This window comes from Thalia democratica, chromosome 1, assembly GCF_965202585.1.
Source record: "Thalia democratica chromosome 1, ktThaDemo2.hap1.1, whole genome shotgun sequence".
In the NCBI taxonomy this organism is placed as follows: Eukaryota; Metazoa; Chordata; class Thaliacea; order Salpida; family Salpidae; genus Thalia; species Thalia democratica.
In genome coordinates this window covers 72,496,626-72,568,714 of record NC_139165.1, presented here as the reverse complement: position 1 = coordinate 72,568,714, position 72,089 = coordinate 72,496,626, and the positions used below count along the sequence as shown (strand labels likewise).

General features: G+C 26.1%; 2 protein-coding genes across 2 annotated transcripts; both read left to right on the top strand.

Moving 5' to 3' along the window:
- The first annotated feature begins 18,945 nt into the window (after positions 1 to 18,945).
- LOC145847560 (putative glutathione S-transferase 9) lies at positions 18,946 to 22,073 on the top strand. Its single transcript, XM_082953636.1, has 4 exons — positions 18,946 to 19,104; positions 19,742 to 19,953; positions 21,319 to 21,420; positions 21,857 to 22,073. Exons 1-4 carry the CDS (start codon positions 18,957 to 18,959, stop codon positions 22,022 to 22,024), a joined length of 630 nt encoding a protein of 209 aa, XP_082809762.1. The 5' UTR covers positions 18,946 to 18,956; the 3' UTR covers positions 22,025 to 22,073.
- Positions 22,074 to 40,797: 18,724 nt separating this feature from the next.
- Positions 40,798 to 66,425, top strand: LOC145849212 (DNA-directed RNA polymerase I subunit RPA1-like). The gene is made up of 37 exons (XM_082954337.1): positions 40,798 to 40,918; positions 42,204 to 42,408; positions 42,897 to 43,046; positions 43,254 to 43,359; positions 43,580 to 43,691; positions 49,230 to 49,303; positions 50,240 to 50,422; positions 50,697 to 50,796; positions 51,036 to 51,102; positions 51,831 to 51,941; positions 52,198 to 52,378; positions 52,691 to 52,881; positions 53,087 to 53,239; positions 53,473 to 53,614; positions 53,855 to 54,020; positions 54,299 to 54,419; positions 54,703 to 54,846; positions 55,123 to 55,306; positions 55,462 to 55,599; positions 55,867 to 56,061; positions 56,559 to 56,721; positions 56,864 to 56,971; positions 57,153 to 57,336; positions 57,649 to 57,856; positions 58,111 to 58,315; positions 58,481 to 58,648; positions 59,664 to 59,859; positions 60,566 to 60,702; positions 60,910 to 61,054; positions 61,405 to 61,477; positions 62,418 to 62,495; positions 63,613 to 63,743; positions 64,062 to 64,194; positions 64,756 to 64,859; positions 65,079 to 65,199; positions 65,502 to 65,669; positions 66,132 to 66,425. The coding sequence occupies exons 1-37, from the start codon at positions 40,809 to 40,811 to the stop codon at positions 66,227 to 66,229; spliced, it is 5,253 nt and encodes a 1,750-aa protein (XP_082810463.1). The 5' UTR covers positions 40,798 to 40,808; the 3' UTR covers positions 66,230 to 66,425.
- Positions 66,426 to 72,089: the final 5,664 nt, after the last annotated feature.

Sequence of the window (72,089 nt, the reverse complement as noted above, 5' to 3'; positions counted from 1 at the left end):
CTTTTAATTTCTATTCTGAAAGTTTTTATTTTCTTCTCATATTCTAGTTTTTAGCTTTTGCTAAACTTTTAGTATAGTCAAATAAATATATGCTCATATAAATTGAAATGTAGTTTATAATTGATTAATTTATCAACTTTGTCATAAGTTTGAGTATACATAAATTAGTTGCTTTTATTATTTGTTTTTGTCTAATCTTACCTTTTGTAACTACTTATAGCTTTTTCTTACTTTTTTTAGGTCTTAATTTAGGGATTTACTATCTTTTTAGGGCGTTACTTTAACACAATAATAACTAAAATTTTTATTTACTTCCGAGTTTTTTCGTCATAGTTTTACCAGTTTTACTAAATACTTTGTTAATTTAGAAACTTATTATAAACTTAATATTATTTAAGCGTATTTAAAAAAAATGTTTAGTTTATAGGTTACTAAGACTGCAGATGAAATTTTATCTATAATAATATAAAAGTTACATGAAAATTTGTTTTTCATGAAATGTATGTGTTTAGTTGAAAATTATATTCCCGCTATTAGCCGAAATCGGATATGCCACTGTGCTCCAAAAATTAACTATGTACAGTAGGGTTCCTCTATTGCAACTGTTTCATTTATATTTTATCTAGTATACAAAGATTATCAGTTGATAATAATGTTTAATAGTGAAGATTTTGAAGAAACAAGCTCATTGGAATATGCCATAAAACTTTTTAAAATAAAAAAGTTATTCAAAAAATATAACAACACACATTTCATTATTATTTGTTCAAGTATTTTCGACCAAGACTTGTCAAAACTTTCTTACTAAATTAAAATAGAATTTATATGTAGTGAAAAGGTTTATAAAATATAAAATGACTCAATAAAATAAAATGTAAAAGCTAAAAAACTATACTGTTTACAATCAAAAATAACTATATTCTAAATCCTATACTAAACAGAATCAGCGATGAAACTTACAATAGAAAAATAAATTTTCCCTAAACCTTTACGAAAACAACTACTATGATAAAAACAAAGATTTTGAAAGTAAAGTCTGATAAACGAACTTTTTCTGTTTACATAAACTGAGCTTTTATGATTGAATACTTAATGCTTCAATAAAATGTAGGGGAAAAGGGCTCTTATCTGATTACTAACTGTGATGTATGCTAATTTTTTGATTGAAATATCCGTACTTAACTGACAGTGCGAGTTCAAGAAATGCAAACTTAAAGAAATAAAGAATTGTACTTAGATAACAAAGACAACTCATACGGATACAAATGAAGTTAAAAGAAATAAATGATAAAATGAATTAATAAAACAAATAAAATGAGAAGATATCTCTAAATATTTGTTTGCTTTTTTTTTTGAAAGTTTATACCTGGGTTTCCTAAAATCGGTATACTCACAATTCCCACGCTAAATTTAATTTTTACTTTTTTGTTTTCTTTTTAGATTAGTTTTTTTCAATATAACTTTTACCCCTTAGTCGGTAAGCGGTTCTCTGATTTGATCGAGTAAAAATTGTGCTTCGAACTGAGTGTGTCCCCTAAAACTTGTTTTCATAACCGCCAATTCGGCAGAATTTATATAAGCAATTACCCCCTAATAAGGTATCGCCCCTTGACTAGTTAATTAGCTTTTCTACCCACTACTAGCTACTAACCCCAGGGGTGACATCATCACCCACTTTCGGAAAAACTGGTTTAAATTCAAAACATCAACTTAATAGCGAGTAAACTTTAAAGCTTTTTTAGACAGATTAGACATAAAAAACTTACTATCGAACGCCAAACTTTTTTTCTTTCATAAAATAAAACGAACAGCTTTGCTGGTTAAAGGTGAACAAAGTGGATTATTAATAGTAAAAACTTTAATATGACATCAAGTTAAGTTTATATGGCACAAAAAGACTAGAAATTTTAAATAATAGTTACATAAAATTTTATCTAACTTAAACAGAACCTATGTTTCTGATAATAAAAGTACTCTGTAAATATAGCTAACAAACAAAATATAACACTTTAAATTCAGTTCGTTACTTAAAAAGTAGCACTTATTTGTTTGCCTAACTCAGGGTTTCCCAAACTCATTTACTAAATCGCCCCCTTTTCATAAATTTGAAAAATAATCGCCCCCCACGATTTTAAAAAGTAGTTTTTCTCTTGAGTACAAACTTTTGAGCCAAAAAAATTGTGTTTGAAATGTAGTTTAGTCTGGTATTTTTTTATACACGCACCTTTTGGGCTGTGTTCAAAGTAGTTTACAGGGCTTGAGAAAATAAGGTACTGTTGCTATCTTATAAGCCCAGTAAAGTGTATTAAAATACTTAGATATTAAAAAGCCTTGTGTAATCAGTAATCAATTCTGTTTAAATATGAATTGTTTTGCAACTAATGAAACTTTTAGGGTAGTGGTGGACAACTTTTGTATTCAGCAATTCATATTTACTAAAAAAAAATTTCTTGTTTCAACTCGTTAAAAAAATGTAATTGCGGGCTGCATAATTTAAAAAAATAACATATAGAAAACTAAAAAACTCGAGCATAATTGTCATAAAATGATTTACTCGTGATCTAGGAAATACTAAAGTAACTGAAAACCAAATTGAAAGTGTATTTCAAAATCATATGCATAAAAAAACTAAATTTTGTTTATTTTGCACAAGTAGTTTCAAGTTACTTGGCGGGTTGAAATTTGATTGGATATGGACCGTAAGTTACCCATCTGAAATCTTAACTGAAACCTGACATTATAACTATCTCTCATTTAACGATTTTCGGACATTTAGAGTGAATACTAAGTAACTTATTTAAGCCGCACAAAATACTTAAATTATTTTATAAAAAGGTATATTCTAATATTAAATACCAGAGATTAAAAAACTATAAAAGAATGAAAATATTTTTTAAACATAATGAAATAGATATTAAAACATTATTGCTGATCCAGTTTTAGAAAGTTTGACCAACTGGTTGATTATCTCACATGAAAAGTGGGTTTATCAATAGCTTCTGTTAATGCAGTATTATTAATTTTAATGCTGAGATATATTATAAGCAAGTTAGTTGTAAAATTAAAAATTTAATTCTAAATTTTTTAAACTATATGTTTTGTAGTAGAATATCATTATTTATTATTTGACTTAAAATAACCTTTAGGAAAATAAACCTTAATTTTAACTTTTTTTTTCTTCATTTAAATTCAAAAAAAATCAAATGTTTTACAGTTAATTCTGTGAACAGAAAGTAACCAATTAAAAAATTCTTTTAATTGTGTTAAAACTTTCTTTTGTCACTGTAGCAGTCTTTTTGATTGCTTATTTAACACTGTTTAATTTTATTTTTCTCTAGTCATTAGCCTATAATAATTTACTAGAAGAAAATAGTGAAAAACTAAAAGCTAGTGTTGAACTATTAAAATAAACAACATATTTTAATTGCTAATATATTAAAAAATAAGATAAAGCATAAATCAGTTGTATTAATAGTTTAAAATTATTTAATATAAAGATCAGTAATAAATCAGGTTAGAAAATAAATTTGAGTTTAATAATCTTTTAAATGAAAAGTTTGAAGTCATTTCAAATAGAGACATCAAATCTATACTCTTTTAAAACCAAAAAAAAAAATTGAAATAAAAACTTTAATGGTTATCAAGGTTTTTTTATTTATACAGATTAAACAAGTAATAACAAAAATATGTCAAATAAATTTCTTTCAAACAAATACTTAAACCACTATGCTATAAAAACTTTTAGTGTAATGTAAATCGACAAATATAAACTACAAAATTAACCAGGTCAAAACAAAGCTATTAACATATTTAAAACATAAAACATTTTATAAATACAGTAGAATTCCTCTTCAATTCGCACTTTGAACAAAATAAAAAAGTTTTAACTCAAAAACTATTACCATTTTTTTTACAAAATGATAAACTTAAATATGTTATATGCAATAACATTATGAATAAACATGAAATCAACTAAAACATAAAACAAACATTCATAAAAAAAAGATCTATATAAGCTATTAAATATTGTGTATTTTTTGTTTTATTAATACTTAGTAATAGACTTTATTTAAGTTAAATTTAAGAAAGTATAAGTTTGCACTTTTTTTGGGTAAAAAGTGCGAACTCAAGAGGAAGTCTACCGTAATTAATATTTGTTAGGCATTATGCAAACCTGTTATAGAAAAAATAACTTAAAAGAATTTTTAATATAAAAAGACTACTTAAATACAATACAAACCAGGTTAAACAAGAAGTATTTTAAAAGATCAAATAAATAAAATAAACTTTCATAAAATTATGTCTGCTACTGAATTTTAATATAATGCGAAGGATGAGGTTCATGAATGCTTGCAAGTTTTTCTAATCTGATTCTAAATCAGTCAAATAAAGCCTCAAGTCACCTGCTTTACAAATATCTAGATTAGATATTTTGCTCAAGATGTTGATAACTAAACTGAAAGCTTTCTCAACAACATAGCTAGAAGGAAAAACTATACACAACAATCTAAATTCCTCTCAAATGATTGGATACTTTTGCCTTAGTTTTTGTTGAGTCCAAAAGCTTTCATTTCGTTCTTTGGAAAAAATTACTTTAAGTTCTAGGTCAGTTTGTAAGTCGGAGAAGGTTTCCTGTGAGTCGTTTACTTCAAAAAGATCTGCCACGAAGGGATCCATATTTTTTATCTATATGATAGCTTTTTTGTGTCAAATCGAAATTTTACTACTTAAAATGTTGAAATTTAAAAAAAAATTTTTACCTAAATTGTCAAATTCCAGGTTTTTCTAGGTAAAATGGCAACCCTGTATAGTTTTATTTCTTAGTCTAACTTAATAACTTTTCAAAAAACAATTGGAAATATCATGAGGTGATAGTTAATATAGAAAACATAGATTTTTACAAACCATTTATGATCCTAAGTAACATATATGTAAGGTTAAAAAATAGTGAAAAGAATTCCGATCGTCTATGATCTATGTAGGTGTTAATTAAGAAAATATATAATTGAAAATATGTAATTAACTTGAATGTAGGAGTCATAAGTACTTGATTTTTTCTCTATATTTTACATAAACACAATAAACTTTTTTGTTTAAGTTTTACCACAGAGTCAAATATTTAATAGCAAGTTAAAATTAGTAAAATAGCAAGCCAAAAAGTAAAAATTTTATGATAACCCAAAATTTTAAAATCGCCCCCTTTTCGCCCCCTTACTAGTTATTGCCCACCCTTTCGCCCCCTTACTAATTATCGCCCCCCGAAATACTAAAATCGCCCACTTTGGGAAACCCTGGCCTAACTGCTTGAATTTTTTCAATAAAATATTAAGTTACTATAAGCGTTTTTATTTTTCTCTTAGCTTTTACTTTTGTATTCATAACTTAGGTATATAATTTAACAGTCATATTGATCCATTTTACTTTTTATTGCATTACAATATTTAAACATCACATTATTTATTTCAACTTATTATATTTGTAGATGATGTACTTCTGGCTCGGTTCATTTTTGATTTCCCTTTTTCCACGTGAAAACTTTATCCGAACAAGTATTCTTTCCATAAGTGGATCCAATTACTTACACTGTTGTTTCTATTTTCTGTTTGTTTAAACTATTTTTTAAATGTTTTCTTAATGAGATATAGTTTATTTAAATAGTTTAGTCGCAAATGCGTATGTTCAATTAAACTTTCTAGTTTAATCAAAAAATAATATGCATATGAAATTCACAACATACTTTCTGAATTTTTTGCTTTTCTTTTTGAGCTCCTGAAAATATTATAAACTTAACAATGTTTTTATTATTTAATTAGATAGATATAATTTAAACTAAAACTTTGAAAAATACAACAATAAAACAAAAAAAAATTAATGTGTCAAAGGTATTTATAGCTAACAATCTATATAAAAAACATAAATATTTTATTTTATATTTTAAGTCAAACCTTTTCTTTTTAGTGAGTTTAATCGTTTTGTTTTGCTGAACACCGCAACTTGCTTCAGCAACTTTTTCAAGTTTTCTGCATATTATTATTTTAGTAAGTAAATAGCTACTTTTAGCATACTTATAAAACTACTTATTGTTAGAATTATTAGTTTTTAATCAAAGTAGCTATAATTTTTTTTAATATTAGTTATAACATTTTATGTAGTAAAATATTTGAGTATACAATATGTATTTTGAAGAAAAAATTATCTGACCTTTTTCTTAATGGCTTCACCATGTCAGCTTGGCACAAGTTGCTATCACTAAAAATATTTTGTAAAGTAATTAAATTTCGACCAACAAATGAAGTTTACAAGCTCATTGGTTGTACAGTTAATACTATAATAATAAAAATCTATTGCCTATAAAAAGACATTCTGAATATCAAAAACAGGTTTTTTTAGGTTCTTATATGCTAGTAGTTTTTATTTATACTGTATCTAAAAATGAACTATTTTAAGGTAATAAACTTTTTTGTTTCGAATTAATAAAACACACAAAATAAAACCTTTCTTCACTTAAAGTGTCCCAACTCTCGGATTCTTCAACTTTGTCGGAGCTGACAACTTCTTTCTTCTTGCACTTTTTAGCAGCAGGTTCATCTTCTGGAACGACCAGGTATATTGTGTTGCTGGTCGAAGCTCTTTCCTTCTTGCCTCGCACCACCAGAACCCTGTCTTCTGCTCTTATCAGCTCTCGGTTGAACCTCCTTTTCAGCGCTCTTTGCTCCGGATCTTCAGCTTCTGTTGCTTTTGGAGATTGCCTTTCAATTAAGTTTTCTTCAGAAGAGCTAACATCGTTAATAAAAGGATTCGGCTGGAGTTTAGTTTTTTTGGGAGATTGGGTCTGTATAACTGGTAACTTCCTTTTGAGCTGGACTTTCCGAAGTTGGCCTTTTTTGCCAAGCACTCCCGATGATGGAAACAAGCAGTCAATTTTTTTGTGGTAGAAGGCAGCCTCTTCTAACGTGAAAAATGGGGAGACGGGTTGGAGTAGCTCACCCATTATTTCCAAAAAAATTGACTGCTGTTCGGCAGTGCTTGACAGCTGGAGCTGTTGGCCAACTTGGACCAATCTCCCAAGAATGCTATCTGAGCTTACATTAATCATTTTTTGGATTATACTAGATATACAGGTATCTTCGGTATAGTTTTTTTTGTTAAAATACGCAATATACTAAATCTTTAAAAATATGCAAATTATGTCATAAAACAAACACTAGTTATTTTTTTTTAATGACTTTAAAATGTGTTAATTTATGATTCTTTGTCATTTTTTATAAATTATATAGAATACCACTTACTACTTTTGGTCAACAAAAAAAAACATATACGTATTCAGAATAAAGGTTCTAAATTAAATTGTTGTCCTGGACATAACATTAAACTGTATCCTGGTGTATGACTCGATAACCGAAAGGTTTTTTCGTACACCAGGTCTTTGGACCAAATATTAGAGTGTTTTTTTTCCTTCAATAAAAATATTTTATTTAAGTCTTTTATTTCGAAAATAATGCGTATCTGTCATTAAAAATTTACAACAGCCGTTTAGCTAAATGTTTATTGAACGATAAAAAAAACGCTCAAAAAGTTTGGTGAAAGGACCTGGTGTACAAAGGAACCTTTCGGTTATCGAGTTGTACATCACATACTTAGAAGGTTTCTTACGAGCTGTCACACATACCTTTTCCAACATTTGAATAATTAAATCTTTAATAATAAATCAATAAATTAAACGAAATGAAAGAAAAGAAAACTATAACTGAAAACGAAAATTAACTGAATTTTGTGATAATAAATGTATTTGAAAACTTCTTTAGTAACATAAGAACTAAAGAAGTATATATAACTGTAAATTAACTTATAAATGGAGATAAACAATACTAATATCAAACATGTGAATACTTGAATGATAGGTTACACCTTCTTTAAAGAAGGTAAAAAATGTAGTACGCCGAAATATTTTTACGCTAAATTTTATCAGTATTTTGTGCTAAAAGTGTAACTAATTTATTTATCTAATAGTTTCACTTAAACTGTAAAAACAATTTCACATTTCTATAGATAAATAAACTATTGTATAATCTTTTAATAATTTTAAAAAAGTGAATCTACCATAAATTAACTTAATTTTTATGAATGGAAATATAAAGATAAGTACTATAAAATTTGAGCTTTTAATAATAAAAATATAAAAACATCAATACTATTAACTACAACAGATTTCCTTCAACTTAAAAATTTTTTTTTTTTTTTTTTGAATGCATGTCCAAGTCTAAAATTGTAATAATAGAAAGCAAAAAATATTTGCAAAAATAAAAACGGAGAATTTTTTTTTTAACTTCCTCAGAAAAATAGATTTTTTAATATAAGTTTGCTTTCTATTAAAGTATTAGTTATCTCAGCTTGCTATTTAAATACTAAACGTTCTGTAAAGTATATACATCTACAACAAATTTTTCTTACATTGGCATGCTAAACAAAAAAAGAAGTTTGTAAGTATTGTGAACTTAATTTAAAAAAGTAATCTTAAAAAAAACAAAAGAATAACCAAATAGAAAATGCTGTAATCTAAACTAAACCACTGTTATTGTAACCAAACAAATCAACTTTTGAACAAAAAATAATAATTAAGAATAAATAAAAAATGTTGGGTTTTAAATGAAAAATACTATTAACTCCTTAAACAAAACTAATAGACAAGTAGCAATGACCTTGATAATCACTATTTTATAGATAACTTTTAGTTCATCCTGAAACTTTGCAAAATGGCTTGTGTTTATTTTTTAAATAATGGTAGCTTAATCTATAACTAACTTTTTAGCAGCTACATTTATTTGATTTTAAACATTAGGTTACTTTTCTATGCAACACTTACATTATTTATTTAACATCTTTACAAACTTTAAATGATTAAAATAACAACTTTCAATGAGAAAATATTCAAATTTATTTTCAATTGTATGATCGTATTTGCATAAAAGTGAAAACTTTATTAGACAGGCACCACAATCCATGTAATTTACTTTCATTGATATTGTTTTACGTTTTGTTGGAAGCTTGTATACACTACTAAAAATATTAGTAATTTTTGTTATTAAAAGTAATGGATACATGCAATTTTACGTTATGTACAGTTACATGTGTTTTGTAGATTTCTGTTATATTAGTTTTTAAGAGAGACGTGACTCGTGTTTACCAAAAATAATATCTTAATTCTTTTGCCATTACTCTATTTCTGCTGAAAAGTATACATTTTAAAGTATTGACTTGTATAAATTGCAAAATAAACATATTATTTTACTTAAGATAATTGAAAGCTTATTTAAATCTTATGAGGTAAAAAGGAAAACGATAAAATAAACAAGCTAGTTTATAAACTTTTCAGTATGCCCGTTTAATAGATTATCTACCAGTCTGTAAATAAAAGAATCACAAACGTCAACAAACCCTGATAACTTTTTGTTTTAGCTCGTTTGATAAAGAAACAGGTTTTGAAAATAATTTTTAAAACAAGATTAAATGCTGAGATAGCTTACATTAAAAAGAAAACCAGAAAACTTGTTTTAAGTTGCACAATCTCTCAAGGGACTTGCAATAATTAACCAAAACTTTATTTTTTTTAAATTATCCATACTATTCTTTATTTATGAACCTTGTCAAAACATCATCATTACACTTCAAATTGTTAACACTAAGGCCCGGTACCTGCTTGAAATACTTATTTTTGATTAAAAAATTATACACTGTCTTGGCAAGAAATGCTTTAATTTCATTTATTAACTAATTTGAAACTTATCTTTTTAAGCATGGAAGAGTTGGCTCTCAACAAAACCAGAAAAGTATTATAGAACAACAGTCAAATTTTTTTGGAAACAATCCAGTTCCTATATTTTTAACTTTAGATAAAGCTGCGTATTAACACTTTTCTTCTAAAAAATAATTTACCAAATTAATGTACCAAAAATATCAAAACTTACAGATTTAACATTTTTTAATCTTGTTTTCCTAAGGCTGAAACGAAAGTTACACAGCTATTAATTTAGCACAATTATTTTGATTTATCGCTTAGTTTGGTAAGGAACTATTAGAACACTTACGCCAGGTAAGGTCCTAATTACTGATATCTTTGATATTATCGTGATTTTAACGAAATTTATCGAAGTTAATTTAGATATGTCAAATTTTGTTAGATTTTACTGGATAAATTACATATTTCTTTTACTTACTACTCAGTATATTAAAATTGATTCAATTTATTAAAAAAAAATAATGGACCATGACTAAAATTTTCATTTAAAGTAAAAATAAGATTTCATCAACGTCCAATTAATAACTTCGCATTATTTTTTTTTTGCCTTCTAGTTACGATCAAATACTATTAAGCTAACTAAAATTTGTAAAATAGCTAGCTAAAACAAAAAAATTCTTTAACTGCGAAAAATTTCAAATTTTCCTCCAGCTTTTTGCTCCCTTACTAGTAATTTCCCGACTTGCCGAAATCGCCCAAAAGAGCAATATCGACTTTTTTTAGGGAACCCTTCTTTAAAAGATACAATATTTGATTAAGACTGATTCTAAAACAAATACATATAACAAAAATGCATTTACAACTAAACACTTCACGTTTATGTAAGAGACTTCTAAACCTACCACATAATAATACACAATATTCTTAATAAAGGTGCATAAATCACTTAATAGGTTTCTGTATCATTTAATATTACTTTTTCGTTTTTTTTTGCAAAACTTTGGTTGTGGTTGAATCCATTTATTAACAAACTAATCAAAATCAATTTAGTTTCAATGATGTTCGAAGTTATCAGATACCTCTTTATTTTATGGTAACAATAACAGCCTTGTTAAATAATTCAAAAAATAGTTTTTACTTTTAAAAATATTAATGTTTCATTTATTCCTGATTTTTTGAGTCTATTCTAGTATACATAATAGGTTGTTGAAGTAACTTTCTGGTATTTTATCTCAACTATTTGCTTTTTGTAAGCTTCAATATTAAATTTTCAAAATAGATTATTTAGCTGTAATTTTTTTTTATATAGTTATGTGCTGCTTTTTTTAAACAAAAGCTCCAACTTAACATATAACCGTAGTTTTTTATAAGTTATAATCTTTGACAATGTAGATATTAATAGTTACTAATTTGTATAAACTTTTCATAATAAAAGGTCCTAACCTAACGAAACAAGTTTGTTAAACATAAATACAACAGTTTACAAAGTAGTCAATTAGATAAAAACTAACAGTATTTCTTTATGTTAAACAAAAAATGTTTCTATTACAGTATTTCTACAGAAAGTTTTATAAAGTAAATGGCAGTACTATAGACGAATTCTGTAATTAATGAAAAGTATAAATGAACTTGAATAGTAAGTTAAAAGAGAAAAAACCTGATTTCTAAGACTAGACCTTGTTTAAATTATCATAACTTAACATTAAATACTTTAAAAAATAATAATTAACGTATTAGCCGATAAAGACTAAAGGAAAGTTTGTAAATTATCTTTAGTTAAATAAGTTAAGTTTTATCATACACTACTACAGTCTAAATTTCTGCAAAATTTTCAGTTCAAGTATTCATGAATAGCTACTTTTCTTAGCCTGATTTAATACTATTTTGTTGAATCTATTTCGTATAACATTACATTTACTAAGATAATAGTTTTTAAGACTAAAAAATTTTATGTGCGATTATTAAAAATCTTATAATTCTCTAACTGTACTTGTTTAAAAATTATATTAATATCTGGTTTAGTGTGAAGCTAAAGTTGCATATACTTTATAAATTAGGTTATATAATATCAAAAATATTTCATTTATCTCCAGTCTTTTAAACCTATATTTTAGTGATTGAAGAAAATATACATTTTCGTAGTAATACAACTTTATGTCAACGATTTTATAAGAAATAATCTTTGTTTAAAGACTTTAACACGATGTTAGAAATATATGTTGATAAATAAGATCTTTCTCCCGTTAATGAAACTTTTAAATAAAAGTATCTGGTTATTTGTACTTGATATTTTAATTAACATACTATTGTTTTAACTTAATCGTTACTACATTTCGAATATTGAGTTGTACTTTTAGCGAAAAAAAAATTAAAATGTTACGTCATAATAACTTGCTGACACCAAAACTTGTAGTTTTAAACTACTTTTCAACAACTTCTTTAATGCTTGAATTCAGTTTTGCTCTTTTAACTTTTTTTAATACAAATACTTTATTTAGTTTTGTATTTCTTTTACGCTTGCTAAAGGCGTTGTATCTATATTTTATTTATTTTATCTACGTTAATGCTATAGTATGCCAAAGAAGTAACAATTTAGTTTTAATTTTTTTACTTTTTCTTGATAAGTTAATTCATTTACATACTAACTATTTGATGTGAGAATGAGTTATTTTACAATGATCTATCTTTGTAAATCAAATTTAAAAATAGATTCAATTTGAAGTTTATTTATTGGAATTAGAATAACTAATTTAAAATAATGACAAAACTTCAGTCTTTCTAATTTAAAGATTAAGAAATTACAAACTTTACATAAGGGCGTGTGTTTCTTGTTTCTTTACCAGTACAATTTAATGTATAACAATAACAGTTTTACCAAAAACTGTTGAAGTCTCTCTATTTGCACCTACTAAACTTTTGTAGTCAATTTTTACCTCTGTTTTGGAAGAAATTTTTTGTGTAAAAAATATCTTGTTAGTATGCAATTAATTAGTATGCAAAGTCAAAATATAGCTTCTTGATAGGGATGAAAAAACTATTCCTTAACAATGCAAAAGATCTTAAATTTTCTTTAAAACATTCAAAGTATAGAATGTTTCCAAAGAATAGGAAACAGTTTCGTTATAACTATAAAATAAGTACTTTTATAAACTTAAATTGTCAAATAACTTAGTCTTTCCATGTGAGGTTCTACAGCCTTTTAAGTTGAAGGTACTAGAGCAATCCTAAATAAAAATGATATACTTTTGAATTAATAATTATACTAAACGAAAACTTTTCACTGTGCTAATATAATAACACAGTTCTACGGAGTTAATACTAATATATTAACCGATAAATATTATGTTTCAAGTATTTTTTTTTATTTTTTTTATCAAAATACCTTTTTGGATCATAAGAATCAAATTGGAAAGAAGAGTTCCATGTTTCACTTCTTGCTTGCTTTTTTGTTTAGGATTTAGTATGTGAAGTATCTGCTTTTCTCGTGAACTTCACTTTCCCAATTAGTCTTTTTTAAATCTCCTGAGGTAAAAATAAAACTTTCTTCGGAGGAGCTAGTATCTCTTATTAATGGGTTTGTCTCAAGCTTGTTTTTTTTTTGGAGATTGGGTTTTTTGAGCTGTTACCTTCCTTTTAAGCTGGACTTTCCGAAGTTGGTCTTTTTTGCCAAGCACTCCCGATTAAGGAAACAAGCAGTAAACTTTTTTGTGGTAGAAGGCAGCCTCTTCTACCGTGAAAAATGGGGAGACGGGATGGAGTAGCTCACTCATTATTTCCAAAAAAATGACTGCTGTTCGGTAGTGCTTGACAGCTGGAGCTGTTGGCCAGCTCAAACCAATCTCATTAATCAAAATAAAAATAATTTTTCAAATTTTATAAGATATTTCAGTATAATCTAATCTTACAAGGATACTATCCGAGATAACACTCATTTTAAATTTATCAAATATATTTTCCTTCTAAGTTTTCACTAATACTGAACAGATAAATGCTTTTATAAAACTATTTTTTGTTTCTAAACTAGCTTTAACCAATTTGCAAATAGTATTTAAACAGATAACTACTTGTAAAATTTTTTACTCTTTCCCAGCAGAAGTTGATTATTTTTTTTTTTTTACAGGTGCTTTCACCTTTGAAAAGCAATTCTTGTTATTATATTTTTAAATACTTTTTGTTTTGCAAGTTATCAATCGCTTGTCAGGAATATAGCAAAACATTCGTCTTCGAAGATTTTTGTCGTTTTCATTTTACCTGTACTTTAAAATGCATTTGAGACTTGCAATTTACATCTAAACAGATAGCTGCTTGTATAAAGTTAACATTTCTTTTTACGTTTGTTTCTACTTTTTTAGTCTAAGTAACGACTATAAACATCTAACCAAGAATACTTTTGGAGCAAAGGTTCTTTTCCATTATTATCTTTTTTTATTGTTTAAAGCTGAATAATATTATTATAACAGTTTCAATAAAACCTAAAGATACTTTTAAACTACCATATTTGCTAGACGATTTCGTATTTTAAAAGGTCATGTCAACTATTTTTATCTGATGTGTGATTATAAACAGTTGAAAATTGTAACGTTTCTTTATCTTGATCAAAATAAAAAAAATTAATGATTACTAGATTACAAGTTAATTTAAAATTATCTCAAATCTTTCCTTCGAGCACAGTATTTTTTTTTGTATTGGATTTCTTTTTCTTAATCGTAATTAATTATTTGGGAAGTTATACATCTAAAATTATAAAAGAAATCTGCAATGCTTTTTCTTAAAAATCTATAACTAGTTTCGATAAGTCATTATCAAGTAGATATTATAAAAAAAAAGATTACTAAAAAGGAAATTAAAGGCTAGCTAAAACTTTATAAACAGCATCACTTTTAAAATAAGTTACTTGTTTTTCATTCATATATATGAGTATATTGGAAAAAACAATTTTAATATACAATTTTTTTCACATTATTAATTAAAAATGTTTTATACTATTTTGGACATCAACGTCTTACTAACTTTCTTTAAGAGTTAATAACATTGGTTTTTCAAGTTATAAATTGAACATTTAATATGAAATAGTTTTAAAGTAAACAACATTTTCAATTTAGCTACGTAGTTTCAAAGTATTAGTCAAGCAGGTGAAAATACAACTAATTCCTTTTACTTGTATCTACACCAAAAACAATCCGTTGAACTATTTTATTAGTTAATCTGAGAGAAGCAACGTGACTCAGTTTTCAATAAATTGAGAACCTTGCAAAATATTATCAATCTGTTACTAACATTAATAAGCTGAAAAGTTATTAAGTATGATTTAAGTTTACGTAAATACCTTAAATACAAGAATTAAAAAAAAAAATCATACTAATAAGTGGTTTCTCAGCTTTTAAAAGGAGCTATTTTTTAAGTGATGTGACTTCTAAAAAAATATTTACAACGTTAAAATTATTACTGTTTTGTTTTGGTCAACTAAGCGGAACAAATTAGATCTAAATTAAACAATATTGAGACTTTAAACGTAGTAAATTTTAAAAAAAATCTGTAATCAAAATGTGCTAAGTCAGCAAAAGTTATGCTTTCTACCTATTTTGTAACACGTAAACAAGGTCGTTAAAAACCTTTTTTGATGTAAATATAATTTCAGCCTAACATTTGTATTAAAGCCAAACATTGTACAGAATACACAACACTGAAGGCTAACACAACAATCCAACAAATTGATAAAATAAAACTCGTTTTTGTAACTCTATCTGATTCGGTTCTTGAAGTGTTTCTTCTCTCTCTAAGTATTTATATATAGAAGATGGTCACACTTTATGGTCATTATCAAGCCACTCATCAGTGCTGATATTCAAACTCTTTAGGTCGCGCTTGCAGACGTCCTGAAAACGTAGTGTTTGTCTAGCTACCAACTCGCAATATAACATAGACTTTTGGATTTGCTCGTTTTCCATCCTTAGAATACACCAAGCCTACGCTGGCTTCACACTTCTTCATTGGTGATCTTTTGTTACCATCCAATTATAAGGATAATTAGTTTTTTAATGCCGAAATCCGAGCAGGCTGACGGAAGTAGTTTCTAAAGATCTCGTACTCTAAAGTTTTTCACTTTTCTCTCAGATGTGCAAAGTTAAAAAAGCAACCTCCAGCTCTTGTATGAAGCTTAACTCCTATAGTTTACAATCCAAAAGCATTCTAAAAAACCCTAAAAGATTTTGAGCAATTACGCAGCCTTGCTTTATCACAGTTTTTTTCAAATGAAGCTAAATATTAGATGTTTGTGTCAAAAGATTTCAAACAGTTGTAGAGACTAAGAGGAAATACAATCTTCTACAATATCGCAAAAAGACCTTCTCAATTTACTAAAGCAACAGCTTTCGTAGACCAATGAAACGACGTACAAAGGCATGTTTTGTTCATTGAATTTCTCTGCAGCTGCCTTTTAGAGAAGTTCTAATTAATAATAAAACGTTTAGACATAAATCCACATTGCAATTCCGGGTATACTCTTTCGGACACCTTTTGGCAGTCGAGAAAGAACTAAACATTCAAAAGCATAAACGTGCGAAAACTTTAGCATCAATTCAAAGAAAGTAAATTTCCCTGTTTTTGGAATCCCACCTAAAACCCTTGGTTTGAAAATTTGATTATGATCTTAGCATTAGGCATGTCTTGTGACACCATAACTTATCAACAATTGACTAAAATATTATGTAATAAGCAGGATTTGCAAGTCGGCTGGTACGCCGTCACTGTCTGGTGCTTCCAAAGAATCCATCTCGTTACCAGCCTTTCTAACTTCCTTAACAGATAATTCACTACCCAGATCATCAATTAATTGCAGACAACCGATGGGGTTAGGTGCATCGTCCGTAACAATACTCTGTGTAGAATAAACATAAGACAATGTACGAAACTTTTAATTCCTATTTTGAAAGTTATTTATATTGCAAAGGAATTGGGTCCAACTGCTTTTCTAAATCCTTTATAAACTGATTTAGTGTCGCCTCTGTCAGCAGCAGCTTAAATGCTAGCGCTAACTTTTAACCAAAACTCGTTAGAAATCTCCTTCAGAAAGTCTTTCTAGCTTCACCTATACCTATCAGACTCGTGCTACTTAAGAAATATTGGTCATCAACTGAGCCTGTCGCTTAATATTGTTAAGGGAAGCAGTACTTGTTTTTTTTTCTAACCAGTCCTTGTCAGTTTTTTTTAGTTCCAAGGCATACTAGTATGTAGTTTTTCGACTTGTTCCTAGACTTAAAAGCAAATAATGAAGAGACAGATTGCGTCAGAGTTTAGAACTTCATAATACTATCACGCATTGCAACGATACCTAATATAACTTTTCGAGCCAAATGTTTTGATTTTAGCATGAACTTTTTTGAAGTGTGCTTTTTACCGCAAATCAAAAACGATGTAACAACTTACGCTGTGATAAGACATGCTTAATAAAACTGTTTTCTAATGATGAGACCTTACTAGAAAAACGTCTAGCTGATGCCAGTTTTTATAACTGGGATGTCTTTATGCTGCGGATTTATTAAAAAAATCAGTTAATAACTCAAATTTTTCTATTTTGGTTTATATTTTTATCTGTTACAATTTTAAATAAAAGTTTCTTTTGATAGCTCATATAAACTTTGTATTAACAGTTTAGTAAAAATAACTTTTGATTTAATTACCTTCAGTATCTACTATCATATGATATAGCTTGAAATATTCTTATACAAAGCTTGATTTTTTTATTTCAAAATAGCACGAATTTATTTTTCTACTTTGCACCAAATTAATTAGTTTAAAAGCATATTTACACTCATTATAAATTTTCTATTTGTATATTAAATACGAAAAAGGTATACGTAAATAAATATTGATTATCTTTATTCGTACTTTGACTACACATTTTAAAATACTATTATGAATTTTAGATATTTATATTAAAAATAGGTAGCATTAATTAGATTTTTCAATACATTTCAAAAAAATTGCTTTTAAAAAATTACAAACTTTTCAATTATAATAAGAGCTTTTTTAGTTAATTGCTTCATTAGTTTAAATAAAAAACGAATTAAAACGCAATGTCTTTTTATTGACTATATATTTTAATAGTAAACAGTAATGCTGAACCAGTATGAGTTTCTGCAATTTTTTATAAAGTCAAAGCTTTGTTCTGAAGTTCTCATTAAAAGAAAAATTAGCATAGATAGCTGAAACGTTTGAGTAAGAAACAAGTAATTACTGTAAGATAGGTATAGTGTTAAACTTATCGCCATTGATCTTTGAATTTAATACTCTTTAAATTTAACTATTTAATTTTACTAGCTTAATTGATTAAAATATGTTTCTTAGATATTTTATTCAAAAGTAAAGTTAATCTTTTTAATTAAACTATATTTTTACTCAAGCAATAAGAAAATAAGAGTAACAATTCATTTAATTTTTTTTTTTAATTTCTCAAATAACTTTTTTTTGATAATTATAACTTAAGTAATGCAAAAATATTGTAATTTGTTCTATGTAGCTAAGTTTTTTCATTAATGTATTGTTAATCTATTAAGTTTTAGGACCTAACTTTAAGTAACTTAAAGTTTAAGATAAACTAGAACCGGTTTTTTAAGATGTTTCTTTAAAAACATAGTCTCAATAAAAGAAAAATATAAGTGTTTCATTTTTAACAAAAAACGGTATAAGAACAGATTATTTTTTATTAGTTCGTAATAAACAAAGTTGATTGATTTTTTACCTAAAAATTATAAATAAATATTTGGTTTAGCAGATTTTTTTCTTGAATAAAAAAGGTAAACTTAATGTTTTTACTATGTAAGCTTAGTTTAGAGCTAAAATCATCAAAACAAAAATTGTAAAAAAAAAACATAATTTAAAGTAACAGGCTATAAAGGAAGTATGAGAATGACGTGAGTAACAACACAAGCTTTATAACACATCAAGTAACGCTTTTTAATTATTGCCAGGCTCAAAACTTTTTATTATTTTAAAAATAGATACATAGACTTTGTTCAAAGTTCGGTTGTATTAGTTTATTTTATTTAAAGTAATTCTGCTTGAATATGTTTCAAAACAACAAAAGGATAAGATTTAGCATAATTATCTAATATTGACTTATTAAGATTTTGTTATATTTAACTGTTAAAACATTTTATTTAAATATTAAATGAACTATAGTAAATATCTAATAAAAAACATGCAAGTAAGTCAAACTCGTATGGGAGATGAAACGAGTTACAAGCTGTTATATTTTGACGCTTATGGTCGCGGTGAAGTGATAAGAATGATTTTCGCACTTGCTGATGTTGAGTATATTGACGAAAGAGTAAATTCCAAACAGTGGTATGAAATGGGTGTAAAGTACAGTTAGTTTAAAATAGCAAGTTTTTACTCTATATTGTTTTTAATTTTACAAATACAGTAATAGTATATTTTTTTAGCTGATTGGAAAAATATAAGACTAGATTTAATTTATGGTTCTAAAATATTCAAAAAGTAAAAAAAAAGTTTCATTCTTATTGCTTCGGTTTTGATAATCTAACTTTATTTTTTTTATTAGTAGACAATATAAAGTTGCGATTTAAAATATGGTATACTTACAATTCCCACCCACGCTCAACTCCCACCAATTTTTTTCTTTATTTACTTTTTATTTTTTAATCATTTTTTTTTCTATTATCACTGTTACTCCTACCATAACCCATGGTCGGTAAGCGGTTCTCGGATTTGATCGGGTAGGATGCCCGGATGTAGAAATGATCGTGGGTTGAAACTGGGCGGTTCCCTAAAAAAATATATATACAAGTGGTTAAAGTTATTGTATAGTTTTTATTAAAACTACTTATTATGAGCACAGTTTAGTTTTTATCGTTTACGTGAGACAAAACAATTAAACTTATGCTAAAAGTTGGTTATACTATATACGAGAATATAGAAAATACATTTATAACAAATATAATGTACACTCATATAAAAACGTCGAGCATAGTTTAATATAAACAGCGACACCTTTCGATCACTGCCCAGTTCTCCACATTGACGGTTTTCAGTTGGCCGACAGCGGAGCGATTATTCGGTATTTGTCCAACAAGTTCGATCATGTTTGTTTGAATGGGAGTGACCACTTGGAAGCTGCCAAGATTGAAATGATATACCAACAAATACGGGACGACTGGGGAAAACTGCCGTTTTTTGAAAAAGACTTGAAAGTTAAAGTGAGTTGGATTAAAAGTGATAAAAGACCTTTTAATTTAAAAAATATTAAAGCTTTTTTAACTATAACATAAAGGTTTTCACTCTAAAGTTTAATAAATAATTATCAAGATTTAAGTAACACATACATAGTGTATTTTGAAAAATATATACTTTTACTTTAAGCTTGTATAATTAGTTAAAAAATTTATAAAAAAAACTTTGTTGTTTTAGTCCGATAAATATAGTCAAAACAACTATACATACAAAGGTTTTTTAATAAATTAACAAAAACTGTTTTAAATTGTAAGCTTTATATAAAAAAACCCAGATTATATCTACGTTGTAAATCATATACTTTTTGTTATGCTATGGATCAGCCACTAAATCACTAAAATATTAGCTAGTTCAATAAAATATTTAAGCCACTTAATATATCGAATAGTTTAGCATTCATACCACTAACAATTCATTTTAAATCAGATTAGTTACAACTGAAAGGTTTCCAAATCTAGCAGTTTTTAAACTAAGTATTACGATCTTAGTGTAAAATAACACATGTTTTACTTTTATTAAATAAAAATAGCTTAAAATAAGGCCTAAAGGTGGGTTGGCAACTTCTTTAGTCGGCGGAAACATTTGTACAAAATGGTAAGTACTTATTAGACATAAATTTTCTAGACTCACTCTACTTTCGTAAGCTTGTAAAAACAAAAATTAATTTCTTTAACCACCAACTTATAAGAACACAATTATAAAGTTAGCACAAAAGTTAACTGACAAATAATTTTTACTACACTTGTAAAGTTTAATTAGAATTTTTTTCGAAACTAACACGTAACATATTTTTAAGCTAACATGTAAGTTACGGGCCAGATAAACTTGTTTAACCGATATATGTTTTTAGATCCTACCCTGTAAATATCGTTGAAACTTGATACAAAAAAAGACTCTTAAGTGTTTTGTGTTCTCATGATTTCAAAAACCTCTTAGTAGCGTTTCGTTTCAAAGTAGTCGCAAAATATTCTTTGAAGCTTATATGTTTAATATATATAGTTCATTAGTCAAAGTGTGATTATCAACTTGTTATTAGTTTTTCTTTAGCTTGTTTTGATGTTTAACTGAACTAACTAAGTTCATAACATATTATCTTAAACTTACTTCGGCTATTTAGTCAAAATTTTACTTTATTTATAGATTTAAGTAAACAAACTTTATATAAATATTTGTAGTCTTTTCATACTACAAAAAAGTTTTATGTAAAAATGACCAATATTATTTTGTTTAAAATAAACTGTATTTATTTCTCTGTTAACAACAAACAATAGAGTGAAAGACTTACAAACAGTAGCATCTTTTTACCAAACTAACTCATACTGTTTTTTTAGGAAGAAAAAACTGAGCGTGTTTATAAAGATCACATTTTGCCTACGCTAAAAAAAGTTGATGAAATTGCTAAATCATACAACAAAACTTTTTTAGTTACTAATGTAAGATTTAATAACTTTTATAAGAATATTTGAAAAATATATAATGTCTATTTGTTTTTTTTTAAGGCTGAGAAAACTTTAATTATAAATAGTTTAATATATTATAAATATTATCAAATTGGTGCTAAACTTCTTTAATAGTGATAATTTGAACCTTTTTTATTTATGTTTTTTTATAATTATAATCAATTTTTATATGAGCTTAACTTTTCATACAAAGTTAATGAAAAAATAATAAAAGGATATTTATTATTCTCATACCTGCAAATTGGTTGCGTGTGTATTTAGCTGCTTTTTTTTCTTAATCTTAATTTTATTTTAGCAATTAAAGTATTTTAAATCTAGTAAGACATTATCCAATTTTGAATTGAATATATTTACTCTAAATTTTATAAATTCTTAAGCTGCATAAAAATGAATGTATAAACTCTTTCAGAATATTACTTACTCTGATTTGCTTCTGGTGCACACATTTTGTCTGATTGAAAAATACAAGCAAGGTCTGACAAAGCAGTTCGAATATTTAACCGTAATTTCAGATAGAGTCAAAAATAATGAAATAATCAAGAAGTATCTGAAGGAGAGACCTAACCATGCATTTTAAAATCAAAAGCTATATTAAAACATCATTTTTAAAGTACATTTTAAACTTAAAGGCATATATAAAGTATTATTTAAACATTTTAGTATTTATCTATTAAAATAAACTATTTGATACATGTTTCTTTCATAAATGCTTAGTTACAATTAAAGATAGAATTAAGTGATTTTTATTTTTTTTGTTTTGTTTTTCGAAGTTTAATATCAAGCAGTTTTTTTATATGACGACTTTTTCTTGTCTTTTTATAATAAGTATTTAGTTATTTTAATATTATTTATTATAAAAACTAAATTTTACACTTACAAAAAATTTATATTAAAATATTTGCAGAATTAGTTAAATTCGAATTTTCTAATTTCCATTTCAAACAAAAAAAGTTTCCTTAACGTTAAAGTACTATACTTTTGACTTTATGTTTTTAGTATTTTCTTAAACTAGACTAAAATAGAAAAGTTTTAATGAGCAGTAGTGTAAAAATAACTGTACCTAAAATTTATGATTTAAATAAAATGTTAAGCTAACTTCACTCAAAAATAAGCGAAAGTTCATCATTAGTTTTGTACTTTTTTATTTATTTATGATTTCAAGAAAGAGTACTTTACGCTACTTAGACGACCGAATTCGTATTTAGTACTTTGTTAAAGTGTTTTGTTTTAAACTTTTAAGAATTTTTTTTCAAAATTGTTAATCTTCGAAAATGAAAGTTTTAACCTTAAAGTCTATTTTAGTAAAAAAGAATTAAACGTTTATTAACACCAACTAACTTTAAAGATATATTGTTAACAGTTCCTTTTACACTTGGCTGTAAATGTTAAAATAACACTTGTATTAAGTTTTAGTTTCTTCAAAATATATTACACCTTCACATATAAAACCAAGACAACAAAATAAGAATCTTATATTTGTTAGTTTTTAATTTAAAATTATTTTTAGTGATAAAAAATTTATCTACAAAAATTATTTTCATTGTAGTGATATACTTTTTAATTAATATAATTAATTTAAACATTTAAAATCAAAACAAAATTTTAGACTTCAATCTTGTTTTTTATGTTCCAATTTACATTAAGTTCAAGTAGCAGCTACTTGAATTTTAGATGTATACTGTTTGAACTATTACGTGTGTTATGTCAATAATATATTATAAGTATTGAGAAAAAAAATCAAATTGTTTGTACTAGGTATTATTTCCTTTAAAAGTTTAGTATTTTAACTTTTAATAATTTATTTAAAGTCTTGTAAACAATTATTGTTCATAAAGTAGTTATCGTAATAAATCGTAATCGTTATAATCGTAATAAACAAAATTTTCAAATATGGTTTTAACTTAAGGTTTTTAAAACTATTTTCTAAAGGAATGTATTTTATCTGTTAGGTATACCATAAAATTATAAATAACATTTTAAAAAGATAAAATCCAGATTAAATCAAGTTCAGAGCTAGCTTTTAGTTCAGGTTTAACATGTAAATTAAAAATACGAAAATTATAACTGAAGTTTTGTGTATCATGCTGGGTTTTAGTTTGGAATTGTAATGTATTTTGCACTAGTCTTATAAAAAATAAAGTTTTTTATGCCTTAACTGGTCATATGTTTTTTGAATTTTACAAAACAGACTGCATTTTTGTTAATGTTCAGTCATAATAAGATCACTTTAATAAAAGCTTTGCAAACTTCATCTAATCAATAATGATTTAGAACTGAGTATTTTGTAACATATAAAAAAAACTAATGAGTAAAATTACTTTAAGACATGCTAAAAAAATTTAAACTGGTTTAAACTTGAACTTTTCCTAAACATTATTGTTATTTTGGTATTTTAGATATTATAGACGTTTTCTTTTTCTTTTCGTGTCTTTTTTAATACGTTAATTACTTGGAGTCAAAAGTTTAAAAAAATATTTACAGTTTAGAATTTACACAATTATAAATTTTGTTTCTTGCTTGTGTTCTAAATAAATCTATCTTATTTTAAAATTTATAGTTTTTTCAGGTACTTCATTCTTTCAAAAAGTATAAGTTCAATACTGCCTAATTAAAATTTTTTAATAAATTGTAAGTATGTAATATAAAAATTCGTTGGTTCATATACTTTTCAACTTTCTTTTTTTTCCTTTGTTTAGAGGTAACACAAATTTAATGATAGAATAGTTTTATACTAGATTTAGTTCTTTAGACATTTAAATAAAGCTTCGACTAATAAAAGACTCCTAATTGAAACTAATGCATGGTTATTTATGTATATAGTATATGTACATAGTATATTTTCATCTTTACATATATTTTCATTTTATTTTAAATCTTTTATAGTACTCCATATTGTATCATGCAACGATAAATAAAACTTAATAACAATATAATGCTTCAAAAATTGGTTTTAAGTAGTTAAAAGTAAATTAGCCTAGGAAGTTATTACAGACACAAATAACACACTTTATTATCAAACCTAAATTTTAAGCTCGTTTAAGTTTGAAAATATGATCACGTAATGTTTATTCTTCTTGTTTACTTTGTTTTATTTCTCAAAAAGTTTTTGATTGGTTAATCCACACAAAAATTGCGCACATATATATAAATTAAAGCGTTTAAATTTAATTAACAAAAGTTACAGAACATAAACATGAACGTTGGAACTAATTTTTCAGTCGTCATTGTATTTATCTTTATCTGCGCTCAAGATGTTGTATCAGGTTAGCTAATTATCTTTCTGTTTTTTTAACAATTTTATAAACAAACTTAAAAAATTTGGGATGATAGTTTAGAATTTTTAAGTAACACTGTTAACTCCAAAAGTTTGAACTAAAATCTTGTCCTGGACAAGATGTTAAAAGGTATCCGTGGTTTGCGACTCGATAACCGAAATTTTTTTTCGTACCCCAGGTCCTAGGACCAAATATTTTGAGCGCTTTTTTGTCGTCCAATAGACTATAGTATGACTAAATTAAACTAGGTTCTAAAGACTTTAAAAAAAAATCCCTAAACTATATAAAAGTTTGTTTGCTTCTTACAAAAAAAGAATTTTTTTTGAGAGAGTTTTTTAATTTAAAATATTTTTTTTAACTTTATTTCTATTACCAAGAAATGAAAAAGCTGCTTTGATAATTTTAACATAGTAATTTATGTTGTATTTTTTTCACAATTATTAATAATATCTTTATTCGTTTTCTGATTTGTACTTATAAGGTTTATCAACAAAAGAAAACTATTATTTTTTAGTTAATGCAAGTTACAGCAAAGATTTTAGATATCGGAAGAAATGTGTTAAATTTACTTTTAAGCTTTTGAGTTATTAATTTGAAACTGTTATTCACGTGAAAAAGTAATATAATTGTAATTATTTTCAAGTTAACCTATAAGTTTGGAATAATTCGGTTTATTTATAAAATATTTTAATTTAAGACGAAGCTTCTACTCCACTAAAACTAGAGGTTGCTGGTATTTATTATGAAAACGAGGAATTAACAGCTGTATGCGAAACTGGAGTTTTACTGGAAAACATTACTAATAAAGACTACGAAATTCTATTTGTGTTAAACAATAAACTAGTGCAAAGTGAGGTATTTTTAGTTTAATAATTTTATTTCTTTTGAATTATATTCACAAAAACTGTTTTAAAATATACATTAAGTTGATAAAAAACTCAATTTTTATAACCATTTCAAAAGTGAATCTTTTTTAGACATCAAATGTGTACAAAAGAAACGTGTCCGCCGCAGATGACTACTCTACAATTTATTGTGAATTTCGAGTGAAAAATACTGAGATGAGCTATACTTCTGAACTAAAAATTATAAGAGTCTACTGTAAGCAAGTTTCTATAAAACTGAGTCACTTAGTAATTTTTTACATTTCAATACTTTTAATTACTGTAAAAAGTTTTCAAAATTAGTATTAATTATAAGTATTAATTGTTAGTGTAATGTTATTATTTTATTAACCTTAGTTACTTACAAGTTATACTAAAAGTATTATAATCTTGTTACAGATGCACCGCGAGAATACAAAATATCAAAAAATCAAACGAAAACTGATTGTACATGGAAAGAAAGATTGGAAGGGAGTTGCAAATTTTATGTTTACTCCAACCCTGAGAGTGTAATAGTTGAATTATTCAAAGATAGCAGTGGTTAGTTTCATAAAATATAAGTTTATTTACTTTCTTAAAAAGACTTAAATTGATTAAAAAAAATTCAAATCTATATGAATAAGTACTATAAAATGCCTGCTAAATTCTCTGAAGCGAAGTTTGTAGATTAATTATCCATGTGCAAAACATTTTGTTTGTAAGTAGTACGTTTTCTTTGTAGCGGTATTTTTGGTTTAAGTTTACCAGGAGCTTATAATCAATGATATATGTATATTGTCTATTGAACAAAAAAAAAGGCACTCAAAAAGTTTGGTCTAAGGACCTGTTGTACAAAGGAACCTTTCGGTTGTCGAGTCGTACACCACATACTTATAAAATTTCTTACAAGCTATTACACATAATTTTTTATCATCTAAATATTTAGATTTTTTGGAATAAACCTATTAATTAAACGAAATGAAAGAAAATAAAACTAAATGAAAATTAACTGAGTTTTGTGTTTAAAAATGTTCCTAAAAACTGTCTAATAACATAAGAATAAAAAATGTATATAAAACTTTAAACTAACTTATAAAAGGAGATGAATACTACTAATAGCAAACATGTGAATACTTGAATGATAAGTTACTACAACAACTTTAAAGAAGGTTAAAAATGTAATACGCTAAAATATCTTTACTTTAAACTTTATCAGTTTTTTGTGCTAAAAAAGTTACTTTTTCTTTTCTATTTATTAATTCACTTGAACAGTAAAAGTATTTTACACCTGAATAGAAAAATAAACTATTGTATTTTTGTAAATAATTTTAAAGAAGTGAATTTTACTATAAGTGAACTTAACTTTTATAAATGAAAATATAAAGATAAACAGTTTTTTACATTGGCATGCTAAAAAATATAAATAAAAAAAGAAAAAAAAATGTAAGTATTCAGAACTTTATTCAAAATCGTAATATTTAGTAATATTAAAATAATTTTAAGAATAACCAGATAAAAAACGCTGCAATCTAGGCTAAATCTGTAACCAAACAAGTAAACTTTTAAACAAAAAAAAACTGGGTATTAAATGACAAATACTATTAACTCCTTAAATACTAGTAAATAGACGAGTAGCAATGATCGCTAATGATCTTGATAATCACTACTTAATGCATAACTTTTAAGTTAATTCTGGAACTTTCAAAAATTACTTATATTTTTAAACATAATGGTAGCTTAATCCATAACTTACTACCTTGATAGGATAGCGATTTATGAACTATTTTGCTGTTGAATCTAGATAGGAAAAAATTTGTTTATGAAGATCTCGTATGGTAATTATGGAAATTTTTTAATTTTCATAGTAACTATTAAAGTTATCTGGTTCAAACTATTGTTAAGCTTAAACATAAACAGATTTAGTTCATATAGATATAGACTTTTAATATTTAATATTTTTTCTGAGTTTTTTATTCTCTAACACTATCATCGTACTTTTTATATTGTATGCATCTAAGTGCTCTCTTTATGAAAACATTGATACCTTTTATATATTTTTTATTTGCTCTTGCCCAACACAACAAGCCATGTCAAACATTGCTCGTAAGCAAAGAATTAATAATCAAATATAATGTTTTTTCATTTAAAAAGCGTCTCGTTTTATATTATACACCCAATATTTTTTGTAATTTTGTTTTTATAGTTTCTATGTGTTCTGACCATTTAAAATTTTTGTCTATAATAATTTCCTAATTTTTATAGCTTTTTGTATTTGTTTAACTGTTTTACCTACTTATACAATAAGATATATACTTTTTCAAAAACTATTTTTGATTGATGTAGAACTAGGCTTCTAGTTTTATTAAGGTTCAGTTTGAATTTTTTTTTCATAAGCCAATCTGATACCTTTTTTAGTTCTGTATTAAAACTTTTATTATCATTTAACTGTGCGTTTTTTTTTTTCTTGTATATTTTCTTATAATTCTGAATCATCTGCAAAGTTGAGGTTGCTAAGACTAGTGGTATTTTGTAAGTCATTGTAGTGTGATCAAATATCCGTCGTTTAAGTTACTCATACTTTTCAAAATACTTTTAATCATAAAACATAACAACCATATAAAGTATTTTTTTAAACTTAAAATGTTTTTTAAACAAAATCTAGCAAATTTTTCTACTTACGGTTATTTTTTAAAAGAACATATTTTTTTCATTGAAAAACTACAAAGTATCAGACGCGTACTTGACTTACCATTAAACTTTGTAAAATATAAACATCTTTTTATTTATTTAAGTGTAATGAAATACTGAAAATACTTCTAATAAAGAATTTAGCACAGTAGCGATATCGGTAAGGAAAACACTACATCTCGAAAACTAGTGGGTTAAAATATACTTTTAGCAAATTAAATTATATGAAGAAAAAAATATTTTATAACATTGATAATCATAAAGGCGGCAAGTACTTTTAGAAAAAATATAGTATTTTTTAAACAAAGTAGAATATACCAAGTTTTTATAAAAAGTAAGTAGACATAAACTGTTATTTGATCTGAAAATGAAAAGATTATTAATAAGTACGCAATTTCTAGTAACTTTTGCTTGGTTTTACAATTGATATCCCTACTCGGCTCGATGTTGTAATTTTAATTTTAAATTTTTAAGTATTTAACGTTTATTTCTTTGTTTAGCTTGACTTTAGTAGCTATAATAAAAAATATCTACCGAATAGTTGAGCTTTTAATACAGCCTCTATTAGCTTATTTCAAATATATTAATCTTAAACACTTTTTCAAAATTTGTTGTAAAATTAAAACTTTTAGAGTTAGATCCTTTAGATGTTTACTATCCTTCTATAAGTATTCATCAACGTAAAACTGGAGAGAAAATTTTGATAATTTACACAAGAAAAGTTAGTTGAAGTATTAATTTTCTTAAACCAAGTTTTTTTTTTGTTTAAAATGTCAAATTGTAAAACTAATCGAAAAATTACTTGTTTTACTTCTACTTTTAATAAGCATTCGGTTTTAATTTTTATACTGTTTTTATTAATTATACTCATATTAATATTCAAAATTTTACTCGAATTAAAATATTTTATGTTATATTTAATAATCATAAATTAAAAGGTCTATTAGAACATATTAGTATAATATCGTACAAAAATTACAGAACTCGCTAGTTATTTTATTAGTTTTTTACTACTTTCAATTTTGATTTTCAAATGCATTATATTTATTTAAAACCATTTGCTAGTAAAATAAATTTTAATAGATATATAGAATACTGCTAAACTAGTAAATTTTACTTAATCAAATTTATTAATACCTATAAAAGATGTTTTGATACAGTGCTAACTGCAAAACTTTAAGCTTAAAAATTTTTTAATGATTAAAACAGTTTACAAATATACTTAGCATTTAAGTAAAAAGAAATTATAGCTTACTTGCTTACTTGTATAAAGCATTCTTCATGGATTTTAAAACTTTTTTTCGCAATTTTTAAAGAACTAACTTTATTATAAAAAAAAATATTTTAATAATAGTATAACTTTATTTGGTTTTTTCCAATTAAAAGTTGTATTTATATTACACGTAAAGTTTAAAACTTACTGCCTAATGTTTAACTTTTTTTTATTGTTTTTTAGATATCATGCCAAAGCTTTTAAGTTTTTTTGTTGCAAGATTTAAATTTTGTTACAAGTTTAATATTCTTCAAGAATTTGCTTTTAAAAATGCAATAAGTTATAAAACTTTTTTAAGAATCATTTTAACTCAGTCTATTCTCATAAAAGTTACATTTACTAAATAAAGAAAAAGGTTTAACTAAAGTGATTGTTTTTATTTATAATCTTTGATTATTTATTTCGGTAATTCAAAATTATAAGCAAAAGTAATTATTTATAATAAAAATTTATTTAAAAAAATAATTATAAATAAATAAAAACAAAGTTTTTCCTAAAACTTTTTCAAACAAGTCTTTTAATAATTATAAAAAAGGGATTTAATGTTTTCAAAAAACAATAAAATGTTTAACACTATATTTTGACAGTTTAAAAGCTTACCCATCTGTTTTACAAAGTTAAAATGTTTAATGAAAATGTTACAAAGATTTTAAGTTTAGTAATAAAACAATTTTCTTTTAGTTGAAGTCTTTATTTTGAAAACTTTATTAACAACTTTTTCTTTACTTTAAAATAAATGTTCAAATTGCTTGATATGCTGCTAAATTCTTAAAATAAATTTAAACTAGATTAATACTATAAGTTGAAAAATTCGAAGTGAAATAAAGTTAATGTGGAGAATATTGCTGTCGTTTCAAAATACTTAAACATTCAAAAAAATATCTTGATTATCATTTCAGGCAATTTTACAATATGCCGGTTCATACCACGCAATAATTCAGTCAACAGACGAAAAACTGAAACCTCAAACACTAAATCTTTATTTTGAAATTAAAGTAAACGAACTTGTTACAAACGATTATGTTGATTATGATTACAGTGATGGTTACGATGATGGTTGGTCTTTTCCTATTTATGGCTGGGTGATTCGCTCGATCGTGACCTTTTTCACAATAGTTGCTATAATTATCAAGGTAATTTTTGTAGATTTAAAGTTCTAGCTAGACTAAAGTCTAGTTTTGTTTAATTAGTTACAAACTTTTCAAACCAAGTACACTTTGATATAAAATCGAAACAACTTTATAATTCAGATATGTATCTGGTGTGGAGTGCTAACTTGTACTGGAGGAACTATATGCTGCATAGCTTGCAAAAATAAAACAGAAAATGAAGGTAAGCTAAATAACATAATAAACTTATAATTATAGAAGACTTTATAGAATGGTAGCATAAAGTACTTTAAACATAATCATCAATAAGTTAAATTAAAAGCTTTAAAACCACTTCTATATTAAAAGTATTTTATTAACTTTAAAACTTTAGCAGTAGAAATTAGAGACGAAGTCTTTTCAGAAATTTCAATAGAGTCTGGAGATCAATTAAAAAGTGGTAAAGTAAACGTTGCTTACGGCAAAACTATTGGCATCTGCTAGTTATTTAGTTTCAATGTTTAAATGTTTATTAAACTTACATTTTGCAACTTCTTTTTAGCTATAATACTTGTTGTATTTTTTTTTAAATCAGCTTTTTTAAACAACCTAAACTAGTTAAACTTTTGCCTAATTTTTAAAAGAAAGCCGATCATTTCCAACACGCTACCATTTCGAACTCGATAATTTCTAACCCGATCTAACCCGATAGTTTCTAACCCGATCATTTCTACCTCAATCAGTAAATTTATTTTGATTTTTAGATTTTTTTATCAGAATTTGTTTTTAAAACAAACGAATCTTCGCAAAAATGTACTTTTTTCGAAGTTTGAGTTTTATGTCTTAAAAAAAACTTGGTTTTTATATGTTGTACTTATAATATACTTTCAATATTAATTTCAGTTCAATTTACTATACTTTCAATTTTTTTCTTTATTTTGATTTTTTTTCTTATTATCAATCTGCTCACATCGAACTTTTGTTTTTGATAAGATTTACTACACGACAATCATTCTATAAAAAGATGACATCATGGTCTTCTTGCTTAGCAATTTTTATCTTAATCTAAATTTACAGACAAATAAAAGGAGCTGTAATAAAGATTAAAAGAATCGAGATTTTTTTCTTAACATGCTACGAAAAATATGAACCAAAAAAGAATCTATAAATGTTTTATTAGTTTCCGTAAAATTAAAAAAAGTTATATTTAGCATTTTATTTTTATTTTTAAGTTTTTAACAAAAATATTGTTATTCGTCAGTGAAATTAGATTGTTTTCTTTTTGTCTAATTAAGAAGACCCTAAATAAAAACAAAATCTAAAAATACCAAAAATTTTGAGCGTCTTTTTTTCGTTTAATAAACTATAATAGCAACAAAACTATACAAAACTACTACATAGAATAAAAGATAGCTTTTAACAAATTGAAGATACTTTACTTTAGGAATTCATACTTATATATTTTTGAGCATGAAAATATTTTTAAGCTGTAACGTTCGTAAGTTGGTTTTGAAAATCATTATTAGAGCGATTAACATGAAAAGTACTATTTTAGGTAGCTTGTATAATAATCTTTTTAAGTTTTACCTAATATCAGCTATATTGGAACATTTTTTGTTTTTTTTCAAGCAAAACTTTATTTTTACTTACTATTTTGTAATCAAAATAAAACTTAAGCTTTGAAGAAACAAAACATATATTATAACTAAAATAATAATATATATAATTGTTAGCAGAGTTTCAAGAATACCAAAACTAAATAATTATGAATGCTTAAAAATCGTTTATTATAATTTTCAAATGCTCTAATATTTTTTGTTATACACTTATAGTAACAACTGTTTTAACTTTCAAAGCAATGCCGTTTTAAAAAAGGCTTATTTAAGTCTAGCATTTTTAAAGTTTTTTGCGCCTAGGTAGCTTACAATAAATTCATAAAAAATAAAGTATAAGAAAGCAATACAACTACAACAGCTAGATTTACAAATACTCTAATTGTGGCAAACTTTCCTTAAGGTTAAATATCGCTGCTTTAAAGCAACCAATTTTTACGTAACATTAAAGTATTTTAACAAAGAACAACTCTTGATATATATTTCAAATTTTAAATATAAATAAAATTTGTATTTTTCATACCTAAGCTTACTAAACTTTCGTTATATTTTTTTTCATCGAAATATACGAGCAATAGCTAAGTAAAATCAAAATTTTATTTGTTCCAGTGTGTTAAATTTCTTGATTAATATTTTGTTTTACTATTTATGAACTAATGTTTCATTACAACTTTATTTATAAACAGAAATTATAATGAATTAGTTAAAAATTACTAATAAATCTTTTTTTTTTCTATGAAACTCTTGTGAACCAAAACAACAGTTTTTAATATTCTATAAAGTGTAATTATTGTTTTGTCTGGAGATTTATTGCGAATAAAATTCCAGTAAAAACAAAAAATATATATTATTACAAAAGTTTAAGAAGGTTATAAGAGAATAATCTACAAAATTAAAATATAAGTTTAATATTTAAGATGAAATTTTATTTTCTTTAAAATAATGCATAGCTCTTTGTATTTTAAGAAATACTTTTAGTTTTGAATTTGCTTACTTATCATAACAACATATGAGCTCAAAGCCGCACTAAATAATAAAAATACAATAAAACAGATAATTAGGTGTCAAACATAACCTCTAACAGGTTTAATAGTCAATTTTTGAAAAAGAAACTTATGAAAAACTACTATACTTTCTGTTAAAAATTATTTTATCGAAATAAAAGTATGACTAACTCATGTCAAAAAAGAGTAAGATTAATACATTAATATTTGCTATAAAACCTTATTAAACTAAAGTAATCCGTTGTCTTAACTTTTATTCCAATATTTAACTCTTTAAGATTGAGTTCTAAAGTTATTTTTTTTTGAAAAATAAACTTATGAAAAACTACTATACTTTCTGTTAAAAATTATTTTATCGAAATAAAAGTATGACTACTTAATACTTATATAGAATATGGTTTTTCTTAAGGTAGTATAACATTACAAAATCGATTAGACTTTGTAAACATTAAATGAAATTACTCTTGATATTTATTTTATAGTAATCTTAAATCTAGATAACATTTAATGTTTTATTGCACGAGAAAATTTGTTTTACGATTAAACGTATGAGTAAGTACTGTGCTATTCAGTAGCCTGTTTGTACAATGTTATGTAGTACTTTATTATATTGATCTTTAAACTTATAAAAAATCTTTGCCAAGTAAATTTGAATAACTATGCGTACAACTCAATTAAATCTCCATTTCTTAAAGAAACTATACTTATGGTTTAGTCGTTTCTTATGATAAAAAGTATGGTTTCAAATATTTGATATCACAGAAACAGAGATTTAAAATACTCAAAATAATATTCAAAAACAATTAAAAAAAGTATTTTACTTATAAATAAACAAAATTAGAAATATTTAAAAAAATCTTAAAGCAAATTTTTAAAGATTTCTTTTCAAAGATAAAAATCAGAATTTCTTTAATTCAAGTAAGTATCTTGTTTAACAATATCAAATATTTATAAATGTTTTACACATTTATAAGATAAAACAATATTGACGTAAACTCTTATTCTAGTTATAAACTTAACTTGAATTTGTAAAACACTAAATAGCACAGGTATAAAAGGTTTTGGTTTTGATTTCATATATTTTCTAAACTAGGCTTTGATTCATAAAAAGTTATAGAACAAATTTGCGTGGAATCATTTACATACTTACAACATGACTTTGTTTTGTTATTATTTTCAATAATGTTTAAGATGTGTTTATGTTAGTATAAGAGTAGTATATAGTTTTATTCGTTAATAATTGCTTATTTTGAATATAAAGATAACGTAGCATACATACAGTATTTGCACTATAATATTTTAAACTTTTTAAAGAAGTTTGCTTTTAAACTATGTCTTTAGTCTTTATTACTTACCTTATGTAAAGACAAAAATGCGAAAATTGTAAAAGTAACAGGAAGCAACATTAGTAATATCAATATTAAAGTCAAATATAAGCAACTAAATATATATGAAAAAAGTTTAAAAAGCCTAATTATTATTCAGCATAATTTTTTGTTTTCAAATTAATAAATTTTACATTATTTATAATATTATTTTTCGTATAAAATTGTATTAAAATAAGTAGACTTAGTTGAAGTTTTTTTATTGTTTTTTTTTTCATTTCGTAGTCAATTTTTAACTTTTGATGTTGTCTATATATAACTTCTAATAGTTCAATAAATAGTAGGTGCAATTTTAATGAACTTTTCTTAAATATTATCTTAAAGTTTGTGAGACCAAAATAGTTTTAATTTGAATGCTGAACATTACTTGAGTAGAGCTGTATTTACAAGCATGTAGTCTAGCATAAATAAATAAAAAATATTAAATTTCCTAATAAATGAAAAAAAAAATCTATCTAAATGAGAAAAAACTAGAATTTTTTACTAAACCTGTAGATTTTAATATGAAATTCAAAAATAAAATGCTTTTTTTAATCTCAAATTTTTTTAGATTCTAAGAAAATATTATTAGTTTTTTTACCACAAAAGTAGTTGATTTAGATTTTTGGATTTGTGACTAAATAGTGTTCTAAATATTTAGACTAGCTTTGCCTAAACCGCTTAAGGTACTTGGGTCTCAAGTTGTGGTCTAGTGTTTTAGAAAATCTTAAAAACATTGAAAATTGGAAAACAAAGAAAAGGATGAGTTAAAAACAGCTGCAAAAAGTATTGCTGAGCCAGTATACAGAGTAAGTTTAGAATGATTTGAATCTGTAATTTGTTTTGCATGCAGATGTTGCTTAAATGTGTTTAGTTGGTATTTTTCATGTGTTTATACTAATATATGTTTAGCTAATTTTGGTTTGTTGACAAGGAAAACCAACATGTGTGGATTTATTAGTATGCTTCTGTGTATTATTTGATGTTTTGTAATTTGTTTTAATTTTACCAAATAACTAAATTTGTTTGCAGAAATTAATTAAAAAGGCCTTTATGTTATTTTTTCATTGTTTTGATTGTAATATATAGCTTAACAATATCAAGTTAGAAGCTTTATTTTTGGTAAATACTTTTTTTTGTGTTGTTACAGTAAAATAGTTGTATATTAAACTTCAATATGGTAGTCTTTGGTCAATGTATTTATTATGTTACTAATTTAAAGTGCTTTTTCAACAAATAATTGTAGGTTTACTTTGGTAGCAATGATCATTATATGGTTGGATTGTAGTTGTGATTTTTTCTTATAAAGCTGGTGAAAACTTGCTTTGGGGTTTTAGCATCATGATTTACCCATATTTGTGATATTTTTTTGTTAGGATTTTAGGCCTGTGAATTTTCTATTTGTTTAAAAGATAACTGTTTTTGGTTAGTTAAAAGTGGATTTAATGTAATATAAAACATGATGTGACACTCATGCTTTTGCCTAGAAAAGGCTTATTGTTGAAAAGAGTAGAGTTTGAGACTGATGATTTTTACCATATGATTAAGATTTTATAATATAAAATTTAATTTTTAATGTTATGTATTAAGTATTTTTTTGTTATTTTATCTAAAAGATTAATTGTAGTTTTCTTTTTTAATAGTTTTGTTTTCACATTTATAAAATAAAGTAAATATTTTATTTTAAGAATTATAATTTTTACTGTTATTTTTAAACATTTTTATCTAAAAAGCTAGTTATAGTTTTCTTTTTAACTAGTTTTTGTTTTCATGTTTATAAAATAAAGTAAAGTTTTGTGTAGCTTTTATTTGATGAAGTAAGTTTTTTTTTCTTAGCTTTTTGAAAGTTCTTTTGTAAAGTATTATTGTTAATTTTTTTGAAATACTTACAATAATGATAAAGTTTATTGATCACAACCAAAATAATTTATCAAAAATAGGAAGGCTTTTGTTGTCATTTAGCTATATGCCAATTACTTGTTTTTTAAGCTATAAATATTTTGAATCGTAATAATCGTTAACTTGGTAAAAACTTATACAATTATGTCTTTTTGTATTACTATAAGTTTTATATTAAGTAAATATCCAAGTGCTTTATTAACAGGAATATTGGCTAAATAAAATTCTGTTTTACCCCAACATAAAAAACCATATCTATGATATTCTAAAAATGTAAATTAAAGATTAATTAAGGGCATAGGGGGGGGGGGGGGTAAACACCCTTTTTTGGTTTTTGATCTTATTTTATATAGTTTTTATAAAGCTACAAGATGCTTTTTACAGATTTAAAAAAATCAAAATAGTTTTTGAGATATAGCCGGTCAAAGTCAAAGCCGACAATAGGATCCTTATGGGAGGCACAAACTAAAACGGCAAAAATAGACTATTTCACTAAAAATCTATCTTCTCCTACGTTTTTTGAGATAACTACCTCAAACTTTCAGGAAATGTTCCTTGATATATTTAGAAAATTCTGTCGGAAGGAATTTTTTTAAAAATAAAAAATAAAAATTTTATATAAAAAATAAACAAAAAAAAACAGTTTTTTTTTTGTTTTTTTGTTATAAAATTTTTATTTTTTAATTTTTTTAAATTCTGTTCCGACAGAATTTTCTAAATACTGCAAGGAACATATCCTGAAAATTTGAGGTAGTTATCTTAAATAACGTAGGAGGAGATAGATTTTTAGTGATTTCTAGTTATTTAACGTTTTAGTTTGCGCTTTCCATAAGGATCCTATTGTTGCCTCTGACTTTGACCGGCTATATCTCAAAAACTATTTTGAATTTTTTAAATCTGTAAAAAGCATCTTGTAGCTTAGTAAAAACTTTATAAAATAAGATCAAAAACCAAAAAAGGGTGTTTACCCCCCCTATGCCCTTAAAAAGATTTTTTATTTAAATGTAAATGAAACACAATTTATTTAGTTATTTAAGTTACTACATCTTCTGACCAGTTAACCTAACTATCAATTTTTGCAACAGAATATATCTATATTTTCATTGAAGTATTTAGTTTTTTAAAACTGTTTATCTATCATGGCATTAAAGTTAATGTTCCCAAAAAAAAAGGTATAAGAGGATAAAAAAGAATACTTCAGGGTTTATACACACTCAGGCTAATAAAAAAAAGTCATGATTTTTTTGTAAGTCTGGCTAGTTTAAATATAATTCTTAAAACTCAATCTTAGGCTAAATTTTATGACTTTGAAGTATTATTTTCTTTGGAATTGTTTTTCTCTGATGGAAATACTTTAGTTTTTCAAATGTTCTGCTTCATTTACAAAAAACTCTTTTTAGATCTAAATTGTGACTACTTATTTTTAAAACTTTCACATTAATTCAGACTGGCTTTTGCCTCAAAGAATGTCAGTCCTCTTGCATTTAGTTTTATGAATATTTACTTATACTTTTTAACTACAAACCAATATTTTTTTTTAAGATCTACAATTAGTTACTTAAAGTTTTACTAAACTACTGATATAAAACTTGTACTTTTACTTATAGATAAAAGTATATTTTAGTGCATTTATTGAAAATAATAAACAAGTATTGTGTTTGTTATTGTTATTATTATAGCGCTCAGCAGTTGATTATTTTTATCTTTTCTGTTATTAACTCTTTGTAATGGTCTGAAATAGTGTTTGTTTTTGTGATATTTAAGTTGTTACATTTGTTTGTGAACTGCAATTTATTTCACAAAAACATTTTGAAATATTTTAAGTTTAAATACTGCAAAGCGTCAAAACATTTAAAAAATAATCTTATTGATAATAACACTATCAACCAGAAAATAGTGATTTAATAAATATTAAAAGAGCACATTGTACTGGTTTAGTGGTATGTTTATGTTATAGATATCAAATTACTTATTACTAATTAGCTAAGCACTAGTTGTAGTACAATAAATGTGTTTAATAAAAGAGAATAAATAATTGTTCCTGTGATAATAATATATTTTATAAGTAAATTTTTTCTTTCTTAATTGGGTGTTTAACCTCACTTTATATCATCATACATGCAATCAATTTTCAAATAGTTCATTATTAGTCCTTATATAAAAGTTTATAATATTTTTAGAAATTGAATGAACTAAATTTGTATTTATTGAACTTACTTTACTAGTCCTAGTATAAAAGTTATATCAAAAAGACCAAACTTACCAATATATTCAAAACAAGTGCTATTATGCAATAGCTTAGCTCTTAATTTTAGGCTACTTTAATAACTTTAAACTGAACTAGCTTTATGAATACAAGCAAAGTTTTTGCTACAAAAAATATGATAGTGTTCATAATTAGATCAAGATCAGTTCCAGATTTTTTCACAAGTACTAAGATTTGTTTTAAACAAAATCTTGTTGATAAACTGTAACTTACCATTTTACAAAATGCAGACTGTACATTTAACAAGGAATTTGATAATTTTTCAGAAAAAAGGTAAAACCTGAAACTAATATATCTTTCTTGAGTTGAACAAAACTGATTTAAAAATAAGGAAAAACTAACTATAAACAAGTTTTATACATTAAAAAAATTAAAATTAGATAAGATTATAAACAACTTTTATTTACAATAATTGATTATTTATTAGAGAACACATTTAATGTAGATTTTTATTAAACTTTCAAGGTTTTTATGCTACTTAAAGCTTTTTTTACCTTAAATTTAATTTAATGTTAAAAATAATCAAAAAAGATTGTACTTTCAAGAACAATGAAGAAGTTTAAAAAAAACCTAGGGTCACCATGATAATATCAAAACTTTGATATACTTTTGCAGTTTTAATGGTCTTGTTAAAAGTTACTGAAACATTTTAAAAAACTTTTTATTATTTTCTTTTCTAAATAAATATACAGTACAATATTTGAAAATTAAAACATTTTATAAAATTGAAGAAAAAAAATTGTAATCAATTTTTTTTTGCATATTTTAAGTCTATCTATTAAAATTATCAATTTTAATCCCTATATTTATGGCTATAAGCATTATTAAGTTATAAAAAGTTGTTTTGATTTAAATAATATTATTTGTAATATTGTAACTGCAAGAAAAAAATAAAATATAATTTCATATTTTTCCTTTAAGATAAAAGATTTACAGAAATTTTATATAAAGTAAGTTATGGTTTGTAATTTATTAATAAATTTTTTTATAAAAATTTGTTGTTTTTCAAAAGCTTTGTTTAAGCTGTACATAGTTTTTACTTAAATATTTTAGTAGATAATAATTTTAAAAGTTAGAAATGAAGAAGTACTCCAATATTACTCTATTTTAGGGTTGAAGAAAATAGTTTAACCCTAATTCTAAATAGTTTAATTCCTAATTATGTGCAAAGTTTAAATGATCTGTAGGAAGTTTATAAACAACACATTGGACAACTAGTATTAAATAACAGTTGATGTTTTAAAGTTTAAATGCAGCATAAGTAACATGAAAAGTATCTATTTTAAAATATAACAACTGTCATAAAATTTAAAGTTTTAGATTAAGTTATGGTTTTGACTAGTTTTAATATTTTATTTGATCTTCAGCTATAATTTCAAGCTTACATTCATATCTCATAAAAAGTAGTATTTTAAAAGAGCTAGAAAATTTAAGAATTTCAGAGAAATTCCTAAATAAATTTTCGTCGAAAACATAGTTATCTTGTGAATTGTATAAGAAACACTATAAACAAACTATTTACTTATTTTGTTCGAATTCATCTACTTTCCTCTTTCATTATTTCCTACTTATGCTAAGTTTATAAGGCATACTCTCAGCTATGCCATATATAATAACATTTAAAACTTAAATTGTTAATTTATTTATTGATGAATAAATTTTTATCTGCTTTCCTGTTTATTAATATAATTGATATAATAAAATACAAAAATAGAATGTAACAATAATAATATAAAATAATCATACAATAAAAATTAAAATAATATGAATAAATTTTTATAAATTATATGTTTATTGTTTTGTAACCAAAAACCCTAGTAAACTAACTTATAATCTGTTCAAACTAAATGATAAAATTATAATAAACCTTAAATCTAGCTTTTGGTTATAACTATTATACTTTTTAGTAATTTTATAATTTTTGTAACTACTTATAAAAATTTCTATGATTTAAGTTTTTGTGTAATTATGCAAGTTTTTTATTACTTAGTATTGTAAATTTTTTACAGATAATTTAAAACTTTAAAAATGAATAAGAATTTAGCTGATCTAGATACAAAAAATATCTCAGAAAAAACAGTTAAAGTGTCTGAGGTGTCTTCAATTGAATTTGAACCATACAGCTATGATGAGATAAAGTTAGTTTTGTTTTGTAATATATTCACTTTTTCAAGTCACTAAATTTTTTTAGTTAATAGTTTTGTTTTTGTTATTAAAAGTTTTAAAATTATTTCCGTATGTCAAATAAGTCTTAACCTTAAGGGCATAGGGGGTCCACATTGATTAAAACAAGTTGATCTTATTTTGTAGAGTTTAATCTGAGCTCTCAGACGTTTTTAACCTATAAACAAAATTCAAAGTAACTTTCAAGATATAAGCGATTGAAGTGGGTGACCTCAATAGGTTCCTAATTGAAGGCACAAACTAAAAATGCAAAAAAAAAGAGACTTTTTACTAAAAATTTACCTCCTTGTTAATTTTTTAACCTGTCTTCTTCAAATTTCACAGTAAGTCCATTACTAATATTTAAATCGATTTAATGCAGATTTTTTTTTATCAAAAAAGTTGTTTTAAAAAACCACCTATTTTTTAGGTTTTTTATTAAAAATTTTTATTTTTTAATATTTAAAAAACCCAGCATTAAAAGTCTTTTAAATTATAAAAGAAATATTTCCTGAAAATGTGAGGTCTCTAGCTCAAAAAATTAAAGAGGAGATAGATTTTTAGTAAATTTCAAACTTCCAAGAAAACTGACCCTGAAAAATTTCTGGTCCATACGTTTGTATTGAAAACTTTTTTACAAAAACGTCTTTATCTTTAAAACTAATTAAAATTTATTTGACTTGTAGTTTATACTTCAGGCTTTTATATATGAGTTAATGTTGATTTTAAAAAAATGTTAGACCTCCCTTATGCCTATGTTTTTTAAAGTCCTTATCTTTTCTAAATATTTGCGGCAGTTATTATTGTGGTTTGTAGAGGTATTTTAAAGAAAAGTTAAGAAATCTACTTCTAAACTTATTTAACTATCTGTAAAAAATTTTTAAAAGTACTATATCATTTTAATTTATTAATAAAAAACAAAAATTGTTTACCAAATCATGTTTTTTATTGATTCTTTTGATTTAAAACTATAAAAAATCTTTTAGCAAGTACAAATCTTTTATGTTTTAATTTTTGTTGTTTAACTTACAATATAAAAAAAAAGTATATACCAAAAAGTTTTATCACTTACACAAATTTAGTTTAAAAAAATATTAAACTCCCGGTATCATAAAAAAATAAAAAAATGTTAAGTATTTGATGATGATATTCTTAAAAAAAAACATTTATTGTTATGCCTGTCTAACTTCATTGAAAACTGTTTCAAGATTAAGCTTCATTAAATAAAGATATTTTTCTTAAATTTGAAAATTTCTTCAGAAACTTATCAGTGATGGAAATTTCCACCAAGGAAGTTTTCGATCTGAACAGCAACGTTCAAGAGGGGGGTTTGTACGATCTCAAAATGGGAGCTACTGAAAGGACGGAGTTGTGTGAAACCTGCGGCCTTGGGTGCGTCCAGTGCGCCGGTCACCACGGACGCATTGAGTTGCCCGTTCCAGTTTATAACCCACTCTACTTCAAAGTTTGTCATTTGAAATTTAAGTTGGATGTTTCTAGGTTAAAAGGAGAGTAAGCTTAATCCTTATTTAGTAATCTTATTAGTATTGTTTATGACTTACTACTTTTTCAACATTTAAAAAATGATTAAACATCTATTATTGTTTAAGTGCTAGTTATAAAAATTTATAAATTAAATGAGCTTTAAAGTTTTAATACTTTTTTATTTTACTATTTCAAAAAAGTGATAAACTAATTGTTTTAAGTTTAAAGAAAGTTAAAATTCTTTAAAAATATTAAAACAAATTTAAACTATGCTTAAAACATAAAAATGCAGGTGAAAAAGTAACATGAGACATACATTTTGTGAACAAACTTTAATTATTTGTTATAATAAAAAAGTTTATATAAACATTTTATTAAAACAATGTTTTAATGTCCAAATAAATAGAATTAGTTACAAAAACATTTATTTAACCATCATGCCCTTATTTAAATCACCCAATTTTTTAGGAAATAGAAAGGTTGTTGAAGGGAATGTGCATGTACTGCCATAGGCTAATGCTACCCAAAACAAAAGTCACAACAATGACTGCAAAGCTGAAGGCTTGCCAAGATGGGCACATCTCTAATCTCAACGTAGTGGATCACCAATTGAACAAGGTTTTTCAATTAAGCAACTGATTCGAAATAATTTTGTTTAAAATTAGTTGTATCATAACATACCTCAAGTTTAAAACCTCACTAGCCTAGAAGAATCTTAATTACAGCTAATCATATAAAAAATTACTTAAAAAGATTGTTGACTTATAGTTTTTTTTTTCAAATATAAAAACACCATGTTATCCTAAGAAAAGTGATTTTTTAAAGGTGTTTGATTACGGATATGCCAAAAAGACTGATGATGAAGAAACTAACATGAGGCTGTCAAAATTTATTACTGATGGAATAAATGATTTGGACTGTTTAGATCTTTGTTAGTATGGTTGTAGTAATTGTGATTTCTTTAGTACAATCATAATTACACATTGAAAAACAAAACTTTCTTTTGCCTTATATTTTTTAAGTATTTATAGAGTACTTTTAGAAATATGTTGAACTTGTAAATTTCATTTTCATGTTTGAAATAACTGCAGTTTGATAAAATCAGTTTTTACTATTTATAAATTATTTAATGAATTACTTATTTCTTAAAGCTTCAAAACATGAAGACGGTTGGTCGCGTAATGCAAAGTTGGAAGAAACGAAATTGATAAAAGCTTACAAAAAGGAATTGTCAAAAAAGAAAACAAAGTGTCCACGTTGCAAGTTAGTTATTGAGTTTTTTATAGGATTATTCTAGTTCAGGGGTGAGCAAACTGCGGCCCGCGGGCCAACCGCGAGCATGTAAATCTAGCCTGCTGAGCAAAAATAAATTTTAAGTTAAATATTTCTCGGTAATTTGGTTTATTTGATTAATTTCACTTTAAGTCCGTGTACAACATTTTGAAACAATTAAAAGACTTTACTGCTTTGGCTTAAAAATATAAAAATAGCAAATAAAGACAGAATAGCATTTGAGCCGTGTATTTTTCTCTGTTCGTAGTAACTTTCTTCTTACGATAGCAACTTATAATTAGAAAAAAAGTGTGTTAAAAGTACTTGGACTCAGTTAGTCGTTAACATGATACCTTTTTAGTAAATAAACTAAATGCAAATGTTTTCCATTGTATACAAAAGTAATGTACAGTAGTTAACTAAAATGTCATTTCTTTACAGTTTAGGTATTTTGTTTAACATGTAATTTATATCTAAATTTCTTTTTAGATATTTTATCACAATATGTTATATTCGAGTGTACACAAAAAATAAACATAACATAATAATAAGAAATAAGGTTTATTTTATATTGATTTTGAAACATTTCAAAAAGTTTTCTGTGCACTTTTAATCAATACCTATTCACACCAATGTACAGAGATTCTCATTTTTATACCACTTTATTGTTTAATACTTAATTTAGATTAAGAATAGTAGTAGTACAATGTAGTTTAAGCATAATTTTGTATAATAATTGTTTCTAAATATAATATCTTAGTGTCTACAGACACAAATTAAACAATGATATGTATATGACATAAATTGAAATATTTTTTGTTTAGTATACATTTTAATTTTTCAAACAATTTTTTTTTGGCAAGTTAGGTTAGTTTCTATGTGTTGTATACTAATAAACTTGGATGCTCTTTTTTGGAACTACCTATTTAACACAAACTAGATTTAGGGAAGGTAAATTTGTGTCTGTTTATTGTTAATCAAAATAGTTTAAATTTAAGCGAATAAACAATTTTACATTGCAACAAAGTGGCAAAGTAAACTTATAATGTATGTTTTGTTTAATTCAGTTTTGTTTCAATTATTATATATGTTAAATAAGTCTTGCAGCTGCTATAATTAGAAATATTACTTATATTATTGTATTCATATAAAAGTGAACAATCAGTGTTGCAAAAAACCTTGAATTCTTGAAAAACCTCGAATTTGAAAATTTAGGCTAAAAAAATCTGTAAAAATGTGGAGTAATGAAATTTCGATTCTACACAAAAACTCTATGTTCTCACCAAATTTTTTATATAAATAAACCTATTAAAGTAGCTTAACAATATCTTTTTAATGTTTCTATACAATTTTAGACAGTTTTTCCTCAAGCTTAAATTTATACTAAAACTAAACCCAAAAACTTGTAGTCTAAAAAACCTGGAAGAAATTCAGAAAACATTAAAACAATTCTTAAAAACCTATGACAACCCTGGAATTGTTTACATTCTTTTTAAGGGTAAAAAATATCACAAATAGTTTTCATTTGAAATATGTTATGTTTATACAACAGAGGAAAAGACAACTAAGTAATAATGGTAGTTTTAAGTATAATGACCAACTATTTTATTTTTTTTTATCTTTAACATCCCTTGTAGATAATCAGGTTAATATAATTTCGCAGTATAATGTTCTTTTATTATATGTAAAACCTTATACAGAAATTATCATAGTCATTATTTTAATGCAGAGTGATTAACTAAAATGTCATTTCTTTACAATTTAGGTATTTTATTTAACATGTAGTTTATACATAAGTTTCTCCGATAGATGTTTTATCGCTATATGTTATAATTGAATGTACACAAATACTTTTAAGTTAACATGATAATAAAAAATAAGGTTTATTTTATTTTGGTTTTGACACTTTTTTATTTTTATAGAAGTCTTACAATGCACTTTAAATTGAAACCTATGCACACCAATGTACAGTGACCCTCATTTTTTTTACCACTATTTAACTAATACTTAAATTATTAGTAAAAATACCTCTAATAAATATTCTCAGATAAGCAGTATTTGTTGTATCAGTGCTCTCAACTTAACATATCGATTAAAGTCTTAATTTGATTTATGCGTGTAATATAGTTATCCTAAACACAACTTTTTGTTGTCATTAAAAAAAAATTACAACCGCAAACACAAATTCATTGAAAAAAAATCAATTCTAAACGGTGTCTTCGTTTTAGGAATTACTTTTGCTATTAAGTAACTTGCCTTGACAATTTTTTCTGATCAGTCTGTAGTTACGGTGGATAATCATGTGCTTTGTGAAAACTGACTTAAGTGCTTTGTTTTTTTCGTTTCTAGCAATAAATCCTAACCAACGTTTGTAATTCTTATAGTTCGTCTTATGTTTCACATTAACTCTTTTTTAAGTTTAATACTTTTAGTGGAGATAAAGCAATAGATAATTGCTGCAATTCTCAATAGAAAATGAGTTTTTTTTTTACTTTTGTAAACATGTTTAAGAAACTAAACTTTCAATTCAAGCTTATTTATGATAATATTTGTTTAATTTTTATAAACTTCTTTATTTCGTGAATTTTATTTAAAAGAGGGTTGCCAAACAAACATGCTAGTTTGAAAATTTTAAAAACTAAACTAGGTTAAACCTGTTTAAGACATTTATAAAATTTAGGTGTGTGTAAAATTTTCATTTTAAATACTTTGAATAAATATTCGAAATCTCAGAATAGTTTTTATGACTGCAGTGTAGTTAATATTTACTAGTCTTTTTAAATATTGTGTACTTTTTTATAATTGAGATTTAAGTTATGTATTTAAGCTTTTGTTTATTAAGGAGTTTTTTGGCTTTTTAACTTATATTAAACTATTAAGCTGGTTTGATGTAACTGATATTTTTGCTTTTAAAGTGGCAGTTACTAATAAAGTATTTTTTAAAGAATTTAAGCATTAAGGCCATAGGGGGGTTCCAACTTTTTTTTTTTTTAAATTTAGCTTTGGCTTTTATATGAAAGCTTTAAATACAAACTACAAGCCTGTTTTTATATAATTTAAAAATATCATTTAACTTTTGAGATATTTTATTTTTTGTAAAAAGTTTCCGATACAAGCGTATGGACCGCAAATTTTTTGGGGTCAATTTTCTTGGAAATTTAAAAATTCACTAAAAATCTATCTCCTCCTTCATTTTTCAAGCAATCTTCTTCAAATTTTCAGGAAATGTTCCTTCTATTAAAAGGAAAAAACGTTACTTTAGAATTTTATTAATATAAAAAATAAAAATTTTATCACAAAAATTAAAAAAAAAAAGTGTTTTTTTTTTGAAAAAAATAATATTTTTACAATTTTTTTTTTTAATTTTAAAATAACGTTTTTTTGTTATTGTATAAAGATTAGACTGTGAAAGTTTGAAGAAGATTGCTTAAAAAATGTAGGAGATTAATTTTAAATAAAATGGTCTTTTTTCGCTGTTTTAGTTTTCCCTTTCCATAGGGAACCTATTATGCGGCCCGACTTTGACCAGTCATATCTCAAAAAATAATTTGAATTTTTTAAAACAATAAAAAGCATCTTCAAGCTTAGAAAAAACTCTTTAAAATAAGATCAACTTGTAAAAAACATGGTTTACCCCTCCCCTATGGCCTTAACTATGTTAAAAAGTTTGTTTTAGGTTTTTTACAATAGAAATAGATATTAATTTTATTTAGTTAACTAGTTACTGAACTTTTTAAAGAGTGCAAGTTATTTAAAACGCAAAAATCTTTTCAACAATCAATATTTTTTAAATATGAAAAATTGGTTGATAATATAGAAAAATTATAAAAGTGACTTACAGATGTTTTTCAACCTCAGTTTTTATAGAAAGTTAGGTTGTAAAAAAAATAATAAAAGTATTAAGTTCAACTAATTAACTGTTTAAGATTACACAGTTTATTAAGACTTGAGTATATAAGTCAATGTAAATTTTATTCCAATAAATATGTATAATTAAAATTTTATTACTATGGCATTCTATGCGTAGCTAAAAATAATAAAAAATAATAAACTACCTAAAATTTTTTTATTAGTGTGGCTAAAACGAAAACCAATAGATTATTGAAATGCCACTAAAACTAAAACTGCGGCCCGCGAAGATTTTGAACCTTGAAATTTGGCCCGCAAGCTCCAACTGCCTGCCGACCCCTAATCCAGAACTTTAAAAAAATGTAAATAGTAATTATAAAACACCCTTTGTTATGTTTTAATGTCATTGTACTGGTTACATGACAAATCAAATTAAGACTATACAAATTTCGGCAATTTAATTTTTAACAACAATGTTTAAGGGACCATATATCAAAAACATCTTGAAATAAAAGCAATTAAATCGTACAAAGAGGTTCTATTAGCCAAGGTTGTGGTACGATAAAAAAATCTATAAAAAAGATAATTAATATTTGTTAAAAATTATCATAATTTAGTAAGTTTAAAAACACTTTTACCATACTTCAAAAAATTCTAAAGTAAAAAATTACCAGATGTGATTGATAAACATTATGATAATTTTTCTCACTTATCCGGTTCCTCGCTTATATGACCGGTTTTGGTCGAAAAGTAGATTTATTTAATTCAGCTTAAATCTATGTTTTTGTGTACTTTTATGTTTTAAGATTACAATAAAAGTTCGCAACTCATAATTAAGGAGAATAATACTAATAACATAATAATCATTAGTTTCTTTTTGATAATATATTATTAACAACTAAAATCTTGCTCTAAATTGTTTAAACAAGTAAAACATTGTTTTGGTAGTAAAATTAAAAAAAATGAAGTTAAAGTTAATGTTTTACTATAAATACACGATTAATTTAAGTTTTATAACTAAGCAAGCAATTTATAGTTACGTCATAGTTCTAAAATTTTCTGAAACTTAGTGTTATAATTCATAGTTTTCGCGCTCAGTAAGTTGAAAGGTTTTTTATTATTAATTTTTCAAGCTTTTTTGACTTCTGAATTTCTTTTCGTTAACATAATTTTAAACTTCACCTAAGTATTGTTTCTTTTATTCTTTGTCTGTTTTAGTATGTAGTTTGTTTCGTAAAAAATAATGAAAAATTAAGTAAACTGACTGAAAATTTAGTGTTTTTTTTATTGTATGCATTGTATATTATAAAAAAGATAGTTTATCAAAAAAAAATACAATGTTTGTAGTTATCCGACCTAAATTACAAAAAAAGCTTGCCAAAAGTTACCGGATAAGCGAGGAAGCACTATAATTAAAAAAATGAATTAAAGGAGATAGTTTAGGTCTGATATTTATCTGAATTTGAAATATAAGAACTTGAATAGTAGTGAATCTCATTATACCATTTAGTTTATAAAGTTTTCTATACTAAAATCCTACGTAAAACTGAAATATTTTATCTTTTAAGTGTTTTTGCTTTTTCTTTTAATATTGATATTGTGCAATAATATCCCTGACTAGAAAAACATTTCAAATTTACTTAATCGGGCTTATTAATGATAAAAATAACATGATTACAGTGCGAGAGGTTACTCGATTGTTAGTGAGCAGAATGTCAAGTTTTTCAGAAAGAATGTTCCTGAGAGCACTAAAGGTTTGTATTCTTAAATATATAACTAGAATAAAAGTGTTATAACTTATTTGAATAAAACTTATTAAAAAATCAAAATTAATTACGTTACTTTTATTTTCAACCAAAAAGTCTTATGTTTTTCAAAGTTCAGACTTTTTTCAACTAACTTCATTTAAATAAATTTTCAATAATTAAAAAGCAAAAAAAAACTATATCATATAATTTTTACTTATAATAACTTCATTAGTGTTAAATTGTGATTTTTTTATTTAGTAGAGGAAACATATAGTTCTTGTGTATAAAAATTATATGTTAAAAATGTAAGATTTAAAAAAACTAACAAAGTTTTATAATTAAAGGTGAATTGTAAAATTAAAACGTAACATATTTACTTGTTTTCTAAAATTTTAAATTTTTTTTTTTTTAATTTAAAAAATTTTTGTGATTTATGAGTTCAAAGTTAGAACTGGCATAAATTACTTTATAAGATTTAAATTCTTAGTTTAAAATAGAATATTTTACTAAAAATGTACATTTTATATATATCTGTTATATGTATACTTTTTATTATTTTATAAACTTTATATTTAAATATGAGTTTTGAACTTTTCAAGTATCTTTAAAAGGATATACATTTTTATAATTTTCGAATAAGCTTCTGTATTTTATTTTTAAATATATTTGCTAATCAAAAAAGAATTTTTTTCATACATTTTTCTATGTTTTTTACTCAAAACACTTTTACCTTTACACACTAAGCTTAAGTGTTAAGCAGACGTTTTTAAAAGTAGTATACTTAAAAAAGAAACCACATCATTGTAAGCTAGTTCCTTAAATTGCAAACAATTCATAATTGTTTGTGTTTTGCTCAAATTTTGTTTGTCAATGAGACAGCACAATACAAATAATACGCTTTTCAAACTGCTGGCAACATAAAAACGTTTCAATTCACCCCAGGCATCAGGGACGAGAAGCTGGAGATAATGTCGTCCCACGCGGTGCGCACCCACCTGGTCAAGCTGTGGACGAACGAGAAGGAGTTCCTGTCGAGGCTCTACCCGCTCATGGCCAAAGCTGAAAAGAACGGAGAGAGCGTGGCGAAAAGAAACCAGGAGAAGATGAGCACCGAGACCGACAGCGGTTTGTGTTTAAACTGTTTTTTGAATCAGATGCAGTATTGTTCTGTACGGCTAATGCTTTTGTATGTCTTAATTGAAATTATTAAATCGAAAATTAATTACAATTTGCAAGTAATTCTCATGACTTTTTATTTAAGTTAAAGATGATAATAAACGTGTTTTTTTTCTGTGGTTTCAGTAAATGTATTGGTAATAACAGTTTTACTACTTGAGTATAGCTTAAAAAAAATTGATTTAATGTGATGAATGTAATGAATTTAATAATCTCATCACAGATTATTTTTCTGGAGTGAATGAAGATTTGTCTAGCGATATAAACGAATGTGCTGCTGTGAACAGTCTTTTCATGCAAGTTCTGCTCATTCCTCACAACAGGTTTTTTTTTTTTAACACAAATACCTTCGCTGTATTGGTTGATTCATATTATTAGGTTTAAGTTTGGTTTTTTCACGATTAAGTAAAAGAAAAACGCTTCAAGAAGCACAAGATTTTTCTTACATTCTCTCCATAAAGTTTATGTAGTTTTGTAAGAGTATTACAAAAAAGTTAAATAAAAATTAAAAAATAATAAAAAGTTGCACTACAAAATTCTTTATCTGCTGAATTTTTTATAGGTTCAGACCCCCTGCAAGAGAAGGTGGTAAAATGTACGGAAACCCGCAAACGCAGATTTACCAAAAAGTCAGTTTTTATCTTATTATAACTTTCGTGGTTACTAAGATTTTTTGTTAAGTTTTAGTTTTTAAATATTTTTCCAGCTGTTAAAAATAAAATTTTTAACACAGTTTGTTGAGGACTAATTTTTGCACTGAAAACGTTTTTCATAAACTAAGCAAATGCTTAAAACTAGTTTTGTATAGATAATAGTAACAACAGCATAATAAAGATAATTTTAAATCTACAAAATTAATAAGATAATCATAACTATCTTTATAATAATTGCAGCTGATAATCTAGGTCAGGGTGTCCCAAACTTTTTTCATATGGCCCCCTTCAACAACATTTCTCAAAAGACTACCATTAAGACTTTTTTTTGCTCTTCCTCATCAACTCCCTTAATATCTAGTATAAGTTTCAAAACAACCAATCAAAACGCCTAAGACCTTTTTTTTTGTATCATTAACTCTTTTTTGCACACTTATAGCGGCTTAACAGTATCATTTCAATGTTATTATACTGTTTAAGTCAGTTTTTTTTTTCCTTAAATTAACTTTATACTAAAAATAGACCAAAAAACTTGTTCTTTAAAAACCTGAAAGATATTTACAAAATCCTTTGGCATTCCTGATAACAAGCTAAATATGTTTTTTTAATTAAAAATTTTTTCATTAATGACATCATTGGTTGATCAACTGCTAATTCCGCACATTTTGATATTTACAAACTAATAAGAATAATGTTATTATCAGTTGCTGGCTAAAAAAGCAGACGTTATGAGAATTTGCAACGAGATCCAAGAGAAGAACCGCGTCAGCGAGTTGAAAGAAAATTCCGAGTCTCAGGAAATCCTTATGCAAACCGTTTGTTTGAATTTAAATATAGTTAAAAAAGTGGTGATCGTTTTCAGTCAACTTTCTTTGAAAATTAACTTTTTTTTTTATTAACAATTTTTTTTTAATTAAAAAAAAAATACTTTTGTAATAAAACTTATCATTAAACCGTGTAAAAAATTTTTCACTAAGTCTCAGTATAGATTTACACAAACACTCTGTATACATTTAATTATGACCGTGAGTACTTCAAATAATATTTAAAATATAATGTTCCGAACACCAGAAAACGAACCTGAACAAGCTGAAGGGTGCGAGAAGGTCGACCAAAAGTCCGGAGGAGCAGCTCCAAGGAGCTTCGGAGGCGCTGCAGAAGTCGGTCAACTCCGTGTGGGATCCGAGGATGGACAAGTACGCCAAGGACGAGGGCTTCGTCGGCGTCAAGCAGATCATTGAAAAGAAATCGGGTTTGTAACTTTGTGGGAAGTAGTACGTGTTATGAGCTTTTTTTTATTTGTTTTAAATAGTAATTGAAAGCATACTAATTCATGTTGGAAAAAAAAATGTTATCTATTCTTATTTTAGCTGAATACAGTATTGAATCATATATTTATCTCAAAGTTAGCATGATGAAAAACAACATTTTAGCTATTGTTCACAACATTATGAAATTATTTATAATGTTCCGTTTAACTAGAACATGTTAAAATTCCGTTTAACTATTTTTTAAACAACGTATGTTCTCCACAGCAACTATTAAATTTTCCACCACGAAACAGGTTTGTTCAGGCAGAACATGATGGGAAAGCGTGTCGATTACGCGTGCCGATCCGTCATATCGCCCGATCCGAACATCGACAACCACCAGGTCGGCCTACCAATGGTGTTCGCCAGCAAGCTGACCAGAACCGAGCACGTCAACAGCCACAACATCGACCAGCTGAGGCAGGCCGTCATCAACGGGCCCAATGTCAGTATTCATCAACATTTTGATTTAATTAAAATAAAAATAAATATTTTTGATCAACTATATGATTTGAACATTCTACATTTAGCTTTGCTATTTGCCATTTTTATAGTGTAAGTTGAACCTCATAAAGTAAAAAAAATATCCAACTTAAACTCGTATTGTAAATATTCGCACAACTACCTCAGTTTTAAATCGAAACACTCAGGTGTACCCTGGAGCAACGCACGTGATCATGAACGGAAAAGAGATCAGGCTAGACCCGAAAAATTTGGTGACGAGGGAAGGCTTTGCCAAGGAACTGGCCACAAACGACGAGGTTCTCGACAAAATTCCCAAGATTGTTCGCAGGCACGCCAGGGTGAGTTTTAAAATATGTTTGTGTTTAAAACACTTTTACATGTAGTCGAGAAAAACTAATTTGATATTTTTTTTTAGCAAATGATGCTTTTTTGATTGATAAACATTTATTTAAAATAGAAAACTACAGAATTTTCGTTACAAAACATAAAAAAAGCAAGTATAAAATACTTTATTAAGTTTTACTTATTTGTAGTTAATAACAAAAACAACTAACAATTTAATTTGTTCAAGGACGGAGATATGATGTTGCTAAACAGGCAGCCTACCCTCCACAAAGGCAGTATGATGGGACACGAGGTGAGAGTTTTACCTGGAGAAAAGACGATCAGAATGCACTACGCCAACTGCAAATCGTACAACGCTGATTTCGACGGTCAGTTATTCATTAATTTAGTGAGAACGTCTCGAAAACAAAAATAAGATTTTGATTAAAGTTAAATATTTCACAACCTTGGTTTCAACGGCTCGTTTTTCTCTCCATTAAAGGATTCATAGACCGTATTTTTGATTTAAATTTTTGTTGGTTTAAACTTTCGTATAACTAGAAACTTTCAATTAAACTATACATTTTAAAAACTGCAGCGTTTTTATTAAAAACAAACAAATTCCACAGGAGACGAGATGAATGCTCACTTGCCGCAGGACGAGCTGGCTCAGGCGGAAGCCGCCATCCTGATGAAGACCAACACTCAGTACTTGAGCGCGAAGGACGGCAAGCCTTTGAGCGGGTTGATGCAGGATCACATCGTGTCGGCCGTGCAAATGTGCCACAGATCAAGGTTTGAGCTTTTAAACTGTGTTGATAAAATATCCGCCTTTGCACTTATAGGAAAACTGAAGTAAATATATTTTAAGAAAAATTTGTTTTTGAAGAATTCTAACTTTATTTTTTAAAGTTTAGTGATAAAAATACTTTTAAAACTTTTAAAAAAATCTTTTACCTAAGTTACAGTATATTAAGAAACTGTTGTCCTATAGTTATATTTTTTACATATTTATAATAGTTTTTATTAGTATGACTAAAAAGTATAGTATACACCTGATAAAATTTTTACAGGACCTTCAATAGGGAGCAGTATCACACACTAGTGTACAGTGGGTTGAGCAGATTTGAAGGCAGAATAAAGCTTCTTCCACCTGCCTACATTAAGCCAGAAAAATTATGGACAGGAAAACAAGTTTGTTTAAGTTTAATATTTAGAAATTTAGTTGTAGTCATTAAATAGCATAAGTTTTATTTTTGTTGATATCTATTTTTTATGCTAGTCCTAAAAGCTAAATAACATTACTTCTTAATAGTTAGCATACATAATATACTTTTTGTGTTAGTTGGAATACTAAATAATATTTTCTTTATAACAAAGTATGCAATTTTCGTTTTTTTTCTAGTAGGTTCAAAACATAAAATAAACTTCAATAAAATACTTTTTAATTTTTACAACTACATATTTTTTCAAACAGCTGATTAGCACTATATTGCTGAACATCTGTCCATCTGACAAGCCTTTCAATTTGGAAGGAAAAACAAAGATCAAGTCGACATTATGGCAAAAGGGACAGCAAAGACCCGCCATGGCTGTGCAGGCTCTCATGGACGAGTCGACTGTGAGTTTGCTGTTTGTTTTCCACCTACTGCTTTCTTAATATACATAACTAACCTATAAGTGCACTCAAGCTGTTATAAATAATTTAATTAATTTTATTCAATTTTCAATTTTCAGTTTACTTTTTTTTTTGTAAAATACAATTTAATCGTTTTACAAATGTCATTCTAATATAAAAGAATTAAAAGTACTTCTCGATTATAAAACAGATGATTTACTCAATTATATATTAACTGACAAAAATTTAACAAAAATATATCAATCATCTTACACACAGGTGATAATCAGGCAGGGCGAGCTCATGGTGGGCACGCCGGACAAGGCTCACTACGGAGCGTCGCAGTTCGGCATAGTGCACCAGGTCAACGAGCAGTACGGTGGCGAGTACAGCGGAAAGTTGCTTTCGTCGCTGGGCAGGATGTTCACCGATTTCCTGCAGTACTACAGGGGATTCACCCTCGGTTCGTTGCTTTCATAGCTTTCAGATTTTTTTTTAAGCTGTATAAATAATATTGGAATGTTAGTGTAGAATTTTAGATTAATAATTGTTTTATATTTACTTAACTTAAAATATTTTAATGTTTTACTCATATGAACATATGAATTCGATAAACAGGAGTGGCGGATATCAAGACAACGAAAGAAGCGGACAAGAAGAGAGAAGAGTTTATAAAGCAGAGCATGGAAAAGGGTCTTGAAGAAGCAGCGGCAGCTCTCGAAGTTAAAAATGTTGACGATAAAGATTTTGTTGAAAGTTGGTGAAAATGTACTTTGCACGTTTTTCTAAGATTGAGTTAATTTGATATTTTTAATAAGTGCTTTAAATAAGTTTTGTTTTTTGTCTGAAATTTTTAGGTGACTGTTTTAAAAAAATCAAATAAGTTAAATGCTTGTTAACGCTACTAAAATACTAGCTTTGCTTTATAAAAAGTATACCATCAATTTGTTTTTAAATTGGATATCTAATTACTTTTCTACAACGTTCTCTTTATTTTTTAAATCCAAACAAACTCTGACACAGGCGTGAAGGAGGCGTACCAGAACGCGCACTTGGACCAGCTGAACCCGAACAAGAAAGACGATGGCAAGATGGCCATGCTGGACCACCACGTGAAGAGGACCACCAACGAGTACAGCGACAAGATACAGAACTGCTGCAAGGGCGTGGGCCTGATCAAGACATTCCCCGACAACAACCTCCAGCTCATGGTCAACTGTCAGTTTGTGAATTGTTTTTATGGCGGAAACTTATGTTTGAGTTTTATAGTCGAATGTTGCGAAAGCTAAAAAGACTCATTTTTTAATTGTAATCTAAGTTGTTTTGATAAATATATGTTTTTACAACATTTAAAAAAGTTTTTATTATCTTTGTTAATAAAAATGTTAGATTTTTTTTAAATTTTGTTTTTGATAATTAAGAAAAAAATTACTGTAACGTTTAAACTAGTTTTCAAAGACAAAACTCAGTTATGTTGTAACCTAGTTTAAAAACTGCTAGTAAAGCTATTTTCGTGTAATAATACTGTTAGAATAAAAATATTATAACAAGAATACTTTAATATATAAAAGCTTTTATTTAGTTTAACACCGTTGTCTTGTAGAACTCGAATAATTTTTGAAAAAACAAAGGTTGAAAACGAGTTACTTGATGGCTAATTAAAAACTACTAATACATATTATAAAACAAAAACTCTAATTCAATTTTTTGAACAGCTGGTGCAAAAGGTTCCGACGTGAATTGTAATCAGATTTCCGGCCTGTTGGGACAAATTGAGTTGGAAGGTAAAAGGCCTCCATTGATGCCCAGCGGTAAAAGTCTGCCTTCTTTCAAAGCTTACGACACTTCGCTGTGGGCTAGAGGTTTCATCACACAGAGGTTTTTTCCAATATACAATTGTTTTTTTTTTTTCAATAACAAAATAAAAACTTAGTATTTTTATGAAAATTAAAAATAAAGACAAAATGTTTTGTACAAAAAAAAAGCTGATACTTTAATATTAATATAAAATTTTAAACAGATTTTTGACTGGTGTTCACCCACAGAACTACTATATTCATTGCATGGCTGGTAGAGAAGGTTTGATTGATACCGCTGTAAAAACTAGTAGATCCGGTTATTTGCAAAGGTAATTAAAATAATGTTTTTGATTCATTGTTACACTACGAGAAGCTAAAAGCACTGACAATTTGTAAAAGTAAAATTTTGTGTTAGTTAATATTTAATTAAAATTACTAAAACTTAATTACTAATTCTTTAGTACAACGTTTTTAAATTCAACTAAATTTAAACTGTTTAAATTTCAACAGGCAGCTTATGAAGGGGCTGGAAGGAATTTCGGTGCGTCAGGACAGGACGGTGCGCGACTCGTGCGGTTCGGTGGTGCAGTTCCTGTACGGGGAGGACGGCTTGGACGTGACCAAGGCCTCTTACTTGAAGTTCGACCCGAGCAGGAGGGACGATCAGACCAAATACCTCATTGAAAACCATCTGGTACATACCTTACACGCAAATTTAAATTTTTCTAGACTTCTTACTTTTAACGTTTTATACTTGAGTATGTTTCTAATGCGATTATACTTCATAATAATTTTATTTAATATAAAGAAAAACAAGCGTCTATCTTTAATGCTTACTGATTTGAAAATTTATAAAAAAAAGTCTAAAAGTTAAGAGGCAAAGCATACTATTATTTATGAAAAGAAGATTACTTTAAATTGCATTGTTGAATCAAAATGTTGAAATTAAAGTCGTTTTGAATTAAAAAAATCTTTGTATGTTTTTATAGTTTCTTAATTATTTTAGGCCATAGCAGAAAAGGTCGGTGGCTACAAATACATAGATTCTATTGAAGTAGACAGAAAAGTTGAAAAGGCTTACAAAAAATTGGATAAAAGCAAGATAAGAGCTAATAATAATAAAGGACGTATTTCACCATTCTTGTTATTCTGCAATGAAAAGAAAAATAGAGGACTAGACAAAGATCAACTAATAACCAAATTCCGAGACCTAAGTTAGTTTTTGTTTTGATAATTTTTGAAGATAGGAATTTTAATTCTTAAAGTACTACCTTAATTTAAAAAAAGTTTTAACTTTATTATTTATGTAAACTATCAATAGTTTTTCTTAGCTTTCTTTTTCTAAACGTTTATCTAAAAGGTTATCTTAAATATAAGGGCTAAAGTTAATGCTATAATTAAGTGTTATAATTTCTAATGATATACGAGTACATACGAGCCATAATAATTCATTTACAAATTTTCAAAGGCCAAGAACAACGGAATAAATACAGGGAGAAAGTTGACAAGTTGAAGCAGATGGATCCGGTGAACTCGCAGCTGAACGGCAACATGCTGGGATGCGTCAGCGAGAAAATGCACGAGATAATCACCAGCTTGCGCGAACATCCGCACGTCAAATCCTCCAACTTGCCCGAGGTCGCCACGAAGAAGAACCAACTCAGTCTTGAAAGGTTTTTTGTCATTTGATTTTGCTAAAATGGTAATTCTTGAAAGCCAACTTTTTTTTTTGTGAAAGTTTTCGTTCATAATAAAAACAATATTTCAATTCCAGTATCTATTTCTTTGAATTTTTTTTTCTTCCTTTGATAAAGGAACCATAACAATTAATCTCGCAGACTGGCCAAACTGGTGATGATAAGCTACATGCGGTGCGCGGTCGACCCGGGCGACAATGTCGGTGTCCTGGCAGCCCAGTCAGTGGGAGAGCCCTCCACCCAGATGACCCTCAACACTTTCCATTTCGCCGGAAGGGGTGAAATGAACGTCACTTTGGGTATTCCCCGGTAAGTAACCCGTTATTTTTTTATTTAATTTATGCTGGAACATCTTTTACAGGTAGGAACATCTCTTACAGGTATTTTTGTACTTAAATGATTTTTAGCTAAATAGATTTTGATTAAAGCTATATTCAAATAGAAGTTTTTTTAAGCATTTTCAAGTTTAAAGCTTTAAAAAAGCTTTGAAATACTTAAAACGTTGTATTGTTACAAAATGTATATTTTGTTGATTTTTAAATGACCGCCTGGGGGCGTTATACGATTGTTTATCAAATCACATAATAAAATTTTAACAGTTTTTGTTTTTTCACTCAGTTAGCCATCGTGCGGAAGGCACATCAACTTTAAAAAACTAATTTAGTTTAAGAACTTTTTTAGGACTTTCATTTTATAATAACTTTATATTTATTTGTATTATTGTATTGTGCTTAGTTTAGCCATCGTTGTGCATGATGCACGACATATATTAAGACTCTGTATTACTAGTAAGACCTATTTTTGTATTTAAGATTGTGACATTCAGACTTTTTTAGAACACTATTAAGAACATTTTTATTCGTATATTTTTATTAGTAGTTTTATTTGTGACTACTTGTTGTGTTTATTTTCGCAGTTTTATTCTACTGATGTAGTAGCTGCTCTACCACTTCTACTTTCTAGTTTTCACATTAGTATCACTTTTTTAATAAACTCACATCATTAAAGAAGTTATATATATTAAGTTTATTACATATTTTTTACTTACCAATTTAAACCTAATGAGTAAAGTAAATTCAGTAAAAGCCTTAAGAGCTAAACGCTCAAAGCGTTTAGCACAAAAAAGGGGACTTCTTCTAGTTAAAAGTAGTTCCTACCACAGGCCTAGGACTACAGTATATTCAATTTATCATATTTATCTATTTGATAAGATAACTGCAAAATAATTTTTTTGTTTTTGACCGAATTCTTGTAAAACATGTTATTTTTTCCAAGCAATAGTCTTAAAAGTTTTAAATACTTTAACCAAATAATTACACAACAGTCTGAATGAAATTTTAATGATTGCCACTAACAACATCAAGACCCCATTCTTTGCGTTCCCCGTCAACGTAGACTACCAGCAAGGTAATTTTGAAGACGTGAGTGAAAGAAACCAAATGAAGAAGGATGCCGTGCAAGCAGCTGTGAAGTTGGCAGAAAAAATCAGCAAAAAACTGAACAAAGTGCTTCTGGAAGACGTATGTTTGGTTTTTAATACGTTCTTACTACCGCATAATCTATAAAATCAAAAAATTCTATGTTATATACATTAAAAAGAATGGAATATTTGTTATTGTTTACTTTTGAAAGTTTTTTTGTGTGCTTTTTAATCGATAAGGTACTAAGTTTACGTTTTGTTAACATTAAATTTTATGGGTGCACGACTATTCAAATTCGGACAATTCAAATTCTTAAAAAAAAAATTGAAAGGGCCACAACTAAAAAAGTAATGCATATTTGTCAAATATAAAAAATACATATGTAGGTCCTATTAATTTCTTCAAGCCACTTTTTTCTTTTTGCAAAACATTGAATATTTTTTGATATATGGTTCAAGTAAAGTAAAAAACATATATATTTTTAGTAGTTTTAAAATATCTTTAAAAGTATTTAAGATTTTGCAAAAAATAAAAAGTGGCTTGTAGATATTAATAAGGTCTACATAAGCATTTTTTATTTTTCTCAAATTTCAATTATTTTTTGAGATATAGTCTTCTGATTATTTTTTTAAGAATTTGAGTTGTCGGAATTTGAATTGTCCGAATTTGAATTATCATGTAACCAAATTTTATTGATTGGCCAAAGTAAACGTGTTTAAATGTGGTTAAAAATTATGCTGAGTATAAATAAAACCATTCAATTATCTTAAAATGGCGTTTGTTAATTACATTTGATACTTTTCAGGTTTTGAGCGGCATCACGTACCGATGCGACATGTTGAGTGAGAGCAACAGTTACAAAATAAAATTGGAAATAATGACAAGGAAGCAGCTGAAAGAGTTGGGCATGAACCCGGCAAGCATCATTAAGAAGCTGGAAAAGTTTGAACTGTTTCATACTGAAAATACTGACTAGACTTTAAGAATTGTGAATTTTAATGCCTATAAAGTAGTTTTTACTAGTTTAAAGAAAAAAAGATTTTTTTTCAAGAAAAACTGATTAATAAAGAATATAATGCAACTTAACATACAATTCGTATTACAAATGTTAGATAATATTTAAATACCAAGTTTTTTTTTTACTTCCAGAGGCAAGAAGTCCTTCTACGTGCAGCTTCTAGCAGCTATCGGAAACAACCTGAAGACACTAAACGAGAAGAGAGACGCTGACGAGTGCCATTACAGCAAGAAGCAGCCGGAAAAGAAGACAGTGGAAGAAGAAGGTGAAGAAGTGGTGAGAAAAAATTTCAATATTTTAGTATAAGCATGATCTGAGTTTATTGGTGTGAAAAGTTTTTAGGTCATATTACGAAATACTCATAATTTGAATATTGTCCCACCGATAGTCACTGCAGGACATTAAGTTAACTGAATTTACTACTGAGCCAAACAAGGTTCATCATATTTTTAATGAAATTCCGGTCATGTTAAAAGTTCATTGAGTTTTACAATTTTTTTTTAGTTTTTTATTCATTTTATTACTGATAAAGTCTGAATTTATTTTCTTAGATCTCTTTGAACTAAGTAGTCGTATCAGAACTGTATACGGTTTTAAAAAGTGCTAATATGTTATATTTTTATCAGGATGATGATAAAGACGAAAGTGATGATGAAAAGGTTGAAGATGACGAGCCTGACGAAGTTTCTGCAGACGAAGGTGTCTTATTGTGAACATTTAGAAACTTGATTATTTTAGAAATTAGGAAACTAGGCGGAAACAATTTTCCATAGCGTGATGATTTTTACTTAATTGTAACATAAAAAGCCATTTTAAAATGTATTTTTTATAAGAAATCATATACTACAGTAATGTTTAAGGGCATAGGGGGGGGGGGGGGGGGGTAAACATCCTTTTTTGGTTTTTGATCTTATTTTATATAGTTTTTACCAAACTAAAAAATGCTTTTTACAGATTTAAGAATTTCAAAATAGTTTTTGAGATATAGCCGGTCAAAGTCGGAGCCAACAATAGGTTCCTTATGGGAGGCGCAAACTAAAACGGCAAAAATAGACTATTTCACTAAAAATCTATCTTCTCCTACATTTTTTGAGATAATTACTTCAAACTTCTAGGAAATGTTCCTTGATGTATTTAGAAAATTCTGTCAGAAGGAATTTTAAAAAAATTAAAAAATAAAAATTTTATATAAAAAATAAACAAAAAAAACAGTTTTTTTTTTTGTTTTTTTGTTATAAAATTTTAATTTTTTTAAATTCGGTTCAGACAGAATTTTCTAAATACTGCAAGGAACATTTCCTGAAAATTTGAGGTAGTTATCTCAAAAAACATAGGAGGAGATAGATTTTTAGTAATTTCTAGTTATTGTCCGTTTTAGTTTCCGCCTCCCATAAGGATCCTATTGTTGCCTCCGACTTTGACCGGCTATATCTCAAAATCTATTTTGAAATTCTTAAATCTGTAAAAAGCATTTTCTAGCTTGGTAAAAACTATATAAAATAAGATGAAAAACCAAAAAAGGGTGTTTACCCCCCCCCCCCCCCCCCCCTATGCCCTTAATTAAAATAAGTTAAGATTAGTTTTATATCATCTTTTTAAAACAAGTAAGAAAGTTTTTGAAATTAATAATTATTTCTAGAATCTTCTGATTGTGCCGAAGGTGAAAAAAGTTCAGACGATGATGATGAAGACAATGAGGTTGACAGGAAACAAGCACGTTAGTTTTATTTTTTTTGTTAAGGCCATAGGGGGGTCCGACTTTTTTTTTTACAAAAAATAACTTTGGATTTTATATGAAAGCTTTAAATACAAACTACAAGCCTGTTTTTATAGAATTCAAAAATATAATTTAACTTTTGAGATATTTTATTTTTTGTAAAAAGTTTCCGATACAAACGTATGGACCGCAAATTTTTCGGGGTCAATTTTCTCGGAAATTTAAAAATTTACTAAAAACCTATCTTCTCCTTCATTTTTTGACCTAGAGACTTCAAACTTTCAGGAAATGTTCCTTTTAATATTTTGAAGAATCTGAATGTTGGAATTTTTGAAATTTTGAAAAATAAAAATTTTATCCACAAAAAACTAAAAAAAAAAAAAAGGTAGTTTTTTGACAATAATTTTTTTTTACTCAAAATTAAAAAAATCCTACAATAGATCTCTTTAAAGTTTAATGATACACATTCTGTAAAAATTTGAGAAAGATTACTCAAAAAATGAAGGAGGAGATAGATTTTTAGTGAAATAGTCTTTTTTCGCATTTTTAGTTTTCGCCTTCCATAAGGAACCTATTGAATGCCCTTTCTTTGATCACTTATATCTCAAAAGTTACTTTGAGTTTTTTTAAGCGGTTAAAAGTGTCTGATAGCTCAGATTAAATTCTACAAAATAAGATCAAGTTGTAAAAAACAAAGTGGACCCCCCCCCCCCCCCCCTATGGCCTTAAATAGTTTGTTTTTTTTTGATATTTTATTTTTTGAATCAGAGTTTGTAGTACATTAAAAAAACTGAACTTAAAAACTTATGGTGGAAACATAATTTAAGTTATCAATAAAAATGATAAATAAAAAAAGATTTGTTTTTTCTTCATTCAAAATTCTTCTAGCTCGCTAGAATAGTTATTCGTATTATTTAGCAAGATTTATTGTTTTATAAACTATATTTATAAGTTATAAAATCAGTAAATAATTTTAATTTACTTAAAAATCTACAAAATAGATTGTACTTTAAAAAAACGTACATAATAAAAGCTTTATAGTTTTTAAATTGAGGTAAGTTTGAAGTAAATAGAAAATTTAAGATTTTTTGTTTTAACTAAATTGTAATTTTTACAGTTTTCGAAAGACAGGAAAATTTAAAAAAGCTTACGCATACAATCAAAAATGCTGCAACAAGACAAAGTTACGGCTCTGTTCATGTGACTGATTACAAATACAAGGAATCTGACAAGGGTGCTTACGCTGAGGTTTGTTTACAGTTTGTAGTTGAAACAAATAAAAACTTAAATGTTAATGTTATTTACGATATGAGTTTGTTTAAAGTCAAACACATTCTTTGATTATAATAAAAAATTTAAAGTTTAAATATTTTTTACCCAAATTTTGTTTTAATTGTTATTGAAAATATTTACATTAGTTCTATATAAAAGTAATTTAAAAGTTAATCTATTTATAACTTCAGTTTACGTTTTAAATTTTATAGTTGTAGTGTTTATGTAGATTTATACATTTACTTTCAATTTGACTCACTTGCCAGCTATACAACATCTTAAAAAATTACACAGGTAACAGTTTCACTACCAGTACACCCGGTCAGTTTCAACATAGACCAAGTTGTTGGAAAACTTGTTAAAAAGACCACTGTAAGAATGATACCTGGTATCAACAGAGCTTTTGTTGAAGTCACCAAGGGTAAAAGTAAGTTATTATGTTAATTGTATGAATTGAAAAAATTGTAGTGATAAGTTTAGAAACACAATATTTTTAGATGAAGTTAAAGAATATACAGGATTGTCACTTTACCTGGAATCCTGAAAAAAAACCTGGAATTTGGGAAATTTTCACATGTTCAGTAGTAAAATTTCGATTGGACTCAAAAAATCTATCATATAAATTAAAAAAAAATGTTATCCTCAAAATTTTTTTATTATTAAAACAATTTTAAAATAGTTTTACAGTATCTTTTCAATGTTTTTATACTATTCAACACAGTTTCTTACTTTAAACGTAACTTTTAACTAAAAATAGACCCAAAAATGTGTACTTTAAAAAACCTGGAAGAAATTTAGAAAACCTGGAAAAAAAATTAAAGAACAAGTGGCACCCTGAATATAGCAGTTATAAATTTTGATGCCATTAATCACTTATGTTTATTTTGAAGTGAATTCACTCAAATGGTCTAATATAGTAATCTGAAAAATATAAATACAAACCAATATGCTTCACAATATAGTTTATAATTACTTTTGTGTTTTACAGACAAACAAAATGATAAAGTTCATCTGAAAATTGAAGCTACTAATCTCGGTAAAAGGGATAACTTGATACATTTGTTCAACAAAGTTGTTCTTTCAGATATGAATGTTAGTGTTTTAGAACGATGCATTTTTATTATTTTTAGAAAAATTTTATATTTTTTAATTTAAGTTTTACCATAAAAAAAGTTGGGTTATTTATTCGAAACACAGTGTATGTTTTTTTAAAAATAAATTTTTATAAACAGTTAGAAATTATTTTTTGCAAAATATGGGACTTTAAGTCTAGTTGTAGATCAGTTTTTCACTAACTTGTAATTAAAACAGCAACTTTTGGACTTGAAAGATGTATACACGAACTGTGTTCATTCTATGAGGAGACTTTTCGGCATTAGTGCTGGTAAATCAGTCATTACAAAAGAAATGGTTTCCGTCTTCAGTGTTTACAGTAAGTCCCACAGTTTCATTCTATTGTTACATTAGTTTTGTGAATAACTTTTATTTTTTCTCTAAAATTAGCCTTTATTATTTTTCATTAACCTTTTTACTCTTAGACTTCTTACTTATGTTAAATATCACTGTTTTAAAATAAACTCAGCCATACGTTCACAAATAATACTTTTTAATCCGCTTATTTTTGAAATTTCTAAGTTTATACATCATTGAGTTTTAACTGCACGTAAATCTCAAGGTTTTATTAGTTACTCGACTTTTTATTATCACCTCAAATTATAACTGCTCTCTCAACAGACATCGAAGTGAACGACCGTCACTTGACCCTCATTTCCGACTTCATGTGTCACTCGGGCCAGTACCAGGCGTTCAGCAGGCAGCAGTCCATGGAGCACTCGACCAGCCCCTTCCAGCAGATGAGCTTTGAAACCACGGGCGCTTTCATGAAGGAAGCCGTCTTGCACGGTTCGTTGTTTGTTCTGTATTTAGTCAGCGTTGGCTGCAAGCTTTTATATGCAAATTACATTTATCATTTCACATATAATTTTAGCTATTAGTTAAGAGTGATAGTAGTATAGAGTTATGCATTTTGGTGGCATTTGGTAGAATGAAAAGACGCATGGTTACATTTATTTCTTTAGTTTCATATTGAACGTATGCGATACTATTTGTTCAAATTATTAGTTATTAACGGAGCTAAATCTGAAGTTAGAAACTGATGTTTGTCTTAATAATTTTTATCTGTAGTAAAATAAAGTTAAGTTAACAAAAATGCATTAGATAGTTCTTAAAATATGTTGTCTACTAAAGTTTATATTTTTGTAAGGAAATAAAATACCGTAATCAACTTACAAATCAAGTACATAGATTAAGTAGAATACTGTTAGTCACCAGAATTATCAAATATATTTTCATTTATTAAATCAGGTCACTTCGAAGCAAATGAGGGTCCATCATCAAGAATAATAACTGGAAAACCAATCAACAGCGGAACAGGAATGTTTGATTTGTTGGAAAAAGTTTAGAGCTGTTTTAACAAAGCACCGAAGTTTTTACATTAATTTGTCTTAAAATTACCTGTTTAACTTAATTTTACTTATTTGGCTTTTATTATACTATATGGATGTACCAGCTAGTTTTATTAAGTTGATTTTAAAGCAGTTTTATCTTTCACTACTACTACTACTACTACTAATTTCTTTTAGCTCTCACTTGTCTTAATTAGCTTTTATGATTTCAATTAAATTTAATTTTTGCATAAGATAAATTGGTTTTAGTAAGAAATTTTAACTAGGAAATATACTTAGTTGCTTTTGTTAGTTCATCGTTGTATAGGATTTTTGTGTTTAGTATAAAATAAACTATTGATTACTCTCGTTAAAATTGTAGTTTGTTACGATTTTTTTTTGTATCATAAACTTACCAATTTATAATACAATTTTATTTTGAACATTTGGACTAAGTAAAACAAATATTAGTTCATATTATGAACTTTATAATAAGTAAAGATAAGTCCAACTTCGTAATTAATTTTTCCTTTAGATAACTGATGATTATTTAAAATTTTGTGTGGAAGTATTTTATAATAAAAAGTTCAAACTTATAAAAAATCATCAAATAAATTTCATATAAAACATCTGAAAAAAATGTCTTTGCAAGCCAACTCAGTTGTTAAACAAATTACTCTATAACTTTCTTATAATAGTATAAGCTACAATGAAATTTTATATTGAATACAAAGAATTTAAGTTATTTTATTTAACGTGAACATTCATGGATTTGATTTTTTGAACATATCCTGTTCGGAAACTTACTAAAAAACGTGTATATTGTGAAAGTATTTAAATAAGGCTATATTTTGAAATTTTTATTGAAAGTCTAACGAGGTAATTTTTAACCAAACAAATTGTTTAAAAAAATTCAATTCAGAAACTGCTTATGAACGAGACAAGTGGTCTGAAGAAACAATTAAGCATAATGAAAACTACAAAAAAACGTTTTATCTTAAGTGCTACATGATTTTTTAAATCTAAAGTTTAAACATTTTAAGATTTATTTGTAAAGGTTTTGTTTGTAAATCTTTAAAAGTAATTTTAAATTATTTTTAATCAAACGAAAGTTAAACAAAATGTTTTTATTGTTTTTCTTTTTGTTTACTAAAACTTTTCAAATTAATTTTATGTTACTTAGTCGAAGGTTTTTGGAGCTTATATTATAACAATACAGACTGTTTGTACTTGGGCGAACTCGGACGGCTTTTTTGCTCAAATTTTTCCCAACTTTTCTTTCTGTATTTTTTTCAACGAATCTAAATGTGTTTAGAAAACTTGGTGGTACAACAAGAAAAGTTTGCAAGCTAAAGTCAGTAATATTTTTTTTATTATGATAGTATACTTCATACTTGATTTCGATATGTGATTGAAGCTTGTCACTTCGAAAGATAAACTCCGTTTAAGTAATCAGCTTAAAGGTCATTTTATTTCAATTCGAATTCTCGTTTAAAAAGGTTAATTTCAAATTTTTGACTATAAAAAAATATTAAATTCATAAAAAAATGTTTAATAGGTAAAGACATTAATTCCAAATGCGCTTGACATTTGTAAATAATATGTGAATTTTATAAAGATTTTAGAGTTTTTCCGCTAACATTAAAAAAAAAAACATTTAAAATTATTTACAAAGTTATTTTTATAGTTTTTTTTAAACTATAATGCTACGATTTAATACTTTAAACTGTATTTTTTTTTGTCATTTTTTATAATATATTATTGTAAATAAATGAATAATGTAATTTTAACGTACTTAAATTGTTTGTTATTTTGTGATTAAATTAGCAACTTTATCTTAAAAATTAAAATTTTTCGACTTAATCTTCTTCGTGAATTAAACAAAAGCGTTAGGCTTAATTAGTAGATAAGCGTGAGAGTTAAGAAAAACATTTATTTAATTAATACAACAAACTTATTATAACTGAACTTAAAAACATTCGATTGTATTCTCAAATTTTTTCACCCTAATTACTACTTAAAAGTTAAAGTTTTACAAATTTGTGTTTGTCTACTTTTTATAGCATCATAAATGTGATTTTTTTTACTCAGTAGGCTTATACTATAGATTTAAAAATTACTTGCTGTAGCGTTTTTAAACACTGAAAGTAGTGGTGTCAATAAAGTGTAATATTTAGTTGATTATAACCTTAAAAACCATATAAACAGACAATATTTGTTTACATTTATTAAATAAAGGTAATAAACTTTTTTGTTTACTAAACTTACACTAGCCTTCATAAAAAGCAACCGCAACTTAATTATAAAAGTTACCTCGACTATGCATTTTTGTTAGTTCAAATAACTAAGTTTATTTCTTGAATTTTTACCAAAAAGGTAAAGCACTAAAATACTTTAATTTCTAAGCAATAAAGTATAAATCAAATGATTAAATGACTTATGTATTCTATGTTGAAAGCATGAATTTGTTTTTCTTTTTTACTTGTTTTTAACGTCCGCAAAAAAAAAACAAATAATAGAGTGCAAATTGAAATAAATTTATACTCCTTACATTATAACAACTCTGAGTTATTATAAACTATATATTTACATATTTTTTTACCTTCATTATCTTATGAATTAAACCTTCAAGAACTTATAAAAAAAACTTGTTTATTCAGATGTGGCTAAAAAATATTTGAAACTCACAAAAATATGGCTGATTTAAGTAGTTATGGGTTTTCTCTTTTTTTTTTAACCGTCATATTTTTACCCATTAAGTAAATTCGGTACATAATTTTTATTCGAAGTTACGTTTTGAAATATCGTATTTAAAGTATTACTTTTTTCATGTTATCATTATAATTTTAACTCCTTAAAAGGAGATCATTGACTAATAATTACTATTTCAAATGAAGAAGTTTTAGAATTTTATTTTTTCAATAAGAAATAAACTACAAAAGACTATTTCCTTTAACATTTTATCAAAAATAAGGTATTGCTAGTTTATTATTGTACAAAAATTATTTAGTTCCTTTAGCTAAATTTCCAAGGCGGTTCTGATTCAATAAAACTTTAGTTTTCTTTGTTTTAATATTAAAACAACAAAACTTTAAAACCACAAATTTATTTTTTTAACGGTAAGCAATTTATTTTTATGCTAAGATTAAAAAATTCAATTTTTTTGAAGTTTTTTATACTTTTAAAAATTTAAGTTGTGTTTGTATCAATTTAAGTTTTTATATAAATAAGTCAGTCAATGGTTTAGTAACTTTTTCTATCATAAATTGGTGATCGACCGGATCCGGGGATTAAAAACAAGCCTTTTTATCTAAGATCTAAACCCAGCCAGATCTTTGTTTAAAAAAAATTCGGAATAAAACTAATTAAAAAGCACAATGAGTTACTTATGATACAAAAGTATACACATTAAGAAAAAGTTTTAACACCAAAATTTTATCAAAATTCAAATTATTCACAATATTTTATGCATCTATCAATAGTAATTGATCTACCTTGCAATGGTTACAAAACACTTATAAGTTTTTCGTCTTATAAAAGGTTTTTAAATGAAAAGCTTAAAAGGCATGCTTTTAACTTGAACCTTATTTGCACATGTCACGATGAGTTGGATTAATAAATGCATATTTATTAATATACAGTCATTTTGCTTTCATATTTTTATGACGCTTTAAACTTAGTTTCGTTTTCTGTAGTCTTAAAAGTTTTAATAGAGCTTTTATTCTTAAATATTTTATGAACTCTTTAATTCGATATTCATAAAAGTTTTGATTTAGTTTAAAAAGAGAAATAAAAAAAGTAAAAAATATCTACCTCGATTTTTTGGAATACTTTAAGTTTCATGATTTAAATGCTTTCAAAAAAGTTTAAAAGTTTTTTACGTTAATTTTTTCTATAAATTTTAATCATACTAAAGTATTTATCTATTTACGCTATAATAACATAAACTACATAAAATAGATCAACATTTGTTCTAACATTTATAAAATTATTTAATAAAAACAGCTTTTTTTACTTTGAATAATTGTGTAATTTAGAAACAAATAAAACATTTAAGATAAGATTTTTTTGGACATTTTTACTTTATATCAGAGTTCGGCAAACTTCGGCCCGCGGGCCAAATCCTATCCACCAAGCAGAAATAGCTCGTGATGTTTTTAAGTTTGAAACAAAACGTGAAAAACCAGCAAAGTAAGAATGTTATACTAATAAACACTTTCAAATGTGATCTTGATTCACTTTTAGGACTTATCAAAAAACAACTTTACTACAAACTGGCGTCTAGAAAGTTTTTCTAGTCGTGTTTTTGTAAAATTATTAATTACGTAGGCCAGCGATCGCTTTTTTTTATAATTCGATCATAAAAAGACTTTTTTTAGTAAACTTGACCCATCAAGCTACCGAACCCCGGTTAAGACTTACAAATAATGTATGCTTTTTTATTTTACTACAGCTCAGGGTATTTTATGACATCATAATGTTTACGAAAGTTCTTTCGTTCAAATATTTTAAACTAAGATGTTACCTTTAAGTAGTTTATATATAAAACGATACTAACAATGTCTTCCACCGCTTCTAATGAAGTAAGATGATTAGTTTGAAAATTAAAACTTTTTTTAGTATTTTTAATAAGTACAGATTTTAAGTAAAATATTATTACAGCTTAGACATTTGATTAACTAACAAAGATTAATTTTACTGATCACACAGTTCTTTATACATTGAAAAAGTATATGTATTATTTTATATGCTTACCATTAGGTGTGTTTAATGATTAACTTAAGAACAAGTCATAAAGCTAAATTGCAAGTAAAAAAAAAAAGTTGCTAAGCTTGATAATTAAACAGATCAAACAAAAAATTTTAAAGTAATTACAGAACTTTTAAAAACATTTGTTATACAATGATTTGTTAATTTCCTGTAGTAGAAGTATTTTTATTAAGCATAATCCCTTTTAAAGTATAAATAAAAATAAGAACTTATTTTTAGAAAAGCTTTGTTATAAAGTTTAAAGAAAAACTATTTTACTATAACATAATAAGTTTTAAAAGTTAAGCAACATGATGCTGCATTACTTTGTAAAGGAATACAATATATGTGTTTCTCATCCGTTGTCTAAAATCCAATATGTTATCTAATTCATGCTTAAGTTAAAAAGCTGCATACTCTATGTAGTTATTGCATACTTTTGGACATTTGACTCCGTAGAGCTGTTCATATTTTATGAGCACGGAAACGCCGTAAACCAATAAAGTATTTGCTAACAAAAATAGTTGTTTTAGGTTTAAAAAAAGTTTTATAACGATTAAAGCACATTTACTTGGGCAAAAATTCAAGACAACGGTTGGTAGGCATTTGGTGGTTGCGGGCCAAACTTAGAAGTTGAAATTTTTCGCCGGCCACAGTTGTAGTTTTAGCTGTTACCTTTTTTTTCGTTCTTCCTACAAGCCTTAACATATCTAAGAGAAATTTCACCACCAAAAAAAAAACTAGTGTAAGTTTCATTCTTTTACCTTTACAGGCCTCAGAAGAACATCTAGTGTAAGTTCCAATAAATAATTTTTTATCTGGATAAATTTGCGTTTTAGTTCCAGTTTTAAATAAAAATACTCTCGCCGGCCGCAGTTTGCCTACCCCGATTCTCGGACATTTTTTATTTCTAGCACTTCAAAAAAAATAGCTTTAATAATTCCATACAGAGTGAAATTAGAATAATCTTTTTATACTTAAGCTCAACTTTTAAAAGCAGCGTGTAAAAATTGCTCTGGTGACATTTTTGCACAAGTCTGTTTTAAGCTTCAGGGGTAATTTAGGATATGTTTATTATAGATTAGAAGTTCCTCAGAAATCGAGGCTTAAGGTTTTTGTTTTATCCCGC

Coding starts and splice junctions, on each gene's coding strand:
- LOC145849212 (XM_082954337.1), top strand. CDS start 40,809: ATGAATAAGAATTTAGCTGATCTAGATACAAAAAATATCTCAGAAAAA. Junction 52,882..53,086: donor CCGTCATCAACGGGCCCAAT/GTCAGTATTCAT, acceptor CGAAACACTCAG/GTGTACCCTGGAGCAACGCA. Junction 61,055..61,404: donor AAGAAGAAGGTGAAGAAGTG/GTGAGAAAAAAT, acceptor TATTTTTATCAG/GATGATGATAAAGACGAAAG.
- LOC145847560 (XM_082953636.1), top strand. CDS start 18,957: ATGGGAGATGAAACGAGTTACAAGCTGTTATATTTTGACGCTTATGGT. Junction 19,954..21,318: donor AAAAAGACTTGAAAGTTAAA/GTGAGTTGGATT, acceptor CTGTTTTTTTAG/GAAGAAAAAACTGAGCGTGT. Junction 21,421..21,856: donor AAACTTTTTTAGTTACTAAT/GTAAGATTTAAT, acceptor AAACTCTTTCAG/AATATTACTTACTCTGATTT.